The 72,089-nt window shown below is 43.0% G+C and overlaps 1 long non-coding RNA gene across 1 annotated transcript; it reads right to left on the reverse strand.

Annotated features, from left to right (window-relative positions):
* Positions 1-10,052: 10,052 nt before the first annotated feature.
* Positions 10,053-38,587, reverse strand: LOC109280458 (uncharacterized). The gene is made up of 5 exons (XR_009459585.1): positions 37,631-38,587; positions 30,174-31,039; positions 27,004-27,153; positions 24,216-24,298; positions 10,053-10,195 (listed from the first exon to the last, which is right to left on the reverse strand). It is a non-coding gene; the product is annotated as an uncharacterized LOC109280458 (long non-coding RNA).
* Positions 38,588-72,089: the final 33,502 nt, after the last annotated feature.

Genomic DNA, 72,089 nt, shown 5'->3' on the forward strand with positions numbered 1-72,089 from the left:
CAACCATATAGAGCAGTGGTGCTCAACCTTTTTCCCTGGTGGGCTAGATGAGCGAAGCCTGGTCCAACCACAGGCCAGATGGTTGTTCCAATTTGGCCATGTGGAGGCTAGGGGCAGCCCAACCTTACAGACTGGGGGGAAGGGCTCTTCACCTGGGCCTGCTGGGAGAGGCCATATCTTGGCAAGGGAGTGGCGGGGGGAGGCAAGGCCCAGCCCCATCTGGCCCTGGGGGAAAGAGGGCATGTCCCATTGTTGAAAGAGGAAGGAGGTGTGGCCTGGCCCCAACCTGGTCCTGCTGGGGGAAGGGGGTGCAGCTTGGTGCCAACCAGGTGCATAGGGATTGGGAATTTGGCAAAGGGGAGTGTGGCTGTATTAATTGCTACTGAACCCTTGCAACCAAATGTCCTATGCATGGGGAGCCCCATAGGTCAGATGTTATGGTTCTGTCAGCTGCATTTGGCCCATAGGCTAGAGGTTGAGCATCCCTGGTAGAGAGATTTAATGGGATCCAGACACCTCACGCATGCATGCACACACAGTCCTGGCTCAGGAAAGCCAAGTCCTGTAAGATCTTTGAGAGGCCTGAGGTTTACTGGTTGCATTAGAGTTGTGAGGGTGAGAACAGGCAGATGGCTCAGATATTACCTGAGGTACCCTTGACTGGTCCATGCTAGGGCCAGGACCCAAAGGGAGGTTGAAGGGCCAGGAGCCCACTGCAAGGAAAGCCCAGACCAAGAGGCTTGGGATTCCAAGTGGCCTGAAGGTGGGGCCAGGGCCTAAGGGGGAGCCAAAGGTCCTAGAGAGGGGACCACAGCTGGAGGGGGTGAAGAATTCAATATGTGAGGTATGGGCCACAGTGTAGGGAACGTACAGAGCTGCAGAAGGGATGTCACTCCTAGACATCAGGGGCCTAAATGGGCAGCCTTCCACCTTGGTAACATCTGAATCATAGAGGTGTGTGAAACAGGCCCTAATTGATTCAGATTTGGCCCAAATCAGGGACAGTGATTCGATTTGTTAATTCAGATTACTGTCCCTGATTCAATTCAGCTGAATCTGAATCCAAAGATTCGATGCTGCTTCAGAGAATTGGCAATTCAGATACAGACACAGCTTTAAAAGATTTTTCTACATACCTCAAGTTACCAGACATGGCTTCTGAATGCTGTGATGCTGGGGCAGATGGAGCATCCCACAGAAGCATGGGGGACCCCCCACCCCATGCTTGATGGCAAACTCGGAAGTGGACTTCCAGTACTTCCAGTCCACTTCCAGGTCCACCAGGGAGCACATGAGCCCACCCTCCTAACCCCCTGGCTCAGCGATCAGCCACAGGGGGACCCTGGGTGCCCCCCCAGACCCGGAGGCACACTCCCTGGCAGACCCGGATGTGGACCAGAAGTGTTTCTGGTCCACTTCTGGGTCTGCTGCCAAGTGCACTGGGGAGGCCTCCATGCTTCTGTGGACACTCCATGTGTCCCAGCATCACAGCATTCATGAGCTGCCTGGTACCCAGAGGTATGTAGAAGAAACATTTAAATCTGTATCTATGTCTGAATCACTGAATCTTTCTGAATCTCTCCAAATTGATTCAGAGGGTTCTGATTTGATTTGGAGAGATTAAAGGATCTTGTGATTCAATTTGGATTTGGAGATTTGGCCACCAAATTGGGCCAAATTTCCATCAAATCAAATCAGGGACCAAAGCTTTGCAGAGCCCTACTAAATCAGTTTTCCATCAATGTGTGGCAGGTGGAAAAGGGGCGGGCAGTTGGCCCAGGTGGGTGGGCCAAGATCTAACTAGCACCAGGAAGGCCCCCTGTTACAGGCTACCATCCCTGCTGCATTCATCCCACTCTGCCTTAACACACACAAGGTAAACAAGGTTCTTTGCATCAATCTGATATCTTTTATTAGATCAACTGAATAGTTGGAGAAATATATCTTGGCAAGCTTTCAGGTTTAAAAACCCTTCATCAGGCTGAGGAAGCATCTGCAATTGGTACGTGTGCTCTTCCTGGATAGAATGAACAGTAAAGAAACCAGTGGCTGGTATGCATGCAAAAAAGCCAGTCAGTAAAAATGTAAATTGAGGCATTGGGGGGGGGGGGGAGGGTGAGAGAGAGGCTGGGAGGGAGTGGGCAAAAGGGTTGTAGCAGGTAGAAGTAGAGAGGTACCTGGGGAGTCAGATGTTGGGCAGGTTACAGTGTATCATAAATGCAATGTCTATATTGAGTCCATGAGTTTTTGTATTGAGGAGGTTGATGAAGTGAAGTTCATAGGCTTGTCTGTGAAAAGTGTTTTGTAAATTCTCTTTGAGGATCAGGACTGAGAAATCAGAGAGAGAGTGGTTTTCTTGTGAGAAATGTGCCCCCACTGGTAATTGGGCGTTCTGGTCTTTAATAGCTGTCCAGTGTGCATTTATTCTGGTGTGCAGTTGTTGTTTGGTCTCTCCTACATATTTTCCATCAGGACATTTGGTGAATTGGATGAGAAATATAATGTTTCTGGAGATGCAGCCATAAGATCCAGGAATGGTGATGGTTCTATTGTGGGGTGTAGTAATTGTGGGGGTACTGGAGATATGTTGGCAGGTTTTGCATTTCTTGTTATGGCATGGTCTGGATCCATTCGGTGTGTTTTGGGCTGTAGGAAGTTTTCTCCTGGTGATGATGTTAGTGAGGCTTGGTGCTTGTTTGAATGTACAAAACACTTTTCACAGACAAGCCTATGAACTTCACTTCAATCTCCTCGATACAAAATACTCATGAACTCAATATAGACATGGGATTTATGACACACTACAACCTGCCTGACATCTGACTTCCCAGGTACCTCTCCACTTTTACCTGCTACATCCCTGCTACACAAGTGACATGAGTTTTGCTTTCAACAGTTTGAGGTGCACTTTCACAGAAGCTTCTGGACCTATCTCCTTGAAACCTGGTAGGCTTCATGCCCTTAGAAGGGGCTACCATCCCTGCTATTTTCAGCCAAATCTGCAAAAAAATGACAAAGTTACAGGTCTTTTAGTGATTCCCCATGATAGTTGATGGCAGAATTGCCAAATGAAAATAGGACAGTGACTCAAATCACTGAATCGAATCACTGTCCCTCTAAATTGGCCGAATCCAAATCCAAATCAAATACTTGTCACTTTGCACAGGCCTAATATAAACACTCTACAGGAGTACTACTTTGCAAGCAGGCAGAAAAACCCAAGGACGCTTTTTGACAAAGGGAGTCAAACTCATCAGGTTTGGAAAGATGAACCAACAGCCACCCCAAACAGAAGCTCAAACTTCTATCCCTTTGACAGCCTGATACTTACTAGCAATGGGTGCCTGTACACAAGCAGTGTACTCTGACAGGCTGTAATTGCAGTGTGTCAGAGCAGACTCAATTAATTGAGTCTGAAGGAACGTGGTGATTACCTCACTCCAGTAGACTCCAGGATTTCCTGTATCAGTGTCCCTGTGCTTAAAAATGGCAGCAGGGGCACTTTAACTAAAGCTTGTTAAATGAGTTTTAGTTAGTGTCCCCACTACCATTTTTAAGTCTGGGGACACTGATACACAAGACTCTCTGGGTGCTTTAATTACAGTGGCTCTCGGAGCTGGTCTAATTAAAGCACCCCCTTCACTCCTGAAGCACATGTATAAACAACCATTATGACCAACCTTTTCCCTTTTTTCACAGAATGTTGTCTTTTTAAACACAGACTGAAACAAAGGATGTTAAAGACACCCAATGTAAATACTAATATGCCTTATGAAATTGGCAATCTTTTCCTTTTCCTTTCCCCCCAGGTATAGTCTATTCTTTTTTCCCCACCCTCATCCCCTAACATTTTCAAAGACCAAAAGAGTATATGTGCAAATTCTTGAATAGGTAACGTTAGTTGGATGTGCATTAAGACTGAAATTTTAAAACTACTTCATTATCATTTATTTGAAGCTTACCAAATAATATGAGAGAATGCAAGGGGAAATTTACCTCTTGTGTAGAGATCCTGTCTTTCTTAGAGTTTTGGAAAAACAAAGCTGGGAGTGAAAAAGAAAGCAAAACAACCGAGATCCTTCACACACACACACACACACACACACACACACACTCCTTGCCACACTTTTGAAGTAGAAGTTCACCTTGACCATGAAAGTGTTGAGAACAAACCTGAGACAAATGAATGGCAGAAAGAGGATTTAAGAAAGAGGATTACTGTGTTGCTGTTCTGTGAAAAGTGTCAGGTCCAGTCTTTTAGATAAAGTTGGGGTACATCTGTGGAACAGATTATTTTACTCACTCTTTAATTTACAAGAAAGTAATCTAATGCCATGTAGCACCAGGCTTTTTTTACCCCCTTGCAAATAATTACACTGATCAACAGCTCTGACAATCTAAAATATTTTGTTGTACTAGAAAGGAAAGCAGGACAATATGACTAGTTTAGTAGCAGACTTAAAGGGAATACTTATGAGGAAGTTAGCTAGGGGTAACACAAGAAGAATAGTTCTTGGGTTCAATGCCAAGTTTTGTCATACTCTTTTAATAAACCAGAAACTCACGTTCTCGTTCATGACAGCACTTTGGCATGTATATAAGTTGATTCATATTCAGGGAAGAACTTTAGCATGTGCTTACTTTTGAAGTAAATGCTTCAGCATTTTCCTGAATAGAAATAATTTCTTGAATCAGGCCTCAGATGGCATAAAATATAATGTTTCCAATTAAGCTAATAGAACTACAACCAAGGAGATGATTCTGTAGGAATATGAACAATTTGCATAAAATAGCTATGCCTCAATTTCACAACCTCTAGAATGGATACAATTACGAATACCTACATAAGCAATGTTTTACTGCTATTTGTTAATGTACATGCAGATCCAGAGAGAAATACAGATTTTCAATAAAACTAAACACCTTTCAAATCAGCAATGGCTAAAAGGCCAAACTTTGAATCCCCTACTTCCACCTTTAAGTCACAGGAGTAGACCCACTAAAAAGACAAGGCAATCACTTGGAAGCATTTTTTCACCAGACAAGGTTTAACAATCTGTCTTTAATTTTTGCATTCTTTGGCAGAAGGATTGGAATTTTTTTAAACATATCCATAGAAATCAATAGCACTTGAAAAGTGCAATTGCATGGATACCCACCCAGGAAATATAGTTCAGTGCTTTGCTGATTTGAATGGCCAGAACTGAACAAAGCACTTTGTGAAATGGGACAGTTGCAAGACAAGTTTTCAATCTAAAAGTAGTAAAACATGGTTCAAGGACTGTATAGGAATAGTTACAGCAATGTTATATGGTTAGGTTAATCTAACGTTTGAAATTGTCCAATCTTGGAATAAAGTTGTCCATATTTTATAAACCCTGCAAGCTAAATTTTAGTAACTTACCAGTTTTACCTACAGTTTAAAACAATGTCATGTTTTTAACTATTGAGCTCACACAGAGGAAATGTCTACATGGACATTAATGCACTATAGTTACTGCACATTAAGTTTAGTACCCATAATAATAGGTACTAAGTCAATGAGTAGTAACTGGTGCTACCAGTCAGTAGCATGGTAGCGCCAGCATGCCTTCTTAGTGACACTAATGTGCAGTAGACTAATTCTACTGTGCATTAATAGATTACCATGGCTTTTGCCATGATATGTTAATGCACAGTAGAATTTGTCCACTGTGCATTTAGCGTCTTATGTAAACATATCCAGAGACTACCAAATACACTTTAAATTTGTGCTCATGCTGTATGCCTTTGGATATGCCTCCACCCCACTGTACTTTTTATCATACATACTTTTCATCAATGTGAATTCAAATACCTGCAGAGCAGGCATTGCCATTCCTTCTTTTCTTCTATTTCTCATGATTTAATCAAACCAGTACAAACTAACTCCTCCTTAATATATTGCAATTAGCTCACTAGACAATGAATGTTGGAACCACTATGACCACCTGGTTCATTCTATGCCAAGGCAAAAATAAATGAACCAGCAAAAGTACTTCTTAGTTCTGTCTCATCTTTTACTTTCAACCCCATTTTTAAATTTGAAACTAACTCTCAGTATATCCATTGAAATAAATCTGCAATGAAACTATGTTTTTAGGTAATTTTGATAATGAAACTCTAAGAGGTACAGAAAATAGGGCATTAAAGAAGAGTTTTCACAGAAGCTTGATTGCTAAAAGAGAAGATTAACACTGAGAGAAATTCACTTAGGGACTAATCTTGCTCCAACTGAAGTTAACATGATGGTAAATGGAAACATGATTAGGCCCTTTAAAATGATTTTCTTTATTCTCCTTCACTAAAACTGATTATTGTTTACCTATATTGGTGCAACTTTTCAGTATTTTAAATTTTTTTCTGCTTCTCCAGATCTGATAAATCTTACTCCAAATGTGTCCTTCATTCCCAAAATCAGGAGAGAACAGCTATCAATTCCTTAATTGCTCTCTTTGCTTAATCCTATTACAACTCAGCCAACCCAAGCTTTATTAGTTAAATTAGAAGAGCTAATCTACTAATAGAGATTTTGTCCTCAATGTTTCCAAGGTTAATATCTTCAGCTCGTCATCATCTATTCACCCAGTTTCTAAAGCTGTCTAAGGTGCTTCTTGGGCCACTTTTACTACACTAGCCAATTTAGAAAAGGAGCTACTTACATACTTTGGTATTCTTCAGGTTGTTACAGCTACTGAAGAAATTAAATGAACAAATTTTGTCAAGGCAGAACATGAGAACTAAGGAGCCCTAACTTGTATAACTGCCCTGCTTGGTGAATAGAGTAGGGGTAGAGAGAGGAGGGAAGAAATTACAGAGTCAGAGAAAATTACAGTTGGAAGGGACTTCAGGAGGTCATTTAGTCCAACCCCCTGCTCAAAGCAGGGCCATCCCCAACTAGGTCATCTCAGCCAAGGTTTTGTCTAGCTGGGTCTTAAAAACCTCCAAGGATGGATAGTACACAACCTCTCTGCGTGTTATGTTCCTGCGCTTTACTACCCTCCTACTGAGAAAGTTTTTCCTAACCTAAACTTCCCTAACTGAAACTTGAAACCATTGCTCCTTGTTCTGTCATCTGGCACCACTGAGAACACTCTAGCTCCATCCTCTTTGGAATCCCACTTCAGGTAGTTGATGGCTGCTAGTAAATCCCCTTTCAGTCTTTTCTTCTCCAAACTAAATAAACCCAGATTCCTCTGTCTTCTCATAAGTCATGTGCCCCAGTGCCCTAACAATTTTGGTTGCCCTCCACGGGACTCTTTCTCCACTTGTCCACATCTTTTATGTAGTGAGGGGCCTAAACCTGGACACAGTAGTCCAAATGTGGCCTTGACAGTGCCGAATAGAGGAGAAGAATCACTTCCCTCTATCTGCTGGTAATGCTCCTACTAATGCAGCCCAGTATGCCACTAGCCTTCTTCACGACAAGAGCACACTGTTGGCTCATATTCATCTTATTGTCCATTGTAACCCCCTGAACATTTTTCTGCAGAGCTGCTCCCTAGCCAGTCAGCCCCCAGTCTGTAGCCATGCATGGGACTGTTCCATTCTAAGTGCAGGACTTTACATTTATCCTTATTGAACCCCATGAGATTTCTTTTGGTCCAATCCTCCAATTCATCTAGGTGTCTCTGAATGCTAGCCCTACCCTCTGTTGCCCTGAGGGGTCAGGCCAATGCTCAGGATCTCAATATTGCAATGTTATACAGGAGGGTGTGACACATAAGGCATTTTTGTAGGGAACCTCCCCTCAGGTCTTAGCACTGACTTCTACAATAGAAGGGAAAGAATCTAGTCCCATAGCTAGTTGAAACTGTATGAGTATACCATACAGCAACTTAATTTGCATAAACAAGTTTATTTTGCAAACATTTTCCACTACAGCAATTCATGACTAGGAATTTAACTGAAGCATATAAACAATAGCTATTCAGGAGAAAATACAAACATTTCAAATGCATGGCAATGAAAGCCTGGAAGAAACTCTTGAGTCATTAAGTCAAGTTGCCTCTCATTGCAACATTAGTATAAGCAATTAATTTCATAAACCTATCAAGTCACCTCCTAAAAGGAGTTACTTTTTTGACACAACCCCTGCCTTATTAAAGTTATTCCAGAACTCTATTGCTTGTAATAGTTAGGAACAGTATTCTAAATTTCCAGCCTAAATTGATAACCACTTCAGAAACATTTGTTCTTGTGCTTACCTTATCCCTTAGCTAAATCACTAGGGAGGAAAGAGATTAATTTATCTTCCCCTTTCCCACCCCCATCTACCAAAGTATTTATAGAACATAATCACATAACTCCACAGCCTTTATTTTGCTAGGCTAAACAAGTCAATCTCTTCCATTCTCTTGTTGATGCATAGACACTCTGGGTGCATCCACACATGCAGATGCTCCAGGGTAGGTTTACTCTAGAGTAAACCCACCCTGGGCAGGTGTCTACACATGCAGGGAAGCAGGAGTGGATTTGCTGCTCATGGCAGCAGCCTGATCCCACCCCTGCCAGCCCTACACCAGCCCCCTGCAGCAGCCTTGGGGAGATCTAGTCTCCTGGATGCTAGCCCAGGGACCAGCAGGGAGCATGGCTGGAACATTGCTCCCTGCTCCAAGGAGCTGCCTGCTGCTGGGCTGGCTCCACCACTGGAGCCCAGGTTGGCCCAATGTCCCCCTACCCCAGCAGTAGGGAGCTTCCAGCCCCCGCTCTGAGATCATGATTGGGGAGCAGGAGCTAGGAGATTTTTATCTTCCAGCCTCATCTCCGAGGTCATGGAGCCAAGGCTGGGAGATTCTTATGTCCCAGCTTCCGCTCTGAAGTTGTGAATCTGAGGCTGGGAAATAAGAATCGATTATGGATAAGATTTATCACAGTCATGGAGTGGGGGCTGGGAGCTCCCTGCTGCTGGGGCACAGGGACATTATCTCCACCTGGGCTCAAGTGGTGGAAACTGCCCCAGCAGCGGGCAGCTCCCAGGGACATAGAGCAATCTCCCACCCCTTGCTGCCCCCCTGTTGTCCACTGACCAGGAGTACATTTGCTCCCAGTCAGCTGTCTACACATGCCATACTGTGCAGTAATTACTCCTGAGTAAATTTGCTACTTGTGTTCACAGGTAGCAAATTTACTCAGAATTAAAGCAAATTACTGTTCAGTAAGTGTCTGCGTATGTATATGGTGACACTTACTGCACAGTTATTAGCTCTAATCTCAAGTAAATCATCCTGTGTAGATGCACCCTCTGTTTCCCAGATCATCATACAAGACTGCTTTGCACTTGTTCTGAGTTGTATTTTCTTTTCTTGAGTATCCATAATCAGAGCTGTGCAGAGTATTCCAGATGTAGTCTCACCATTAATATTTCCAGTAAACTATTGGAAATATCTTTCAATGCATCCTAAGATTGTTTCGCCTTTCTCAATGTCTTCTATAATTGGATGTTTTAAAGTGAAGATTAGATAAACATTTTTTGGAATGATTTCAACAGGGATGATTCTGCCTTCAAAATGGGGTACGACTAAATGATCTCTTTGGCTTTATTTTTCCTATGATCCAACATTCTTTCCTTCTAAGTAATTTCCCAGAAAACATTTTCCCAATCCTTAAATATGGAAAAATATTTTTACTATTCCCCAATTAAATGGTGTCATCTGATTTATAAGATTTGCTACCATCTGGGATGCTTTAGTAAGTATTAATAACAAACTTAGAATTAAAGTTGGTAGCTCCAGATAAAGACTTTCTAGGCCAGGCTGGAAGAGAGGCACAGGACAGATGATTTCAAATAGTCCCTGTATAAATGCAATTATCCTTAGCATCTGCCCTGTGCCACTCTAAGATACAAAATAAGCTAGATAGATCTGTGGTCTGACCTGACATCTCATCTCTTATGTTCTCATATTTACCAGACCTGTTATTTCTGAATGAACTGTCAAGTGACCCCTGTGCATAAGAAACCTGTCTAGTGGTTGGGCTGCTGAGGGGGAGAAGGGCCTGGGCTGGGCCAAAGGGCAGAAGCCACATACCAAAGCTAGAGGAAGATCCAGAAGCACAGTCCACAACTCAGCCCACGGTCAGGATCTGGGGATGAGATGCTGAGTACCAATTCAGAGAACAATCCACAGGGAGAAGTCCAAACCAGAGCCAAACCAGGGTCAGGATCCAGGAAACAGAACTGCAGAGAAATCCAAAGCTGAAGTCCAGAAATAAATGAATGGATAGGCCATACTCCCAGCAGCCAATTAGGATGCTTGTTGCTCTTAAACTGGGGCACAATTCATTAGGCGGGGCTTGCTGCAGATGTGGTTGCTGCAGTACTTGGTTCAGGCTGTCCTGCCTGCTCAGAGCCACTGAAAGCACTGGGTCCAGGCTGGTCTGCTTGATCAACTTCCTTGGGCCCAGGCTGGTCTCCCTGATCAGAGTCCCTAATACTCTAGAATGGAAATTACCACGTGTTATAATTTGTGTGGATTTAATTCCCAAATTCTGCTTCCACTGTACTTACAACTTGGCAATTTCCATTTCTATAGCATCATTCCTATTATCCACCCTGCCGTAACTCAAGGTTTAGCATCTTCATCTTTATTGTAAATGGAAGCAAATATTCCTTTACTTTTTGGGCCACACGTACATTATCCATTATCTCTACTCCATTCTCACTCCTTAGCAGGCCTACTGCTTTCCTTGGTTTTCTCTTTTTTATTTATAAACCTGAAGATCCTTTGGCTATTGGTTTTAATACATTTTGCAATATCTAATTCAACCTAACTTGTGGCAAACCTCAGTGTTTCCCTACACCTTTTAACCACTAAGATACAGACTACTTTGCTGATTTGTTCTTTCCATTAACTAATTTCACTCATCATTTTGTAGGTTCTCTGCTTGTTGCTGGAGTTTTTGTTGAGGTGGGAATCCATTCAGTTAAAAGGTCTGGAGCCATTTCCTACTTTTTTCTGCTTTCTCTTGCTTAGAATAAGGATTCCTAGTAGTGTTTGAACGATTAACTTAAAGACTTCTTTCACATTGAGTCCCTGAAAACCTGTCTATGTGACTTTATTAACTAATTTTTAATATGTATGTCCCCCTTCCCAAGAGAGGCTCAGGACAACTTACACTAAAAAGTAAATAAATTAGGAAGACAGATCAAAATATTAAAATAAATATTATAAAACAAACTCCCCAGACAATGTCTCCAAACTTAATCCTTCCTGCTGAAGGTCTGCCCAAATTCTTCCAGTGGATATCCAAACTCAGGCTTCAATGGACTACAGGATGGAAGGAGTTTCACAGCTGAGAATGACCTCCTACATTTGCAACAGATGAACTCAGAGCAAAAATGCTATTTGCAGGAGTTTGTTCTTGGCTCACATCAAGGATCACCAGAAAATATAAAGGAGAAGCCAGTCCTTTAGGTATGTAGAGCCCAAACCACCTAGGGCAGAAGTTCTCAAACATTTTCCTATTGTGTACCCCCTTCCAGATTTACCAGCTTCCCATGTTCCCCTAGCAGCATCTGTGCTATATTTTAACCCTTTAAATGTTAAATTATTATAATGAAAATTAGATCCACCATTAAACAATTTCTCCTGTGTACACCCCAAAGATGTCTTGTATACCCCCAAGGTTATGAGTACCACTTTTTGGGAACCCCTCATCTAGGGCCTTGTAGGTCAAATCTGCTGGTTTGGTTTTAGTTTAAGTTTTCCTGGTTTTGAATTGTACCTGGAAAACTAATGGAAGCTATTGTTGACTCTAAAGCAGCAGAGCTACATGTTCACAGCAACCCACCCTCATCAGAATGCAGGCCACCTCATTCTATACCAGATGCAGTTTCTGGCTGGCTCTCAAGGGTATCCCAAGGCAGAGCACATTGAAGTAATCTACCCTTGAGATTATGAATGTATGGATGAATGGTGGTTATATCTGAACCTGAAAGAAAGGGTCACAACCTTCTCAACAAATGAAGTTGCTGAAGGCATTCCTACTTACTACTGCAGCCTACAAATCCAAGTACAGCAAAGGATCCAAGAGTAGCTCAAGACTGTGAAGTCAGTGACCAAGGGAAGATGAAACTCAGTGATAGGTGTCCCTATTTCCACCAGGTCATAAGATCTATCAACCACCATCACATGTCTGGCCACTGGACTCATTTTCCTTGAATGCAAGGCTATGTGAGCACTGTCCATATTAATACAAATACATCTTTGCTATTGTATATCCTAATAAAGTTTTTGAGCTGTGACTGGAATAGCCTCAATGGTCATCAGTCTCACTCTCAATCCCAGTTAAAACTTAGAGTAACAGTGGGCATGTCTACATGTTCATTAATGCACCGTAATTCTGGTGCATTAAGTTTAGTACCTTTAATGACAGGTACTAAACGCTCTGTAATAGGTGCTACTGCACATTAGCACAGATTAACACTTTTTTAGTTATGTTAATGCTCATTAGACTAAATCTACTGTACATTAGCACATTAATAAGGGCTTTGCCCACCATGCTAATACACAGTAGAATTAGTCTGCTGCGCATTAAGCATCTCGTGTAGATACACCATCAAAACAACTTCAGTAAATGGCTGAAAAATGAATGTCAGATTGCAATTCATTGGATGATCACTCAACCTGAAAGTGAAAGGACTCGTTAAAAATGAGTTTATTTTTCATTTGTATACTGAAAGAATTTCCCATTTGCAAAACTGCTTTATTACAGAGTATTGGAAAGTCAAATAAATTAATATTTATAACATAACATAACATAAATGTGTACCTGTTCCACTGCCCACAGTCACCAACAGCTTCTTGAAACATGAGAAATGGATCTTATATCATCTTAGATATGTCAAACATCCAGAGTTCACAGTGACAATAGTCAGATCATACTTTTCTGACTGAGCTCTTATGAGACTTGTTTAGAACTAAATTGAAATAATACCATTTAGTCTCACTGAGTAAAGGATTTTCTGCTGCATCCCCAAATCTCAGAAGAAAAGGGATTTTCAGTTTTTGGATGCCAGGCAGACATTAAAAATGTATTTAAACTCATCTTCTGAGTTCAGGAAAACAAACAGTTCATTTGCTTTTTATACAACAGCCAAGAAGAAATTGGCAGCTTTCTTAAGCTTCCATTATGAGATGGATAGACAGCTGCACAAAGGAGTATATAAAGCTAAAGTTCTGTTCATTGAGGCTCAGTGAATCAGAGCACTGGACCACCTTGTGATAGAATGCAAAAGTATTAATAAAAGCTGATGATAATGCATAAATTGCAGTTTCCTCTTTGGCAAGATATGAACATCAAAAATACCCCCTGATATTTGTCCAATGATGATTATGTTAATAAAGATATGACCTGCATATCTATTTCTCATACAAGTGAAAATACTATATGTCATGTATTTTGCCGACTTAAAAATAAGAAAATTAAGATGAACTAAGAGGCCAAACATGAAGGCATTTTTCCCCTCATGAAAAATCATTAGTCACTTGAACAGTACTAGAGCTTTCAAATGAAGTGGTTAAGGATAGGTAGGATTAGGCATCAAATATGGCAGAAAACCACATTATACCACTTACAAATTATTTTAGAAACACAATTTTTATTAGTACAGTGCATCTTCTCAGAATAGGTCTAAGTAAAAAGACATAAAGTTTTAATGGACAGGTACCATAGGGATAAGGGAACAAATGGACAGGGGGATAAAACAGTCTTAAATTACAGACCATCCCCCAACCCTCAAATAACATCTCTCCAGAAACAGACTATGTAACTCTTATTCTCACTAAGGCACCAGACCTTGTTCTAGACCCAGAGGTCAGCTGTGTCCCCTCATCAACATATACCACATCATCACTGGCCTAAATAACATGGATTATAACATCTGAGGTTCAGTCACATGCTCCTCTACCAACATCATATATGCTATCACCTGCTTACAATGCCTCTCTACTCTTTATATTGGGCAGATGGGGTGATCCTTCTAAGAATGAATGAATGTGTAAGAATGAATGAACACTGATTTGACATTAATTCCAGAAAGACATGCAAGCCTGCATTTTAACCTCCCTCCACCATCCATCACTGACCTCAGAGTAGCTATTCTTAGACTACAAAACTTTAAAAAATGAATTTGAAAAAGAAATTGTAGAACAAGACACCATCTACAGACTGGATTGTATTGCGTATAATCTAAACCAGCATTTCTCAACCTGTGGGTCATAACTCCAAAGTGGGTCACAAGAGTATATGAAAGTGTCACGAACAAACTTAAAAAATGGACTCTCCTTTAAAGGAGAAAAATGTGGGAAACCATGGGAAAGAATTCCAGCCTGCAAAGGGTAGCTTGGGTCCCCTCATGCCCCACACGCACCCCCACTTCTCCACACACCCAGCTCCTGCCTCATACACTGGGGGAGCTGGCCACTGGGGCCTGGGGGTGGGGGCAGTGGGTCGAGAGTGAGGGGCACTGAGTTGAGACTAGTTAATACTTACAAATGGTCCTGGTACAAAAAAGTTTGAGAACCACTGATCTAAACTAGGGCTATGGAATCTTACCCCTTTGCCTGGATTTGATTCTATAACTCCTATGTCCCTCAATGGATTAGCTACTTTAGCTGCTTGCAAATGTGGAAAAAAATGTGGAAAATAAAACAAAACCGTGCTTTCCTTTAGACTCAGCATGGTCCCGTGCCAAGCCCAGGGAATGCCCAGAAGAGACAGTGAATTAGTTCAACCTGGGTCTGCAGCATCTGTGTAGATCAGGTGCTTCAGTGGGGCTTTTTTTGTTGCTTTTTATCTAATAGCTGATTCAATCAGCTATTAGATAAAAGCACAAAAATGCCCCACTGAAGCACTCGATCTATACAGACGCTGCAGAGCTGGATCCAACAAATGCGCTTCTTCTGCCAGTAAAACACATTTTGGGGTTTTTTCATATCTGCAAGCAGCCTTTGTTTTTTCTTTCTCCTACCCAATTTGCCTCTCCCAAGAGTGTCCCTTCCTTTTTCCTTCCCCTTCCCTGCCCTTTGTATTCTGACCACTGATTTCTATTAAGAAGCTCTGCTTCAGGCAGTCCCTTTTTAGCATCTGAAATGAGCTGCTTCTTACAAACGCTTATGTGTGTGGGACTTAGGCAATAAGGTATCGGGGCAGATCCAGGGACAGGTGCAGTTTCACCCCCCTTTGATTCTTGGTCCACCCAAAATTTAAAACCAACTTCCTGGTCGCATCAGCAGCATTTTTATTTGGGTAGAAGAGAAAGATTTGATTGACTTCATGGGTCATTATAACTTACCCGATTCTTTCTAAAAACTTTATTCCATAAATGTTAACAACCCCCCTCTCTTTCTTAATGGTTTTAATGTTCCATTAGTCAAGCTGTCCTTTCTTTGATAATTCTGCTGTCTGTTACCTGCTCCTGGTAATTTAGCTCCTGTATAACAGTGTTGCAAACTACTTTAACTCTAGCTAAAAACATTAACTCAGGGAAATAACTTGCAACGAAGCACTGGATACACTGCCAAAATGCTCAAGAAGACTAGCTTTTGTTTTATGAATCTGAAGAAGAGATGTGCATTTAACTTTAACTACTACAGGACTAATGGAAGAGCATTTTGATTATTTTTTGCCTGGTTTGTTGTGTTCTTTTTATATATAACAGCAAACGCATGCACATTCCAATAGTTATATTTGTTTTTGCTTCATTGTTTTGCTCTAAGCCCCTGGCATATTAGTAAAGCATCTGGTTTCTTTTTAACTGAAGAAAAGCAGGTGTTGTGCTATACAGGATGATGCACCCCCGTTTGCACCCCTGTTTTCAAAATCCTAGCTCTACCCATGTAAGGTACAGATCTACCCTGCCTTCTGCCTGACTTCAGAATATCATAATTAACTAAACTCTCTCAGGTACTGTAAGCAACTGAAGTGGGTGTATTAAACTCATACATGGTATGTATATAGGTAACACTTCACAGATAGTGTGAACAGGATTCTGTTATATTAAGCTTTAAATTCCACTTCATAAATAAATTCCATCTGATTTCTTAGCCATGTCTTTAGCTTTAAATGTTTTTATGTCCTATCCATATTAGGCCTATTAGAAGCTCATTTTGGATACAGATCCACAATAAATAATTTCACTGCAAAAGCTCTCAGTGATTAACTTTACTAAAAGAAATGAATGTCATCACCATTGCCTTTATTGTTTAAAATATTGAGTTATGACTTGTAACCCTGAATAGTGTCTTGTCTGGCCCATCCCCTATACAGACAGCATTTAGTTCCGTTAACCATATTGTAAAACATTTTAATTCACATATTATCTGAACTTTTAATGTTAACTGGTATGTTTCTCTTCATACCAACATTCTAAGCAGTTTTAAAAAATTTGGTTTGCCAATTACAATGGATGGCTTCACTTTCACTACTGAATATTGCATATGATTTTTAGCTTCGTTTTAAGCGCTAGCAGTTTGACTATAGCTAAAAGAAATAATGAGCTATTGGGTAGCTGTACACAAACCTTTCTTTAGAGGAAGCACAATATTAGCTCGATGCTGAAATAAATCACATGCATCTTTCTTATTCCAATGTTGTGTATGTCCCAAGTAGCTCTGCAGTGAAGCGGAAAATGAAGGCTATACAGGCAAGAGATTTTGTTATCAAGTTCTAATTGTTTCCATAGAGACGTAAGGTAGTAAAAGTGTATTCAATAATACTTACACTCCAAGATGGAAATTGTTTCCTGTATTAATTTTGTTATTAACTTTCAGGTGTATTAACATTGTAGATTTCAGTTCAGTTAATATTGTTTCCCACACTGCTTATAAATGTAGATTGTATTCCAGGTGTGAACATGATACTTATTTTCTACATTAAAAGCTCCTAAAGGGTGCTCAGTAGGGTTGTCTCAGTTCACCAGGTGGAAATATTAGTTGATTGATAACTTATATAAGGAAAAAATGAAAAGCAAACAAAAACTGAAAAAGACAGTTTATTGTGCTATTCTTGAAAGGTCAGTATGATCTTATCTTAAATACACTGGGGTCATAACCAACAATAAGTAAAATTAATATGACATTTAGGCAGTTTATTGCAAGATCAATACAGTATCAAGTGAAAGATTTCAAAATGTGAAATTTCAAGTTTGATTCTCAGTAAGTTTGCTTTAATCCATTAAACACAAAAAATCCTTCATATGGGGAGATTGTGATCTATCATTCATATTGTAATGAATCATATGTTCTTAATCCCAAGCACATTATACCTTCTACTCGCACCTATTTTTTTTTTTTATTATTTCCCAGGAGTAACTCTGTAAAAGAACCTGTTGAACAGATAAAAATATGTAGACATTCAAACTAAGATATCTTGTTTTCACAGTGACATACTATTCCATCTGCTGTTAGGAAATGAAAACAGTGCAAGATCAAGATGATCAAAAGAATCTAACCTTAAACTTATTTAGGCATCTGTACAATTTGAAGCATGTTACTATATATTAAACTAAAGAACATAAGCAAATACAAAAATTTTCCATAAACTTGTAACTGCAGATACATTGACACAAATAAAAAAAAAAGTAGCATGCTCATAAACCTGCTGTGGAGATAAATGATTTCAATTAGCTTTCTCATTAGTTTTAACTAGGATTATTTCCTTAGCCATGAGTCATTTATCTCATTTTGGTTTTCTTCTATTTTTTTCCCCCTATTTACTAGAGCTGCAGGGAGCTGTTTGCCAGACATTTGAATAACAGTGAAGAGAGGAGATTTAGGAATCTGTGCCTTTATCTTGTAGTTTTCTCTGGTCTCGTGAAAGTTCAAAAAGAATGATCAGAAAGTGTGGAGGAGCTCATTGACTGCTGCCATATCATGCAACCATAGCATATGTGTGGATTACTCCATTGAGAATGTAAAGCATTATGGATGCCTGGACTATTCCAAGATTATTGTATCTTTGTGTCTTTAGTCATCATATTCCTGACTAAATGTAAAAGATAAAAAAAACCCTCTACTCCAGTAGATGAGTGCCCACCTGGCAAGCTAGACATGGCATACTCATGCATACAAACACACACGCACGTGTGTATGATATGTTTTCTCCTAAATGATTTTGGTCTGGATAAATATTACATGTTTAGGAGCGCTAGGTAGTCACATTTACTCTGTGATTGTCCTGGAGAAAAAAACAAACTGCACGACCAAACTTGAAGTCAGATCTGCTGAGGTGATCACAGTGAACTACAGCCTTTGACTTAAGCCTACATAAAAAAAAAAACAATGGAGCCTTGCCCTGAGACTAGAAACTGAATGGAGGTATTCTGGAGGAAGCTATGAAAGGGTCAAATATTCAGTTAACTCAGAAATTGCAACAACCTCAACCAGTGAGAATTCAGGAAGTGTATTCTGATTCTGCCCTGAAGTCCACTGAAGATAATGAGAGCCTTTTCAATGGCTTCAAAGGCATTTCACATCACACCTTCTCTGAGAAGCAAGATCTAAGAGGCTAATTTGGATGGGTACTCTCTTAAATTACTACTAGTTCTTTCCTAGTTTCAGTGTAACAACTGATGGTTTTAAACAGTATAAATGAAGTGGGAGCATGCAGTAGCAGTAGTGGGGTGGGAAGAAGCTAATCAGCAGCAGAATACAGCAGCTGGATTTCACATGGCAGCCTGCCCTAAGACTAACCTCTGTTAATTTAGTGAACTGTTACTAAAAGGTTACTGACCCCTGTTTAAAGTGGTTTCACATCTGAGTATCAGGTCAAATTTTACCCTCTTGTAAATAGCAGTGTACATTTTGAATAGCTGAACAGAAGCCAGCGGAATCAGCTGGGATGTATACTAAAATAACTGAAAGGAAAACTTGTTTCCTTAATTGCTAGCAATTTTTTGTTTAAATAATGAGCAGTCTATGCATGCAATTAACATGCCTAGATTTTTGGAGCAGAAAATTCAGGTGTATTAGACTGCACCCAAGAACTCATTTATTTGCGCACCTGCATCGGAAGCAAACTGAGCCCACTAGGAGAAGCTTACTCCAGGACTGCTCCTGTCCTGCTTTGATCCCCTGCAGCAAGCAGGGGGAGCTCCATGATACCCTGGGTGCCAGCCTCAGGCTGGCAGGGGACATGGGGGCCAGCCCTGAGCACTGGAGGTGGGAGCAAGTTTCCCCCACCTCCATAGACACCTGGCTCCCACCCCCCGGAGCTTGGGGTGGCCCCAGAGCTGGAGGCAGCTAGCTCCCACCCGCAAGAGCTCATGTTCAAACCCCAAGCTCTGTGCAGCAGTTGTGGCCTGCTGCTGCTTGGGCTGACTAGGAGCAATTTGCTCCTTGTTCAGTAACTACACATGCACTTAGGAACAGTGTTTTAAAGTCCAGTTTTCTAGTATCTATGCATGTTGGTACTGCAAATAGTGCTTTAAATTAATCTACTGTGCAGTAATTGCTGCACATGTGTAGATGATGCCACTTTACTGCACATTAGATTAGTCTAATGTACAGTAAAATACACATGTAGATGCACCCAGAAAAACTGGTTAGTAGAGCTGTGCAAGGCTTCAGGTGCCGATTCGATTTAGAGGACATTTGGCCCAATTCAGCAGCCAAATCTCCAAATCCAAATCGAATCGGGAGACCAATAAAAAGGTCTGAATCAATACAAAGCTCTCTGAATTGATTCAGAGAAGATTCAGCGAGTTTCAGAGATTTGGGCAGTCCCCACTTGCCACTACAGGGAGCTGGACCCTGACTCCGTGCTGGTAAGTAGGGGGCAGGGGGGCAGGGCTGGAGGATAGGAGAGGTAACCATGGGGGGACCCCCACCAGGCCCTATCCCCTGCCTGCTCCCCCCAGGCCCCCTGAGTACCTCCCAACTGCTGCCTGCTCTCCCAGCCATGTTAATGGCTGCCCCACCTGGCCCTAGCATCCCAGCTCTTTAAAATAAAAATTTTAAAGGGCCCACATTTGCTGGCTCCTGCCAGGCAGGCAGGGCAATCCCCGTTGCCCCCCTCCTCCCCAAGCTGTGTGGTGGGGCTCTGCTATGAGCCCCCATCCCCTGCCCGCTCTCCCAGACCCATCAGTAGCTGCCCTGCCTGGCCCCAGCACCCAGTTCTTAAAAAAAACAAAAAAACCCTGCACTTACCAACTGCTGCAGCAGCCATCAGGACTTCTGGGGGCTCTTAGCAGAGCTCGCTCATGCAGCACAAGGCAGTGGGGGGGCAGCAGGGATTGCCCCCCTGCCTGGCAGGAGCCGGTGACTGCAGGCCTTTTTTTTTTTTTTTTTTAAGAGCTGGGATGCTGGGACCAGGTGGGGCAGCCATTGATGGGGCTGGGAGAGTGGGTGAGGGATGGGGTCCTGTTTGATTCAGAGATTCAGCTGATTTGGTGGCAGCCAAATTGATTTGGGACAGGGATTCGAATCACCGAATCCAATCACGGCCTCTCGAATCAGCTGAATCCAAATCTGAAGTGAATATTAGCTGCTTTGCACAGTCCCACTGCTTAGCTACCTCCCACCAAGTCTCCAAACTCTCTTGTGTTTTGAATTATTTTTGTCAGTCTTCCTACTCACATATTTTTCATGAGCCTATTCTTTTTATTTATTGTATAAGCTGAATCCTATTAAAATGATATAGAGTCAATAGAGCTGAAGAATAAACTTTAAAGTTTATGGAAAAATTAGATGAAATTAGGATGCCCTTCTACTAAATCTATTATTATGCAACTACTCTGGTGTGCCAGGTCATGCAATGTGCATTGGAAAAGCAATTAATTTGTGACAAAGTTTTCAAAATAAAGCCTTGTTAAGACCTACAAGTTTTAGTTGTAGACTGAGAGACTTTGCTGATAGCCTGGGATATTGTCTAACTGGCAGCAGGGCTGGAATAAGAAGAGAGTTAGCAGCGCTCTATAATTGTGAGCTAAAGTCCAAGATGTGAAATTAAAGTATTCATTGCTTTTTCTAGACATAAAGGGAGACAAATGAAAACATAGGGATTACAAGTGATAGTGTTCCTAGGTCTCGCATGTCTACATGTACATAATGCACTTTAGTTAATGCGTATTAAATCTAGTACCTCCATTGTGAGGTACTAGGAAAATGTGTATTAGCCTACCTTAATATGTATTAATTAAAGAGCACAGGAGGATGCCTATACACAAACATGGAGGCTGCTCTGATGGGTTGCAATTCCAACACATCGGAGCAGACTCAGTTAATTGAATCTGCTGGGACATGGCAATTCCATGCTCCAGCAGCCTCCTGCATCTTGTGTATTAGTGTCCCCATGCTTAAAAATGGTGGTGGGGGCACTTGAACTAAAGCTTAGCAAACAATCCTTAGTTTAAGCTCCACCGCCATTTTTAAGCATGGGGATGCTGATACAGGAGATGGGGTGGCGCTTTAATTAAAGCAGCTCTGGGAGCCATTCTAATTAAAGCACCAGATCTCCCCCCCCCCACCCCACTCCCCCAGATCACATGTAAAAGTATCCACAGATTTTAAGTAATACTTAATGTGCATTAGCCTATTTTAATGTGTATTAGAAAAAGCGTATGGTTTTTAAGTGATGCTTGAATGTGCATAAAAATAAGTTAAGCAAAGTAGCTGGTGCCACAAATATTATAACTCTTTTCTACTGTTACATGGTATACTACAGTCTGTTATACTTAATGATGATCTATGTACTATTATTCAATTATTATTTTATTGGAATGACTTTCCTTTATATCACAGTAATTAGCAGTATTTGGAAATTATAGGTTTTTATTTTGAATTCTCATATCTTTATAGGTGTTTTAAGTCAAAGTAAAACTTTGAAGTGCCACTTTGGATCCTATGAGTTTCTATAATGCTTAATGATTTTGAAGCAGCACTAATTTTTCTTTTAAGAAACCCCAACCCTATAGAGTGTTTATATTTCCCCTTAATGTGACTTGGTTGCCTACTATACAGTAATTAGAGTACTTTTATTTGCTATTTTTATATAAATAATATATGATCAAAAATATACCATCTCTTGTTTATTTTAATTACTTTCCTCTTTTAGTTTCTGAGCTGGTCCATTTAATTGCTTTCCTCTTGCAGTTTTTGTTTACCAAGCAAAATATATAGTGCTTTTGAAGCACATATCATACAGCCCCATAACTCACAGAGTAAACTAGGTTTTTAAATTGTGTAATAAGTCATTCTCATGGCAAAGAGAGCTGAAAGTGGGACAATTTCATTTATTTTCTCATCAAAGTCTCAGGTGAAGAACAATTTCAAGACTGGAAAATACTTCTAGGATCAGAAGAGATATACAGGTTAAAAAAAAAATCAATGCAACTAAGTTGTCTAGGGACCTCCACAAGATTACTGAATCAGAAGTTAATAAACAGCTTTATCTTGTAAGGCCTTAGTTTGAGAACCTCAAAGGTATTCAGGTGCCCAACCTATAGTTAGCCTTCTAACTCACATTAAACAAAAGTCAATGGAAGTTAGGGACCTAAATGCATTTTAGAATCTGGGCTAAATTCAAGGTGTGGTGTGAGCTCTCCCTCTAAGCTAACCCAAGAAAGTCCTTATGCGTCTTAATTTTAAGTACATAAGCAGTCCCATTAACTTCAGTAGAAGTAATCATGGGCTTGATCCCTAAATATGAGTGTCAGTAGCTGTTTTACCATTGGTATCAGTGTGTGTGTCTACATGAGATGCTATGTCAATGTAGTGATGAACTATGGTGACGTAGCTGGCCACTATGGCGATGTAGCACCAGCAGGCACAAACTGTAATGCCACTGCTACTGTTCAGTAGTAATGAGAACAGTGGTTACTGTGTAGTCATTTAGTATTTGCTAAAGCAAGTACTGCTAAAGTATTTGTACTAGTACTAGCCTATTTTACGGTGCATTAGTGTAACTGGATTTTTTTATGTGATGCTTTAATGCTCAGTAAGATAGGCTACTGAGCATTAAAGTGCATGTGTAAATGCACCCAGAATGTCCAAAATAAGATTTTAAAATTTGCTGACCACAATGTGAATGAAAATAACACATTTCCTTTACACAGTCCTCTATATATGAAGTCAATGATGGTTCTCATGATATTCATGGGAACGGAACTGAGTCCACAAGAAAGGGAAAAAAAATTGCGGTAGTTTCAAACTGATACCACTAACATCATGTTCTCTTTTGTGTAGTATTTCTAAAGTTTCTGATCATTTAGATCACTGGCTTTAAATCCACTTTAGACTCAAGGCATTCCTTGTTAGACTGAAAGCAACCCTCATAACATGCCAGCTTTTAACTTTCACTCACTTCTTGACTATAGAAAAATATTAGAGCAATTTTTGTTCAGAGAACAAAACCACAGAGCTTTGTACAGAGACAAACCACAACAGGTCAGAATGTTTTTGACACTATGGATTCCTACTTAAAGTATTTTGGTTAATCTTTTGAAACGTACATGTGTTTGTATAACAGTATTAAAATTGTGCAGCACCCTTAAAGGATCTTGCAGCACCCTGGCTAAAAATCACTAGGTACATCTACATGAGATGTTTACTGCAGAGTAGACTAATTAGCTCTGTAGTAAACATCTTGCATCTACACATGCAGCCCTATTAGGCTGTGGGAAACTAAATAATGCTGCAGCAGGACAGGATTTGTAAATACAAGTCCTATGCTGCTGCAGAGTTCTTTACTCCACAGCATTGCATGTGTAGATGCTTCCCGGCTGGCTGGGGCATGAGGGTGCTCCAGTGTAGGGACTGCCCGCTGGCTAGCCCTACACTGAAGAACCCTCATGCCCCAACCAGCCCCTCTGCAGCACATTGAGTCAGGTCAGAGCAGTCCCAGGCTGGCAGGCTGCTCCTGGGCCTCCTGCCAGCCAGTGCTACTCCAACCTGCCTCAGTGGGCTGCAGTCCCAGGCACATATGTAAGCACAGTGCCTGGGAGCAATAAACTTCAGCATGATATGCACCAGAGTTAATTGCTGCATGCTAATAGCAAGTGTAGACATGCCCACAGATGTAGATAGTTGTGAGGAACTAAAAAACGAGTTCAGGCTAGTTATCAGAAGCTGCAGGTCCCAAACTTTTCCTCTGGTTTTAATTCCTGGATTTTTCTATACATCATTTTGTTGTATTCAGGTTAGCATTTTAATTTCCTTAAATCAATATAATTGAAATTTTTATGGAAATTGTGTAGATACCTTTAAGGGTGTTATACATATGTTGTTACATTGGCTCAGGGATTGCAGGAGGGAACAGCAGATCAGTAGGCTAAGAAGGCTCTCTGAAAAAAAAACAAAAGACAAGCATTATTCTGTAAATTTAACTCCTTGGTCTTTTCAGAATAATACATAGTACCTACCAAGACTGGGATGCGAAGAAAGACAGAAAAATGAAACACTTCAGAATTCCAGAGGAATTAATGCAGCAGAAAACTGGAAGAAACTTAAGCAGAGCTTCACCATACATATGATGGCCAATAGAGCTACAGAGAAAGAAGATCCACTCAAGGTAGCTATTTTTTTTAACTATACCAGGCCAGGAAGCTCTGTCTCTTTATAATAGCCTACAACTGTTGAAAACAGAACAGAAAAGCTATGGCACAGTAATAAAAACGTTTGAGGAATATTGTATACCCAAACAAATTGAAACCTTTGAACAATATAATTTCCACATGAGATAGCAGAAAGAACATGAGACAATAGAAGAGTTTGTCAAATACCTCAGACTGCTGAGCCAGACATGCAACTTTGGAGACTTAAAGTCCATGATCAGAGACCAAATAGTATTAAGTATAAGGGATACAAGCCTCAGGACAAGACTGCTAGGGGATCCTGAGTTTAATTTGGAAAAGACAGTTAGAATGTGCCAAGTGGCTGAGAAGCTGGAGGAAAAAGCAGAACAAGCTGAACTACACAGGATTACAAGACTGCGAAAAACAAAGGCAACACACAAACAATACAGAAAAGAGGACCTCACTATAAAGCAGGCAAGTGGAGGCCAAGATAATTGCTTACAGAAATAATGGTCAGCTGCAGATGCGGTGGGATTTATCATAAACCCATGCTATGCCCTGCATCTGGTAAGCACTGCAACAAATGCAAAAGATTCAATAACTTTGCAAGAGTTTGCAGAAAGGAGCAGGATGCATCACACAAGAAACAGCAGGTTCATGCCTTATGCAACAAGGAAGAGGAAAAGAGTTCTTCATTGGCATAATGCAGGAAGAATTAAATCATTCTTCTGAGGATTGGACAATCCTCCTGGACACCAATGGACTCATGCTAACTTTTAAATTAGATACAGGGGCACAGGTCAATGTAATACCAAAATACATTATTAAAAAAATGAAAACTAAGCCTGTCTACTATGGGAATAAGAAAGTGAAACTTAGAGCATATAACAGAAACATGATTGCAACCAAGGGTGTTTGTGCACTGCATGTTAGACACAAGGGTAATATAGGAAATGTTCAGTTTGTAACAGTCTGAGGAAAGCTAGTAGCAATTATTGGGTTGTGAACATGTGAAGTCTAGGTTTGGTTAAGAGAATGGATGCCATTGGGGAATTAGAAAGCAAGAACATAGAAGAGTTTTATGATGTCTTTCAAAGCATAGGGAAAGTGTCATTTGAGTACAAAATAGAATTAAGAGAATCAAATATTCCCACCACACATGCTCCAAGAAATGTTCCTCTTGTACTAAGGGAGAAACTGAAAAAAAAATTAGATAGATTAATTAGCATGGACATAATAGTAAAAGCAGAGCAACCAACTGCTTGGGTTCGTTTACTGGTCATAATAGAAAAAAAAAAAAAAGATGGATCCTTGAGATTGTGTCTAGATCCTAAGCAAATGAACAGGTACATCAAAAGGGAGCATTTTTCCATTCCCACCAGGGAAGAGGTTTTTGGCAATGTGGCAGAAACTAAATATTTCTCCACCATATCCCAGGAAAATATCTACTTATCAGAGCATATGACAACAGCAAATGACAGAATTCCAGACTCAGACAGTACGTGTTAATCTAATTAAAAGAGTGATTCCTGTCGCAGATAAAATGTGGGCACTAATTGCAGAAGCTATTGCTCAGGACACCATATTGCAAAAAGTGCTAGCAGCTTTTTTTGTTGGTTGGCCTGGAAAACATATACCTAGCCCCTACTCTCAGTTCAAAGAGCAGCTATCAGTACTGGATGGCATTTTGTTCAAAGACTCATGTCTTGTTGTTCCAGCAAGCCTAAAGAAAGACACGTTAAACAGAATACATGAGGAGCATCTAGGCATTGAAAAATGCAAAAGGAGAGCAAGGGATGCTCTGCATATTACATGGCCCAACATAAATAATTACATAAAAGTTGCGGTAAATGCATGTATAATATGCCTAAAGTATATATCCGCACAAAGAAAAGAGCCTATGATTGGTAATGGAGCAGCCATGGGATCAAGTGGGCATTGACTTATCTTTTTCCTGCATGCAAGAATATGTATTAGTGCTGCGTTATTATTCTCATTATCCTGAAATTACATTGCTCAAAAGTACAACAGCAAACCATATCATAACTCACAGCAGATAATTTTTTGCTAGACCTGGGATTTCACAAACTGTGAGAGCAGACAACAGACCTCAATTAACTGTCTTGATTTTAAAGAGTTTGCAAACACATGTGGATTCCATCAGAACACTTGAAGTTCTAAATACCCACAATTCAATGGTCTGGTAGAAAATGGAGTACAGATAGTAAAGAAATAGTAGAAAAAAACTACAGATTCACACACTGATGTTTACCTGTCACTCTCAAATTACAGAGCAACACCCATGAAACATGGATTGTCCCCAGCAGAAACTCCGTTTAACAGAAAACTCAAAACCAAGCTGCCAAATCTTATGGCTGATACTCATCAGAATGAAAAGCAAAATGTGAAAATAGTTTTAAAATTCAACAAACTCAAACAAAAATGGTACTATGACAGACATTCCAAGAACTTACCACAACTGCACAACAAAGATATGTTGCTTATTTCAGATGAATAAATGTGGAAACAGAAGGCACTAGTTTCCCATCAAGTAGCTGCTGGATCCTATCAAGTAGTCACACTAGAAGGACAGGTATTAAGAAGGAACAGATGACACTTGCAGCCTGTAAAGGGAAGAAAAGAAGCAGCATCATGAGATTCACCAAAGGGAATACAGCTAACAACAAAGCAACAAGAAACAAGAGAGAAGAGTGAAAATGACACAGAAGTAGAGACATCTGAACAAGGAGACCAAACAAGAACTGAGCCAATAAGGGTTGAGAATTCAGAGAAACTGAAAATATCACTTAGCGCTAAAAAATCATAATTTCATAGTTGGTAGGGTCGGAAGGGACCTGAGCAGGTCATCAAGTCCAACCCCCTGCCATGGCAGGAAAGAGCACTGGGGTCAAACGACCCCAGCAAGGTGTTCATCTAGCCTCCTCTTAAAGACCCCCAGGGTAGGAGCCAGCACCACTTTGCTTGGAAGTTGGTTCCAAATCCTAGCCACCCTGACAGTGAAGTAGCGCCTCCTGATATCTAGTCTAAATCTACCCTCTGCTAGCTTGTGACCGTTATTTCTAGTCACTCCTGGTAGTGCTCAGGGGAACAGGGACTCACCCAATGCCTGCTGGTCCCCCCTGACTAGTTTGTAAATGGCCACTAGATCCCCCCTCAGCCTTCTCTTGTGGAGGCTGAACAGGTTCAGGTCCCTTAGTCTCTCCTCATAGGGCCCACCCTGCTGCCTCCGATCATGTGCGTGGCCCTCCTCTGGATCCTCTCCATGTTGTCCACATCCCTCCTGAAGTGCGGCACCCAGAACTGGATGCAGTACTCCAACTGCAGCCTGACAAGTGTCACATAGAGGGGGAGGATCACCTCCTTGGACCTGCTTGAGATGTATCTGTGGATGCATGACAAAGTACGATTGGCCTTCCTGACTGCATCCCCACACGGTCAGCCCATGTTCATTTTGACATCAATAATGACTCCAAGATCCTTTTCTGCCTTCTGCACTGATGAGAAGGGAGTTACCCAGCCTGTGGGTCTGCTGCTGGTTCTTCCTCCCCAGGTGCAGCACCTTGCACTTGTCAGTGTTGAAACCCATCCTATTTTCATCCACCCACCACTGTAACCTGTCTAGGTCTGATTGCAAGTCACTGATGAAGATGTTGAACAGTGCAGGCCAGAGGACTGAGCCCTGTGGAACCCCACTGCCCACATCCCTCCAGGTCGAATAAGACCCATCCACCACCACTCTCTGGGTGCAGCCCTCCAGCCAGTTAGTGACCCATTTGACTGTATAGGTACCACAGTCTCCTAGTTTTTTAATGAGAATGGGGTGAGAGACAGTGTTGAAGGCCTTCCTAAAGTCCAGAAAGACTACGTCCACTGCTACCCTTGCATCTAAGGATTTTGTAACCTGGTCATAGAAGGCCACCAGGTTGGTCTGACAGGACCTGCCTCTAATGAACCCATGGTGGTTGCCCCTAAGCATAATCTCCCCTGCTGGCCCCTCGTGCACATACGCCAGGATAATTATCTCAAAATGCTTACCCAGGATAGAGGTAAGACTAACTGGCCTATAGTTTCCTGGGTCTTCCTTCCTCCCTTTTTTGAAAATGAAAACCACATTGGCCCTTTTCCAGTCCTCTGGCACCAAACCAGAGCACCATGAGTGTTCATAAAGCTGTGCCAGGGGTCCCGGAATGACCTTTGCTAATTCCCTCAGCACTCTGGGTTAGAGATTGTCAGGACCAGCTGATTTAAATATGTTCAGTCCCTCCAGAAGTTCCCTGACTAGATCCTCACTGACCCTAGGCCTGGGTGCACCTCCCCTGGGGCTTATGGGGGTCCCGGTGGGGGGGAGGGTGACCCAATCCCTACTCAGGAAAATGGAGGCAAAGAAATTGTTAAATAGGTTAGCTTTGTCATCTGGTATGATGAACAGATTTCCTAGCATGTCTTGCAGTAGCCCCACATTACCTGATAGCTCCTTTTTACCCGCTATGTATTTAAAAAAGGACTTCTTATTGTCCTTGATCTGGGTTGCTAGTCCCAGTTCCATCTCCGTTTTGGCCTTCCTGACTAACATCCTACAGCCCAGAGCAACCGAGGTATAGTCCTCCCTGGTGGTGGCCCCTCCCTTCCATTGGGTGTATGCCTCCTTTTTAGCTAGGAAACATTCCCGTATGCTTTTGGTCAGCCAAGGAGGCTTTTGCGCCCTCTTGCCTACTTTGATCCGTCTTGGGATTACCTCCCTTTGGGCTTGGAGGATCGTCTCCTTAAGGAACAACCACTCTTCTTGGACACCCAACTCCTCTCCCCTCCGGGACCTCAGTGCCTCCCCGACTATTCTCCTTACCTCATTAAAGTCCGCCCTCCTGAAGTCCAGGGCTGCTGCCTTGCTGCAGGCCTTTGTCAACTTGTGCTGGATGGTGAATTCCAGCAGGCAATGATTGCTGTCACCCAGGTGGTCGAGCACATGCAGACCCTTTGCTAGGTCATTGCCCATGGCCAGGACCAGGTCCAACAAGGTATCTCCCCTGGTGGGGCTGTGCACCTCCTGGGATAAATGGAGGTCTTGTATCTCAGCTAGGAACCTATGTGAGCAGTCAGACCTGGCTGACTGCTCTTCTCAGCAGATGTCTGGAAAGTTCAGGTCACCCATGATGACCACGTCCTTTGACCTAACTACCTCAATGAACTGACTTAAGAATTCCAAGTCTAGCTCTTCCCCTTGGTTGGGTGGTCTGTAGTAGATCCCCACCTTTAAGTCCCTTTCCCCTCAACTTCCTTGTATTCTAACCCAGAGCACTTCAGTGTGCCCCTCCTCTGACCCAGTGCCACTTGTTGAGGATGTGTATTTCTCCTTGACGTAGAGCACCACACCCCCACCTTTCCTCCCTGCCCTGTCCCTCCTGTACAGCCTGTAGCCCTTTATATTCACCGCCCAGTCATGCATTGGGTCCCACCACATTTCTTTGAGCCTCACTATGTCTGGGTTGGTGTCAGCTAGCAGGAGGGTAAGTTCCTCCTGCTTGTTCCCCATACTGCGAGCATTTGTGTAGAGGCATTTTAGGCCTCCTGAAGATGTGTGCACTGGCCCCCTAATCTCAGTGCTGCCCGGGCCCCGGTTGCTTACCTGGGTATTTGTTCTGCTCATCGTCAGCCTAGGCCAGGCTGTTCTTGTGGGTGACGCTTGGTTTAGTGGTCCAAGGCTTCCTCCACCCTTGTCTTCCCCTTCCTCCAGTAAGCCTAGCTTAAAGCCCGCCAGAGGAGATCCGCCAACCTAGAAGAGAACACATTTACCTTTTGAGGAAAGGTGAAGCCCATCGCACCTGAGCATGTCTCTCGTCCTGATGTGAGGGTTGTTGTCTAGGAAGCTGAAGCCTGCCTCAAGACACTATTCCTGAAGTCTCCAGTTGATCTTTCTGATGCAGGTCTCATGTCTCCTTCTACATCTGCTCACTGGTAGAACAGAAGAGAATACCACCTGTGCCCTTATCTCCCTCAGCATGCCCCCCCAGACTGTGGTAGTCCATCATCAGGTGATCAGGGCTTCTCCTGGCCACATCATCAGTGCCCACATGGCTTAGGACCATGAATTGGTGGGCCGGATCATGGCCTGGATCATCCCCGTCACATCCTGAATCTTCGCTCTGGGCAGGCAGTAGACCTCACGTGTTGAGGGGTCCTGGTGACAGATGGGACCCTCTGTACCTCTCAGGATGGAGTCACCTATGATGATCACTTGACATTTCCTCCTCTGGGTCTACTCAGCTCCTTCAGCCTGTTCAGAGTGTGGAGAGTGTGGAGTTGTCTCCTCTCCAGAGGTTTCCTCCTCTCCTTCTTTCTCCTGCAGTGTCGCCAGGGCCTCGTACCTGTTCTCCAGCCACACTGGAGGAACTGGTACTGCTTTGCTGTGAGCAGCCCTGGCTCTGGAGGTGACCGTCTGCCACCTGCAGTGGAGGGCACCTCCCAGGGTGCTTCTTCCTTGGGTGCATGGCCCTGCAGGGGAAGGAAATACCCATCAATTTAATCCTCCACCTCCCTGATTCCCCTCAGCATGCCTCCTCCTGGAGCTCCCTCACCTGAACCTCCAGGGTCCTAAGATGGGCACCTGCAGGACAGATCTGGGGACCCCCAACCACTGCCCCCCCCAGCCCTGCTAGACATCCCCCGCAGGCTGGGGGGCAGGGGGACGCCAGCTCTCCCATGGGCTCTGTCTGGGTGGAGGCCTCAGACAAGCCCAAAGTCGACACAAAGATGAATAGATACCAGTTAAAATGTACTTTAACAATGGGTTGAACTAAACTTCTATTGTTAGTATTACATGGGTCGGTATCGACCTGGAAGGGTGAGGGCAGTGGGGTCCCGCATGGCTCGGTCCTAGGACCGATACTCTTCAATGTCTTCATCAGCGACTTGGACAAGGGAGTGAAGTGTATTCTGTCCAAGTTTGCGGATGACACAAAACTGTGGGGGGAAGTGGATACACTGGAGGGCAGGGAACAGCTACAAGCAGACCTGGACAGGTTGGACAAATGGGCAGAAAACAACAGAATGCAATTCAACAAGGAGAAATGCAAAGTGCTGCACCTAGGGGGGAGAAATGTCCAGCATACCTACTGCCTAGGAAATGACCTGCTTGGTGGAACAGAAGCGGAAAGGGATCTTGAAGTCCTAGTAGACTCCAAGATGAACATGAGTCGTCAGTGTGACTAAGCCATCAGAAAAGCCAATGGCACTTTATCGTGCATCAGCAGATGCATGACGAACAGATCCAAGGAGGTGATACTCCCCCTCTATCGGGCGCTGGTCAGACCACAGTTGGAATACTGCATGCAATTTTGGGCGCCGCACTTCAAGAGAGATATGGATAACCTGGAGAGGGTCCAGAGAAGGGCCACTCATATGGTTAAGGGCTTGCAGGCCAAGCCCTATGAAGAGAGACTTGGGCACCTGGACCTCTTCAGCCTCCGCAAGAGAAGATTGAGAGGCGACCTTGTGGCTGCCTGGAAGTTCATCACAGAGGCACAGAAGGGAATTGGTGAGGTTTTATTCACCAAGGTGCCCCCGGGGGTTTCAAGAAATAATGGCCACAAGCTAGCAGAGAGCAGATTTAGACTAAACATTAGGAAGAACTTCTTCACAGTTAGAGTGGCCAAGGTCTGGAACAGGCTCCCAAGGGAGGTGGTGCTCTCCCCTACCCTGGGGGTCTTCAAGAGGAGGTTAGATAGGCATCTAGCTGGGGTCATCTAGACCCAGCACTCTTTCCTACCTATGCAGGGGGTCGGACTCGATGATCTATTGAGGTCCTTTCCAACCCTAGAATCTATGAACCTATAGGGATATGTTACATGTAAAGTGGGGGAATGTGTGGATACCTTTAAGAGTGTTATGTATAAGTTGTTACACTGGCCTGGGGATTGCAGGAGGGAACACCAGATCAGTAGGCTAACAAGGCTCTCTGATAAAACAAGCTTTGTCATTCTATAAGTTTAACTCCTTGATCTTTTGACAATAACAGAGAAACAAAACAAAACAAAAACTTAAAAAATATCAGCCATCAGTTCTGTACTTTTTAGTTCTATCAGAATTACAAACTCTATACTAGGTCTCATTAAATTATTTTAATCTTCCAAGCTAGGTATAACTTCATTGGAATAAGCATAGTTATAACACAATAATTTAGGGTCCTGGATTCAGAATAAATAAACAATTAATATTCAAGTAGTCATGTTTTCAATGTTCAAAGTAATGAAAAGTTCAAACATAAATAAATTAAAAAGAGCTCAAATGAAAATTCTGATCTCAGCTACACTACTTTCAATCCAGAGACACTCAACCAAAATAAATGGAGACAGATTGAATATGAGAATCCAAGACTACTTGTATTTACTTAGAAAGGAGTTTATTAATAAACCACACAAAAATTCTTAGTATAGTATCATCATGATCACTTTAAATTTCCTTCTTAAAAACAGGGGTTTTTACCACTCAAGAATACCCCACAATCAACCCATTGTTATTCAAGAATGCCCTTGGCCAGTTCTTTTTTTAAAGTACTACAGTATTAGATTCCATAAAGGGATATACGGTATTTATAAGTATGAACCATTGTTTTAAATTGCTTCCATGTTTATTTTGGAATTCCAGTACAATTAAAAATATAGAGAGAGAAAGAGAGAGAGAGAGAGAGAGCGAGAGAGAGAGAGAGAGCAAGTCATTGATATCTTTCTGGAATATTAAACCTCTATATTCAAGAACACTGAGAATACTAACTAGAAAGTATTTTCAGTGACCGCACAATCACTTTCCACCATTTGGGAAAGGGTTAAATGCACTTTATATTACTGTAAATAGCTTATATAGGCACAAGTGATTCTACAGCACACCATTACAGTGAGACTCATTTGTAATGATTCAGTGATCTTTAATATAGTGAAACTCCATTCATAACATCTCCTTTAATATACTGAAACTCCATTCTTATACCAAAAACTACAATTTGTACATTACAATGAATTGAAACAATTCTACACTTTCACTTTAAGACTCACTCTTGGAAGATGTTGAGTACCCTGGTCACAATCTTCTGCACATGCATTATTTTACTCACAGGGACAGTCCTATTGGTTAATATATGTCTGTTTATAGGCTTAGGGTATCTTTACACCTGCTCTGGGGTTTGGGGAGGAGAGGCGCTTTAATTAGAGTGGCTTCAAGAGCCACTCTAATTAAACCACCCACAACATCTCATGTATACAGCATCCCATGCTTCAAAATGGCTGCAGGGGCACTTTAACTATAGCTCATTTAATAAGCTTTAGTTAAAGTGCCCCTGACATCATTTTGAAGCATGAGGACACTGAATACAGGAGACACGAGCCTGCTGGAGTGTGTTAATTAGGACAGTCCAGCAAACTCAATTAATCAAGTCTGCTTTGACCCACTGTAATTACTGTGCATTGGAGCATGTCTACAGGAACCCTTAAAGTTTAAGCCATGTGCTCAAATACTTTGCCATGTTGCCCCTTTGCAAGACTGAACCCATAGTAATGCTTCTTTGTGGGAAAAAATGGATACTTTTACTGTAAGAAGCTTCACAGAAGGATTTTGTAAGATCCTTGGCATGGTTCCCGACTACAGCATAAAGCTCATGAATGTGTATGTGCTTGACTTTATCCCACTTAAATCAAAGATCTTATTCCCATGAGCAAAGTTCACCTCATGTTTAAGTGCTTGCATGAGTTGGGGCAGCTCTAAAAAAAAAAGACTTACAAACCTGAAGCCAGGGCTTATTGTATCCAATGACTGTTTCATATCAAATATATAAAAGAGATGTTGGAGATGGGTCTGAAACTCTGTACCTTCTCTTTGCAGTTGAGTGCCCTAACCAGTCACTCTGCCTCCCTTTCTCTGGTCCAAACAATCTAATCTTTTCCTGTATAGCGGTAGAGCTTCAACAGGAGAGATGGAGACTATATTTACTCCAGAATGCCCTGAAACTTAGCGATTAGGGCACTAGAAAGCAAATGTGGGTTTCAGTCCCTCAGACAGAGGGAAACTGATTTACTTCCTGGACAAATGTTCTATCCACCAGATTACTGCATAAAGGGGAACACCTATCATCGCTATCTATTCTTCCTCCAGCCAAGTCTTATAAAATGTGATTCTTACTCAATTTCTGAAAGAAATGTCATAGATACCCAGTTTTATGAGACAGTTATAACATGTGTATACTGAGTGGATAGAGAAATCTCTCAATAGGATCGAGAAAGGTATCCAAGTCCTGGAGAAGAGACAGATTTAAGATTTATTCTGAAGCATTTTACTACTGCCAAAGTGTTGGGGACTTTCCCCTCAGTTTGAGGGGATGATTTATTAAAGTATCCTATACTGACCTCCCCCCCCCCCCATTTATTCATGTTTTGTATAAAGTACCTGACCACCTTACGCAAGTCTATGGATTCCACAATGGGATCAACCTAAGAGACAGCCAGATTCAGCCCTTCCCAGTTATATTAGGAGTACTTGTGAAACAGGGTGTTATTTATGACTCTTGGAGTAATCCATTACTTAGCATGAAAGAAAGTGACAGAATCCTACCTTGCCAATGTACTTCATTCTTTAGCACAGCACAGGCAAATAGAATGCAAGAACCCTTTTTCCCACTTACACATTTGTCTTAGAAGATCTGCATTAAAAATATATACATTTCCTTTCATAAATTTTCTAGTGTTGGGCTTTTGTTCTTCTGGATTTTTGTTGGGGGAAGGAAGGGGCATGATTTTTACAACATGAGTTTCTGTAGAGTATCATAAATTCTGCTTAACAGAGACCAAAATAGCAGAATTGCTTATTTAATGAAGTGATGACAATAGAACATTAATAGGAGAAGTAGGACAAGATAGCAACCTCTAAATCCTTGTCTTTCCCAAAATCAAAATAAACAAGGCACTGTACTAAGAAAGGTAAATGGCACACTCATTAGGGGTCTGATTCCAAAGCACTCACTAAAATCACTGTATCTTAGATCAGGTTCTGTATCATTAGCATTTTAGTTTTCACTTTAAAATGTAATTTTGTTACCAATTAAAGTAAAGGATTTATATCGCTAGATGAAGCTAAGATTTTTGCAGGCAGGACCATTCATCTTTACCTAAAATTGAACCACTAACATGCCTCAATTCTTTCCTGAAGCAATGTTCTTAGTCAAACTCCTTTAAGGAGAGCAATAGCAGTAATGAATGGAATTACAGCAGAACCTGCTATTAAGACAGGCAACAAGAAGAACACTCTTTTCTTCTAGAAGTTGGTCATAAGTCAGTTGAGACTTGAAATATCATTATTCTTCTCTATGTAATATAATGAAGCATTTCTTTATAAAATTGTTCCTTTGTATACAAAGTATGCCTTTGCTTATAATCATGCTTTTGTTTCATGGGTAATTATTTTGACTGATGTTAATTAGAAAAGTTCTTTGTTCAGATTCCCTCATAATAATTTTTAATTCTACAAGTTTGAATGCAAAGTGAAAATCCTTAGTAGTGTCCAATTCTTCCTTTCTTACCCATGTTGATTTTAGCAGGTCTAAAAGAAAGGTGCCACTCAATATAACTAATGGTGACAACTGTCTAACTGATGAATGCAGACCTTAATTAGTAATTAAGCTCAGTTCACATAGCTTGTCATTAAGGTTGCTGCTTAGTGTGCTAACTGACTATTTCTGGAATGCTTAGGGTGACCATACATCCCAGTTTAGCTGGGACAGTCCCGGATTTTGGAGGTTGGTCCCAGCTGGCTGTTGAGAATGATAATGGGCCCAGGAATGCTGGGGACCTTGTCCAATTGTGATTTATTTTGATAGTTACTTATTTGTCTTGTTTTATTTTTGTGCTGGCAGGATGCTGTTTAGAAAAAAAAAAGGCTCTGTTCTGGGAATTAAAAAACAGACTTTCAGTTGATGCAACTTCTTTTCAGTTCATACTATGGACATAGAGTATGAAATTGAGAGGGTTTTTGAAGGGGCAGGGGGTGGGAGGGCTTCTAGAAGATGGCCTCTTTGCTTATTAATTAAACACCAGCTTTAAAAAGTGATCTTACTACCCAATTGGGATATCTATTGGTTAACTCCTTCCCACATAAGCCTCCTTTTATTTCTTAACCTGTATTCCCAGCAACCCAAGAATAGTGCTTAGAGAGCATAGCCATAAGCAGAATATCATTGATGGCACAATGCAGACAGTCAAATTAAACCCTTTAATTTTTTGCTTGTCAGAGCAGTCTAGAACTGGGTAAATAATGCAAAAATATTTATACTACTTTTTCAATTAAAAGGCACCATGTATATCCATGTGGAGAAGTGAGGAAGCATCTGCTATCCTCCTAATTCCCAACATTAGTTATAAATGGAGAAGGCTGGTAGGTAAGGACAGAGAACATAGCCTGTACAGGACTCCAGTCCCCATCCTGTTTAAGTAGGTGGGTAAGCGAATGGACAAAAGTAGGTCAGGGTGAATCCAGAGGGGTGCCCGGGTATAGTCCCACTACTCTTTTGGACTATGCCATGGCAGGAGCAGCCAGGGACTTTTTGAAGTTCCTGAATCAGATAAGAAACCCCGTTTCTCTTTCCCTCTATCTTTATTAGCACTTATGCTCCCCTCCTGTCCCCCAGACCCTGCCTGCCATTACCTCTGTCTGTAGCTGCCCTGGAGTGGAAGAGTGCCAGAACCATTCCTACCCCGCTCTAGCTGAGCTGCGTGGGGAGCTGAGCTCAACTTGGGACAGTTGCTGAGGAGCAGGAGCAACAACAGGAGGATTCCTCCTCCCTGGCTGTCCCCCCCTGTTCCCAGACAGCCCAGAAGCAGGGGAGAAATTCAGCTGTTGCCACCACTAACACTGTCCAAGCTGAGCCCAGCTCCTCATGCAACCCTGATGGAGTGGGGCAGAAGCAATTTTACCTGTACCTGTACCCGTACCTGGGGACAGTGATGGCCAGTGACAGTCAGGGAGAAGCAAGTGAGAGGGAAGGAGACATATCACAAAGCATGGGGAGGAAGAAAGGGAGTGACAAGAAGAGGGGGAGATTCTTACCTGATCCAGGATTATTAATAAAAGTCCTCAACTGCTGCTTCTGGATTGTGGTCTGCCCATCCCAGTGGTGGTCAGGGGAAGCTGGGAAGGGTGCAGCTATCTTCCCCTGCTGTGTCAGTCACTGCTCCTGCACCTCCCTTTGCAAAATCCTGAAACACACTGAGACAATGTGAATGCTTACAACCTTCTTTCCGTCCTTATGACAGGGTATCTAGCAGAACGTTCAGATTTCATTAGAATCTGACAGGGCCACACAGCTGGGCGCAAGCTTCTGCTACGACCTCGAATTTGCAACCTCTGGGCTATTAACTGTGCACCTTAGCACCCACGCCACCCCAGCCTCCATGCTTACTATGCCAAGGGCATTTTTATTATTTTCCCATGAGACTAATTGGAAGAAAGGACTGGACTGAGTTTCTGAATCAGAATTTGGTCCTTGATCTGTTTCTGAGGTAACACAAATAATTGCAACCCCCATTCAAAGGTCAGGGGAACCCTGGAATCAGGCCATCTCCAATTTTCTATCATTCTGCCAGTTATGGCCATACTACTTTGAAAGCTAAGACTCAATCCATTTGAAAAGGAAGTTGCCGGGCACAGTGGAAAAGTGAATATATGAAGATACTGCAAGATGTGTCAGATATTATACAGACAAAAAGGAAGGCCAAATTAATAATATAAATTATTCATTGCAAATTATTTGCTCATTTCTAGAGTACATAGAACAATAAGTATAATTGGTGTTATAAAATTCATCTCACATTGCTATGATGACCATTTTTGGCTAGGGTCCTCCTCACCTTCATTCCACATCTAATTTGAAGTTTTCTTAACCGAATTCTAAATAGGTTAGATACAAAACACAAATCTGTCCTTTACATTAAAAGATAAAGGACCACCTGCCCTCTACTGCACTCCCCCTCTCCCCCTGCCAGTGCTTTCCCCACTACAACAGTGGAGAGGGTATATTTAAGATGACCCTCAATAATTAGATTCTATACATAGAAAGTATAATATATGTATTATTCTGGTTCAGGTCCCCTCCAGGCGCAAACCCAAGAGGAAGGCCCCGATGCAGCTGGATCCCTCTGATGTGGAGGACCCCTCCCCCGCTCCCAAGACCATCACATGGAGAAAGGAAGGTCCAGCAGCGAAGCCCTCCCCATCTGATGATCTGGGGGAGACAGGGGCCCTGGAGCTCACCCCGGTGAGTCCTGAGGAAGGAGGTTCACTTTCCCAGGACCCTGAGGCAGACACTGAAGCCACCTCTGTGCGTGACGGGTCTTTTCCCTCCCCCTTCCAGAAAAACCTCACTTCTAGGCTGCCCCATGGTCCTGTACAAGAGGGGGTTGAGGCGGGGTCCCCTGATCAAATGGCCGATCTTGTAGGGTACCCCATGCAGACCCCTCAGGGCTCCAGCTCTACCCTACCATCTTGTGAAGGTGCCCCACCTCCACCCTTACTCCCACCCCTGTCCCAAGGGGCTGTAGAGCTCTCCCAATCCCAAGCAGAGTCTGGGGTCTTAGCAGACTGCGGGGTTCATACAGTATGTAAGGAACCCACTGAGCCCCTGGCCCAGAAGGAGGACACCCAAGAACTGGCAGGCTCCATGGAGCCTGTGGACCTCTCAGTCCTAGAGGTGAGTTACTTGCATCTCTTGACTATGACTACATCCGGCGGCCTGCCAGGAAGGTACAGCTTGCCTTGGACTGCTGGGGGGATTTTGACAGCATCCTTGCCACTGTGAGGGCACTGGTGGGGGAAGGCAAGGGGCCCAAAAGCTGCAATGCCCAGATCTATAGACAGGTCCACAGTTTCATAGATGTCCTCTATATTTATGGGAGGGTGCTGCACAAGCCAGAAAACCCCAGACTGGGCGTGAGATGCACAAGGCCCCTGTTGAGCTGTCCACTCCACTGCCCCTAGCCATGAGGTTGTTTCAGATCACAACCCTCAATGTCCACGGCTGCAGGAAGGGTCTCCAGAGATGCCAGATGCTCTCCTTTCTTCAGGAGGCAGGGTACCCCATGGTATTGTTGCAGAAGACCCTGACAACTCCAGCTGATGAGCCTAATTGAGAGCTGGGGTGGGGAGGCAGGGTCTTTTTTAGTCATCTCTTAGCCACCTTTTGTGGGGTGGCCACCTTGTTCTCCCCAGGCCTGCAGCCGGAGGTTCTCCAGGACATTGAGGTGGTGCCAGGCTACCTGTTGCACCTCTGGGTCCAAGTGCAGGGGCTGGTCCTGAACCTTCTGCATGTGTAGACCCTGTGAAGGACCCAGAGTTGAAGGATTTTTTTTGCCAGGTGGCCACTTACATTACCCCCCTCACCCCCGACGAGTTCCTGGTCCTTGGCGGGGACTTTAACATTACCCTAGATGCATGAGACCGGTCTGGCAGGGAGTAGAAACAGGCCGTCATGGGCATCCTCAGGGAGATCCTGATGGACAGCTCCCTAGTGGACGTCTGGCATGCCTGTCACCCTATCACCACCCCGCCCCTGCCTTCACCTATGTGAGGGTTGGGGAGGAGTAGGCATGCTACTCCTGGTTGGACAAGATTTATATCTCTTTGCTGCACTTCACCTGGTCCCACTCCTCTGTCATCCAGCCAACCCCTTTCAGCAATCACCACCTTGTCTGAGCTCAAGCCACAGTAGGGCCTGGGCATTCAGGGTCGGCCTAATGGCATTTCAATGCCAGTCTGCTGAAGGATGTGGGCTTCAGGGAGGCCTTCTGGAAGTTCTGGCTGGCTCAGTGGGAGTAATGGGCAGCTTTCCCCTTGATTTGGAGGTGGTGGGACAAGGGGAAGGTGCACATCCAGCTTTTTTGCCTAAGCTACACTAGGGGGCACACCCAGCAGCTCAAGTGGGAAGTGCTGGGGCTAGAGAGGTGCCTGGTCACTGACTCAACCAACACATCCCTCTGTGGAGAGTGTCAGGAGAGGCAGGAAGACCTTTGTGCTCTAGACGACCATCGCACCCATGCTGCATTTGTCCGCTTGTGTGTCCAGCTCCTTCAGAAGATGGGCTGTGGGTCCTACTTCTTCTATGCCTTGGAGAGGAGGTGAGGGGCCAAGAAGTACATCACCTGCCTTCTGGTGTGTGACCTCACCCGCCTCATGGAGCCAGGTGAGATGCACTGGTGTGTTCGGGCCTTCTACAAAGAGCTCTTCTCTATGGATCTGACCAATGCCAAAGCCTGTTGGATCCTGTGGGATGGACTCCCACAGGTCAGCGTGGATGACCAGGACTGGCTGGAGGCTCTTCTCACTCTGGCTGAGTTTTCAGCCACCCTCCACCTGATGCCTGGCAACAAGGCACTGGGCATTGATGGGCTGACCGTGGAGTTCCGCCAGGCCTTCTGGGACATACTTGGCCCAGACTTTGCTGAAGTCTGGGCTGAATCCAAGGGAAGTGACAAACTCCCCCTGTCATACCAGACCTCCTGCCAAGGAAGGAGGATCCCCATGACCTGAGGGACTGGTGTCCCATGTTCCTCCTCTGCACGGACTACAAGGTGGCAGCAAAGACCATCTCACTGAGCCTGTGGTCTGTGCTGATGGACGTGATCCATCCTGACCAGATGTACATGGTGCCCAGATGATTCATCTTCAACATCCTGTACCTGATTAGGGACCTTCTAGAGCTAGCATGCTGGGAAGGCCTGTCTTTTGCCCTCCTATCCCTGGACCAGGAGAGGGCATTTGACAGAGTGGATCATGAGTACCTCACAGGCATGCTGCAGGCCTTTGGCTTTAGTCTCCACTTCATGTGGGCTCTCCAGGTGCTATACACCTCTGCAGAGTGTTTGGTCAAGCTCAACTGAACCCTGACAGGCCCATCCCATTCAGGAGAGGGGTGTGTCAAAGCTGCCCGCTGTCAGGCCAGGTGTATGCCTTCCTCCTGCAGAGGGATCCCCATCCTCCTGCAGAGGCGGGTGTCAGGGTTGATGCACCAGGAGCCAGCGGGGTAGCTGGTCCTGTCAGCATGTGCTGACTGTCAGAGGGTTCGAGCTGGGTACCCCTGTACCCCTCTATTCTCGCCTTCCATGACTTTGATCTTTAAATAAAATTGGGGAAGCGAGGTGATGTTAGTACCGCAGGTACCCGGAAGAAGGACCATGTGTGCTTGAATTCTGCTTCAGGTGCTTTATTGCTCTTAATAGGGTCTCACCCTCTCTCTCTAGGAACATCAGTTGAGAACAAAAAGGAGCAGTTGCCAGACCCCCACCGCGGACTCTCTGGAGGACCAGGGATCCTTGTTGTCTGGCTCAGATGTCAAATATCAGAGGCAGTTTCAGTGATCAGCTGCTAATTGCCTCATTAGTGGCTGATTAATGCTGATACCGCGTTTTCCCGGCATCATTCTGTGTCATCCTGCGTATCGCGGCTCTTTGCTTGTTTTCCCTTTGCTTTTCTCTCTTCTTTTTTCTCTCTTACTCTCTCCCTCTCTCTTGCTCTCTCTCCGGGTGAGGGATCAGGGTCCCACTTCTCCCGGGCAGGGTCAGGCGTTTCTTCCCCACGCCCCTTTCTCCCAAACAACCCTGCTGCACCCTGACTTGGAGCCGTGGCTTTCGCCGCGTCGCCACTCTGTTTCCCCAGGAATCACCACAGCAGTTTTTTGTTCGGGCAGACAGCAACTTGGAAGACATCAATTCAATGGTCCGGTCGCCATCTGCATGGTGAGTCCCAATCTCTGGACCTTCCTGCAGATCCTTGATCGGCGGGCTCCTTGCCCGCTTCTCTCAATGTGGAGGTGCCCGAAGGCAACCTCCTTCTGTCTTCCTCGCCTTCTTATTCCTCCTTCTGGAGCCTCATTGGCTCTCATGGGTGTGGCCCTGCCATGGTAACTATCCTTCAGCTGTCATGCTTTCTTAGTAACAGAGTTGCAGCTGTGCCTCTGTTACACTGACAATAGATGCCTCATGGTCCAGGACTCAGGTAGCCTGCTAGGCATTGTACTCAGCAGCCTCCTATGCCCGGGTCAACTGGGTCAAGAGCTTTGGCCTGATGGTGGGTGATGGGTGGCAGGTTGGCTCACTCCCACCCACGCTCTGTGAGAACCACTGGAGTGTGGGCTCACTGCTCTACTTGGGGGTCTACCAGTTCCCCACAGACTCCACCCCACAAGAGAACTGACACCAGCTCAAGGCAAGGGCAGTGGAGCAGTTCCGGGCATGGGCAGGGCTCCTAAAGTGTCTCTCCCTGCATGGAGGAGTGCTGGTGTTGAACTAGCTGGTCCTGTCCATGCTCTGGCACCACTTCCACACCCTGTCTGTGCCCCTGAGGTTGTGGCAGGGATCTAGAGATGGATGTTGGAATTTTTCTGGCCAGGACAGAACTGGGTCACTGTGGAGGTCCTGAGCCTCCCTTTCCAGGAAGGTAGCCAGGGCCTGGTTTGCCTGCACAGCCAGGTCCTGATGTTTCACCTTCAGGCTTTGTAGTGACTGCCATATGGTGTCAGTAGCCACGCAGCATGGGGCCACCTGGGGCATGCCTTCCTCCACCACTTCCATGGGTTCCAATACTACTGGCAGCTCCTCAGCCTGTGGGGTTTCTCCCTGCAGGACCTTCGAGGGCTGCCAGAGTTCTACCAGGACCTCTTCTGGGCCTGGAAGCTGGTCTCTGTCTCCAGGGCCCCTGCAACACTCATGCAGGGTGCCAACTTGCTCATCAAGCCCATCCTCTGGAACCCCCAGCTGGAGGTGCTGACAGCAGAGGTGCCCCGGGTGCAACAGAGGTTGATTCTGGCTGGTGTCACATATGTCAGAGACCTCTTGAAGTATGAAAGGCAGGAGTGGGTGGACCTGCTGCGCTAGCCCAGCACATAGGTCTACCCACACGTGCGACCTGTTGTCTGATACAGGAGGTGAAAATCTGCCCTACCTCCTGACACCATTGCCTTTGTTGACCAGGTCTTGAAGGGAGCTTCTGAGGCCTAGCCAGCTGGTATCTGGGGACACTAGCCCCTTGTGCCAGCTGGATGGCTGAAGTAACCCTAATCTAGACTGGCCCCTGCACCCTCTACCCACTGCAGCAGTTTGGCAGTGGGGGCTGCTGCCTGGATGTGACCTGCTGCTACCCGCAACAGCATTCTTTCCCTTGGACCTGCAGCCCCATGGGCTGCATGCCTGCTAGACTCAGTTGGGAACCTCATGGCCACCTGGGCTCTGGTACAGGTACTGCAGCAGAGCCACCTGCACCTGTGGACTACCTGCCAGTGGGCTGGGGCTGCACAGTTGGGGTTTGGGTGGCACTGCTGTCATCTACTGGTGCCCCGCTCTGCCACCTGTACAGCTATTGCCAAGATGTACTCCTTGCACTGGCCTGCTTTGAACTGTTGAAGCATGTCTCCCTGGCTCCAAATGGCCAGGAGGTCAGCCACCTCATCTGCCTTCCAGCTGGGTTCCTGTTGCTGGCCCTGGTATGCTCCTCTGCCTGGGTCCCACAACTTTCCTCGCCATCAGGGATCCTGGTGTACCCTATTGAAGATGTGCAAATTCTCTGATTAGCTCCCCCCACCTCCAAATTCTCTCATTAAACTAGCCCAAATCCATGTTGTTCCACAATTAAAATGAAACACCACTATATATAGAGGGATCAGTTTGGCAATGTTTTATTGATATATTTAAAATCTTAAAGCAATTTGGAAGCCTACCAGTGCTGCTATCATCATAATAAAAGGAATTTGAAATATTTATACACTTTGCCATTTGCTTTTTTTATCATAGAAAAATCAGAGCTGCCCCTGCAGCCTTCACTCATGAAGATGTGGGGCACTGATCAGCACTGATATGCTGGTGCTCTGCCCCTGCCCTTGTCCCTCACTCCCAACCCACAGCCCCACCAGTTCCCCTCACTCCTGGCCTACAGCCCCTGCCTGCTCCCACTAGCTCCCTCCCAGCATCAGCTCCACCCCAGCACCAGGACATGAATCCAGCTGCAGCAGTCTCACCAACTGCTTTTTGGCTCTGAACAGTTACAGCCCTTAGTGTTCTGCTCCTTGAGACTGTGCCCAGGCTCCAGAAATCCCCAGGCCATTCCTGGGAAGCCCGTGACTGGGGCTTTGGGACTGGTCCAGGCAACCCCCTTCCCTTCCAGCCTGTCCTCCCCCTGAACAGGCTGCTCTAGGGAGGCAGCAGGGCTCTAAGCCCAGGTCTAGCAGTCTCTACCCAGAGCGCTCCCCCACCCCCAACCCCATCTCTCTCCCTCTCTCACACACACAACCCTGCTGCCACCTCCACCTCTACCCATTGCACCCCCAAGTGGTTCCTAGGACCAGAAGCCCCCACAGGCCAGGGCTCCATGTCACAGAACCAGCATGGGCACAGGGCAAGGCTGCAGGGTGGCAGCTGTTCCTGAAGTTGCGGCTCCCACCAGCAGTTCCTGTCCTGTCTGGCAGCTGGGCACACAGGGTGTAAGATGTGTGGGGGGCTGTGGGTTTTGGAGGGGGAGAGGGTTTTTGGGGGGTGGGGTTTGTGGGTGGCTGTAGGGCTTGTGAAGGTGAGGTTTGTGGGGGCAGTGTAAGGCTTGCACGGGGGTTTGTGGAAGTGGGTTTTGTGGGTGTGGGTTTTGTGGATGATGTCTCTAGTGGGTTATGGAATAGAGAAAATCCCACACAATTTACTGATTCATTTTGATGCACTGGCTGGGGGAGTAGTTAGTTGATTGCACGATTTTACAATGATTATACACTTAATTCATACAACACAATTTTATTTTAAAATTCTTTGCTACGTATATAACACTGCTTAGCTTTAAGAAACACCACAAACATTAAGAACACAATAATTACATATATCAGAAACAATGTTCTGAATGCACTTCCTTCCCAAACAATGCTATAAGAATTAGTATTACAAAAACAACTACAATTACAACTAAAAGTTAAATTTGAATCAATACTATTATTTTTCATAATATACTTACAATCCTAGAATTCCAAGAAGCCAAACACCTAAATACGGTTTCATTCCTCAGTAGTACAATTTAATGGGTTGGCCTCAGTAGTACGGTCCAATGGGCTCGCCTCAGCAATACGATTCAATGGGCTGGCCTCAATACTGATAGGACTAAGCCCCCTTCTTTCAGTCCCTTTCAGGCGCTCTGCAGCTTCAGCGTGAACTAAGAGATTCGTGTTCACGGAGAGGGTGGTTCAGGTGATCAGTCTGATCTGGCCTACACTTGCGATTCTTCCTTCGTTGTTCTGCAAGTATAATCACCTCCAAACTGGGAGAGTAAGTTACAGTTCTTATTGAGTGAGCTGCCGTCTTGGGCTCCTCCTACTCAAACCTGTCATTACCCCCAAATTTGGGCTCGGATCTTACTCAACAGATTCTTTTGCTTAGTAATTAGTTTCTTTTGTTGATCATTTTAATTACTTTGGGGAGCTTCCATACCACTGCAAGTGACCTTTTCTTACCAATCTGGTCAAAAGGCTCTAGGGTTTGATCTCTCGGAACTCAGGATATTTGCTGAAGGGTCAATTTTCAGGTTCTCTTTGTAAAAGACTTCTAAAGATAAAATTCAAGAGTTAAAACTTTAAGCAAAGTCTGGATCTTTCACACGTAGTCCAAAACAATGACCTAGATAAGGAGATAAATCTTATCTTCTTCCTGAAACTGGCTAATGGGCAACCATTACAAACATTCAAACTATTTCATTCAATATGACAGATGAGTATGTGGATGAATATGTGCCCCATCCACCAACAGGCCAGCTCCATGCAGCCAGGACCTGGCCTGGCCTGGCCTGAGGGCACGCAGCTTCTGCCTTCAATGCTGGAACTCCAGGTGACAGCAGGAGCTGGCCCGATTCTGTCCGAGGGCATGCAGGCCAGGCCTCCTGCTGCTGTTGCTGCAGAAGGGCTCTGGGCCATGAGCGGGGCAGAGGGGGCTATGCTCTTTGCAGGGGGGGCTGGAGGCCTTGTGGGGGGGAGGCTGTTTGGAGGAGCAGTCCCCCCACACCCATGTCCCTACTTATCTGGGATGGCAGCTGGGCCTGGGTAATGCTACAGCCTTGCCCTGCTCCTATTTGCTTTTTGGGGGTTTCCTGGTATCAAATTTAGATTCAGTGCTACAAATATGCAGTGCAGGGAACATTTTTTTTTTCTTAGCATGCCTCTTGCAGCATCTCAAACTGCTTTGAGGCACTGCACCAGGCATGTGCTTGCTCATCTGGATGCACCCATAGGTTTCTCGGACAAAGGAGCATTTTATTAATCTTAAAAAAGGAAAATTTTAAGACAGTCTACATGCCAGCATATCCATTTGTATGGTGGCATCCTTAATTCTTCAATTTATGTCTTGTTTTAAATAGAGGGGAGATGTTGGGTTAGTTACTCTCAATACATTTCCCAGGCCCTTCATCTGGAAGAGATTATAGATGTTCTTTAGCCATCCACCCAAGGTTTATTTGGCAGAGGAGAGGTTCTAAAATGCACTCCATGGTAGAAGGTAGATGTAAAAGGTTTAGAAAGTTAGCTTTCATCCAGTAATTTAGGATTTTTAATTGAGCTAAAGTGCTCACATTCATCAGTCTAGTTTCAGAGTGCATGCAAGCTCCTGCCATAGAATTAGGTAGAAATAAAAGTAAAAAGTAATTAGAATTATTTTCAATTTTCAGGTGGACTGTTGTACAATAAAATGGATTCTAATCTTGAATCTATAGACCCTTAGTGCTTCCAGAACCCTTCTTGCACCTGTCTTATTGTAGAAAGATAAAACTCCACCCAAAACTTGTTTTTCTCTAACATTTATGTTTTCAATGTACTTATTCCAGCTCCATAACACCATCTCTAGTTTCTTTACCTGTAAAAAACCGTCCTGTTTCCTTCTTTCATTTCCAGACCATTACTTTGGTCTTAGCTGTATTGATTTCTAAGCTATTTGAGTTGCACTGTTGAAAGGCATGTAATAATCTTTGAAGACCTATTTGGGATGGCAACAGGATTAAAGCATATGCTCCACGACTAGGAGATTGCAGTAGCTATAGTCTCCCAGTTGCGGGAATCTATGGGTTGCTTCCATGGCTGGAAGATCATAGCTTCTCTGATCTCCTAGCCTCAGGTGCCCATGGGGTGTACCCACAGCTGGAAGCCTGCTTCTTACTGGTGCAGGGGGAGCCTGCCATCAAAGTCTCCCAAGCACCAGTAATAACGTACAATGAGATCTAATCTATGATCCCACAGTCACACCTCTTGCCATGCATGTGTGGCATGGCCAGGGGTGCAATTGTGTGGATCGCACATTAGATCCAATCATGCCTTTATTTGCTTGTGTAGAGCAGCCCTAATTGTAGGACAGTTTTGTCTATTGATTGTTATCTATTGCCAATTTCTTCCCTAATTTTAATCTGTCTATGGAGTGAAGGGCTTGCTTGATATTTATGAAAACTACATACAGAACATTTTGCCTTTTAACATATTTAGATGCTAGATAATACAATGCCAATCAATGTTTCAAGCATGAATAGCTTTCTCTAAAACCAACTTGTTCTTCCAAATTTTATTTTCAGAAAACCATGTCTGAAGTTGAAAAAGTAAATATCTCCCAAGTATTGGCAGAAATGGGTCTCTCTCATTAACATTTTGAAAAATTGGGACCATTATATTTCATTGCAATACTTTGGATAAATACATTCTAAAACAATTATATGAAAAGTTTTGGTCAGAACTGGGGTACCACCAATCAATGAATTCCTTGAAGCTTTCTGGGGGGGAGGGGGGGGGGAAATCAAGGCTGGGGGCCTTTCCATTTTTTGGATAAACTTATTTATAAGCTTACTGGAGTTTTAGACATGAAACAATGATCTACTTGTAGCTTAACTAGTAAAATTTCCTTCAGCCAGAAACTATCATTTCCTTCACCATCTGCAGATAAATTGTTACATTTGTTTTTAAAAACAACCCTATGTATCTTCAGGGATATATGCATCAGAAATTGCATTACATTTTTTTGTCCCTTTGGCTATAATTTTCCAAAAACTTTGATGATCATTATTTTTCCCTGCAGCTACTAGTTCTTCCCATAACCTCATTTGATATGGTTTCTTTTTCTTATCTATCAATTTTTGTAGACATTTTTAATATTCCTAATATTCTGTTAAAAGCTAATGCAGTTATTTTTAGACTTGTTTCCCTCTAGCACATCTCTTAAATCATCTTTAGGTTGTGAACAGTCCTCATCAAACCAAGGTTTGTGCCCCCAATAGTGCTTATTGCCAACAAAGGTACTCTCTTTCATGAGGGCATTTTCCAACTCTAAGACAAATGTTTCATATTGTGAAAATGCTTTTAGGGTTCCTGTACTTTAAGACTATGACATAAGTGGTCCAGACAAGTGTCTTTAAAGAGGATAACATATTTATCTCATAACTCAGTCTTCCATTGAATTCTCTTTTTATTGACTACTTCTAATTTGGAGGTTAGTTGTATAATTTTTGGAAAGGGCTTCCCCTAAAATTCTAAAGGGATTTTTAATGCGAGGGGGAAATGGTAACTTTCCACCCATGGTAGAATTTCAAATAATTTATACTTGTACCACACATGTGGTTCTATTAATTTATGATCTATCACACTTGCTCCTTTAGTCATAGCAAACATGAACGTCCCTGACATATCGTTGCCAGTTAGTCCATTTAGCATTCTAAATTTCTCTTTAGTAATGAATTTTAAGAGGCACTGTCCTCCTTCATTTAGTTTTTTATCACATAAGATTGCAAGGGGGATTCCCCATATTTCAATAAGGACATCTTCGTTATCATGGGTGTCGTGCCACCAATTCTAGCATTAAAATTTTCTGCTATTATTATTTCTAATCCTGGAAATGTATTATGGTTCATCTCAAGAGCATTATATAACAATTCCCATATCAAAATTACAGCTGATCTTGATGTGATTGATGGGAAGTAAGCATTAATAAGAACCAAGGGAGGCTTTCCATGGTATTTAATGAGGACTGCTAGAAGATGGTTAGACTCTATTTCAATTTCTAATCTTTCAGTCAAACTCCTTATTGAAAAAAAGTGTTGCCAAGCCTCCCTGCAACTACCTTTGGTTCTGTCCTTGCAACCATTTTTTAAATGAAATATTCCTAGGGATGAACACCATCTTCCTGTTACCATATCTCTTGGAAAATCACAATATCAAAATCATTAATAAAAGTTTTCCACAATGGGCCAAATAACTGTTTTGACAATCCAGCTATGTTCCAGACAAAAGACCCAAGGTCACCTAAGGGCACAAAAGTTTGATTCTTTTTTGGGATCTAGTCAATTCTTTAACCCCACAGATACAGGACAACTGAATTAGTGGCAACTGAAGTCCTTAACTATCTATTATATTCCCTATTCTGGAGAGGTAGAGTGTCTTCCTTGATTACTACCTCATTAAGAGGAAAATTGGCTATTCTAATTAACATGGGTGCCTAACATATTAACTCTTAAAACCAACACACACAGGGGGATATCTGGCTGAGCCTTTCAAGGATTGATTTCTGGATACATAAATAATATTATTTTCCAATAACTGAAGAGAGATTAAATTTTTTTGGCCATGAACTATGCAATTCTCTGTCTCATATTGAAAATACTTCTCTCTCTTACATGGGTAAAAGTTGAATAATAAATTATTTTGCTCTCTTTTGTTTCTGTTTCTAGTAGAGCCATGATTCATAAAAATAGAGGAAGAAGTTTTTAGTTGGTCAGATTCCCAGTCTGTTACTTCATCAAGTGTAATAAAATCCTCCCTGTTCAAGGTTATAGTGTTGTTAAACCCATTTCTTAAAATGTCATTGCTTGTCAGTTTCCCATCAGTTATCTTGAATAAAATATCATGTACTTCTAGATGTGATTTTTAAATCACAAATTAATTTCTCAATTGCTGTTAATTCATTTGAAAGGAGGATATTTCATTCTTCATTTCCTTTAATCATAGCAACTATTGAGGACACGAGATATTTGGTGGGCTTGATAACCTTCCCTTTCCCACTGTAAGGCTGTATCATATATCCAGGTCTTATCTCCTGAGAGGATAGAGCCAGGCAGTGAGTTAAAGCAGTCATTCAAATTGGAGTCAAGAGTAAAGGATGCTTGTGAGCTTGAAAAAGCTATATTAAAATTTACTTTACCCACAGTGCTTATAGTTGGTGATGCTGAAATCAAGTTTTCTTCATTGAACTTTCCTTCCTACATCTCAGTGGGTGCATTTAGACGTGCTATTAATTCACATCAGGCTTACTGCACAGTAAAATACTGAACAGTAAGCCTTCCTGGGAGCAAATTTACATGTGTTCCCTTTTGGGAGCAGATTTGGTCCCAATGAGTGTGTCCAGATGAGCACACATGTGCATTATGTGGTGCCACAGACCTGCCCATGATACCATACACCACACATGTAGGTAGGTGTTCCCCATGCCGCTAATTTGTAGAGTGGACCAATTTTGACACCAGGAGATCCCAATGTCAAAACAACCTGCAGCAAAAAATGTGGGATGGCACACATGGTAACAGCATGCACTGCCTGAAACTGGAGCCTGGCTGGCTGGAGCCACACTCTGGCTGCCAGCCAGGGTCCCTTTTACCCAATCACTGCTGCTAGAACCTCAGGAGGCCCCCAGGTAAGGCTGCTAGGGCCAGTCCAGGTCCTGGCCCCAGCCTCCCCTACCCTATCTGGGGTAATGTACAACATGCCAGAGTGCACATTCACACGCATTCCCCAGGGACAAGTTGCAGTGGTACATACTGTGCCACTGCTGTTTGTCCCCGGAGAAACACATGCGTAGCGACACGTTACGGTGCTGTAGCATCTTTTGGCAAAAAACGTGATGACACCACTATGTCTCTGTAGTAACATGATCCCTTGTTATAGTGCATTGCTATAGTGACATAGTGGCCAAAAATAACCATGCACAGCCAGCACGGCACAGTACAGGCTGTTATTGCACCATCCTTTAGTAGTTCCAAAAGGAAGTACTAAATGATGGTGTGGTAACAAAGGCTCGATATGGCCACATGTAGATGTGCCCACTAAGCAGTAAAATGTCTTGTGTAGCCACACCCTGTTTGTTGTGTCATGGAACTATTGGTAGGGATATTACTGGAGTGAAAGGAAGAAGTCCTTTTAAGCCTTTTTTACCAATAAGTGTTGTCATTTTCATGTGTGTAGGCAGATTTCTTTTTACAGGACACATCTACATGAGATGTTTACTGTGCAGTTGACTAATTAACTGCACAATAAACATCTTAATGTCTACACATGTGCCCCAATAGGGGTGCACAGAAGTAATAAACTCTACAGCAAGGTAGTACTTGTAAAATACAAGTAAAATATAAGTACTACCCTGCTGAGGAGGTTTTTGTGTGCAGCAGTGCATATGGAGATGCTGCCACAGCTGGCTGGGGCACAGGTTGCTTCAGCGTGGGGGCTGCTTGCTGGCTAGCTCTGCAATGAAGCACCCTCGTGCCTCAGTCAACCCCTCCATTGCACGTGGAGCTCAGTCAGAGCAGCCCAGTTCCAACTGGGCTCCACGTGCTGCACACAAATCAACTCCAGAGCAATATGCAATTAGTCTACTGTACATTTAGCATCTTGTGTAGACACACCAACAAATTTTTCAGTAATCTTCAGCTGTTACCTGTAGGCTGCCACCTAAGGTGACAATGGATAATGTAGAGGGAGGTTCAGGTACATGTACATTTAGTGAATGGCAAATGTTCTGTGAAACAAATTTTAATTGACCAAATCACCACTGCACTTGCACTCCTCATCTGCAAAAAGCTAACTCTTGCATTAAAATTGAGCTGACTGAGCACACTTAGTCTATTTGTAATGATAATGAATCATTTCAGCTACTAACAGCATAGGAAAAACCAGGACAAAAAAAGAAAGCCTTGCCACAAGTTTTCGGATCCCAACATCCAAAGTTTGGTGCATCTGGCCCTGTGATTATGATCCTGATCTGGGGGTTCTGCTTCTATGGTGGCACTTAAACTGCTCATCAATAATCAGACCTTATCATGCTAAGCCAGGGGTGGGCAAAATATGGCCCGCTGGCTGGATCTGGTCCATGAGGCCATTCAATCCAGCCCGCGGGGCCCCTAAAAAAAAAATTAAAAATAACATTTCTCTGTCTTTGGTTCCTGTAAAAAATGACAAGAACCAAGGGCAGTAGGACCCAGGGGAAGCTTGGTGGGCTCCTGCAACAGTAAGGTCCACCTGGCTCTGCTCCCCCCAGGAGCTTTTGGCCTCGGACTACATGGCTGCTCTGGCATCAGAACCTCAGGGGTGGGGGGAGGGCAGAGGAGGACCCCGGGCAGGGAAAGAGCCTGGGGAAAAGCAGCCCCTCTCCCACCCTGTGGCCCAGGCTCCCTGCTGCAGCCACTCACAGCCCATGTGGGGCTGTCCTGAGCAGGCACAGGCAGCCCCAGGTGGGCTGTCAGCAGCTGCAGTGCAGGGTGCTAGCCATGGGGTGGGGGAGAGGACGCTTTTCCTGCACTCAGCACCAGCTTGTAACCTGCCCCACTGCCAGCCTGAGCCCCACGCCAGCTCCAGGCTTGCCTGTAGGGGCTGCATGGTGGGCAGGAACAGATGCATAATGTGGAAATTTGCAGATATTTAGACTAAATATACATTTGGATTTACCACATTCTCATCCATTCTCACTTCATTTTTCACAACTTTCCATGACCATGAGGAAGTGCATGGAAAATTGATTTAGATTCTAGAAGTTTCCTGCCTCTCTCTCCAAATGTGACTTCTTACCTAAACCTTTACTCAAGTAATCCAGAAAGGAAGTAAATCAATATACCCTGAAAATCTAAATCAAAATTCTGTTGATTTAGCATCTTCTAATTCCACAGCCTAATCATATCCTCACTCTGGGTCGATTAGCTTCATCCTGCTCTCCCCATCTTCATTACATTCCCAATCATGCAAACAAAAACAAACAACCACATGTCACCAAGATTACAAATAAACACATAAATAGTTATGAATAAATAGCAAAGAACATGAGAAAATACATAGGCTGATTTTTGGTGGAATGCTCAAAGTATTAAACATATTTGTAAAGACAAATATTGCTCACAAATACAAAGAATGCAACAAGTACCACTCCACTGTTCGCTCTGAATAGTGTGTAAAACATATCTTTAAATATACTATATATTACTTTAAGGCCTTTATATATGTACTTTTGTGTTATATGACAAGAGAAGAATTGCAAATAATTAGAGCCCAGACAAAATGAGTAGTTCCACTTTATAGTTGATAATTTTAGAAAATCATGTGACCAAAATGTGACAGATGCACTGCCCTGGAATCACAGAGTATTCAATGACTATTATAGAGATGTGGCAGATGTTATGGAAGCATGGAATATTAAATGAATATTAATTATATGAATGCTGTGCTCGTCTTCCTGGCCCAATGGGTAAAAGGAGATATATTTCTGTCAGAAACTTACTACAAAGGAGGGTGATTAATGCAAATCCCCCAAGTATTAAAATAAAATAATAGATTACCTTCATTACCTTATTTTATTTTATTTATTGGAATTGTAGTCCTCTTTCTATCTACCCAGAAAAAGTGCTCAGACTGATGAATCTGATTCAAAGGTCTAATCAGAGAAAAGTGTCGACCTCAGCGTAGTGCTGGCCTCAGCTTCCCCTACCCCAACCTACTGCATGCCAGACAGCGTGTGACACAGGCTTTCCCTGGGGACAAGTAGTATGCCGCTGCTTCTTGTCCCTGGGGAAACAAACAGCTGCACTCATCCAGATGTGGCCAGAGGGGCAATAAGGGGATCAGAACTCTAAACTATAGCATGAGCTAATATGAATAGATTCATGAACACTTTCACAGTTCCATGTAGAAGCCACATGTTGCCTACCCAAATGCCTATTTCTATCCAACATCTTTGTGTGTGCACAGAGAGACATGTTATAAGCACTATATGCTACCATCTTTGCCTCTTTCTCCCAGTTGCCAGCACACTTTATTGTGTGCTGCCCTTTATATTAAATGTCTTCCTAGCTGCCAAATGTCTCTCCTCAAAATACACATCTCTCATGCAGCTTTCCTGTGAAGACCTCTCCACATTGCATTCTTTTCACACATGCAGTTTCAGAGTTTTGTCTCAAGCTATGTGTGAATTTAAGTTTTAATTTACTTGGGCTTTTGAGTCATGCATCCTGGAGCTGCACTGCACTTACAGATCCAAGCCTGAATAGCACAGACCCAACGAGACCCAAGCTCATTTATCCTTTTTAAAATCCAAGTCACTGCAAAGCCTGAGTAACTTTCTGCACAGTACTTGCAAACCTCATGGGGTAAGAGAGCATTCTTCGTTTTTATATTATACATCATTGTGTTGCTTTATCTTTTCATATAACAGAAGTAATGTTCGTTGCATTGTAACATGCCTAACAATAAACAGCTTTTGCAGCTATCAAATATCTTTGCTTTACTCCAGCATTTAACCAATATCTAAAGCTGTTATTGCCTTGTATACACAGTGCCATAAACACCATTCCCTTAGCTATTCAAAGATTGCTTATAAATATAAGTTATAACATATTTTTCAGGCAACTTGTAGAGCATAGTATTTCTAACAAAAGCTTCCAGGCTCCCACTGGCACTACCTTCTTACATTCTGGTACTGGAAAGCAAATTATTTATTTCTACCTTCATGCATGGAGATATGGAGGAGGAAACACCCATGCATCAAGATTAAAACATAAACCAAGCTGTGTGGATCAGCTCCCATATAAAAGATCTGGGTATCCGACTAAGACAAAATGCTTCCTGCTGCTTCCTTAAGAATACAGCATGTACCATAACATACCTTGCTATCATCTTTGCCTAAATGGTATAATTTTTATTTCCTCTTTTATTTGAGTGGAATGGCTCATGTTATTTAATGTTAACAAATCACCCAACTGGGTGTAGAGTATCTTTTCTCCCTTTCTGATAAGCTAGTCAGACTGCAACCCTTTCTTTGGTTTCTAGACGTTTTAGAGCAAAGGTTGATTACAACAAAGGGCCTCAGATGATGACAGAAGAATGATATAGATTTATGATCTTACTTTACACAAGGCAGAGAAAACAAAGCTAATTCTGAGCCTTCATAGATTAGTGTTCAATTATCAACTACCATTTCTACTCTTTTTTGGCTGCTGTCACCGATTTCTCCAAAGGGTGTATCATTCATTTGTGCTATGCTAATGGAAAAATTAAAAATAATGCTCACTTGAGAAGCATATCCTGCCAATCATATACAAAAGTAATTATACTCATCTTTGGCTAATAAAAATGAAGTGGGAGAAGGACGTGTTACTATCCCATGTCAGAGAAACACTGTAACACTGAACTTTGCAAAGACATTAAGTATCTATCTTTTCTATACTTCCTTTGTACCTTTAACAGTATGTAAGGCCGGAACTGAATCACATAGGTATATTTCTAAACTTAACCTCCTGCAGTAAAGGAGTGCCAAGTTTCAGAAGCAAAGCCAAAATTTCAGATCCAAAGCACTCCTTACCTTTTTCTGATACTTTCATCTTAATTGTGGTTGCTGTTGCCATTATTATTATTTAGTTTTCCACTACTAATGTAAGTATTTCAAGGATAAAGGCATTAGCTCTAACAATTAGAGTTTAATTGTCTCAATCACTTACTTGAAGCGGTATGAAATACTTTATCATTTCATTGTCTTCTCAGGATGGGGAACAGCCGTATCTGTTTTGGGAAATAGGGGCATTCTAGTCTACTGATAAGTTTAATTTCCATGTATGTATTTTCCCTGATTGAGATAGTGTATCAGTTTAAATCATACTTTTGTATCCCTATTATGGTGACTAAGTTGAGATAAAAGACAAATAAAGAACTCTGCCTATATCCTGAAGTAGGATATACGCAGAATCAAGGGCTAAGTACAGATATTTGAAAAGCCCTTCATAGAAGTGCTCTATATCATGCTCTATTTAAAGTGCTAGAAGTTAAAGTGTGAGCAAACTGAACAGATGTTCACTGTCCAGTGGGAGGGTGGTGCTCAGAGCCTGTCTGCACTAGCTAAGGCCAGCACACAGAGGGTGCTCCCACATACATCTCAGGAGTTGCCAGAGCAGCCCCTCTCTCAAGCCCAGCCCCTCTCCCCCACCAGCTGGTGACTGTCAGCAGTGGCTGGGGGAAGAGTGGGGAGGGAGAGACCCCATGCCATGCAGCACCCTCCTCCCCCCCCCCCCCCGATTTCTGGGTCAGGTCTTGACGGTGGGGGCAGACTGGGTCCACATAACAGGGGTGCTCCCTCTCCCCAGTTCCCAGCATAGTCAAAATCTGGACTGGGCAGTCTCATGCTGCAATTGCTGACTGCAGCTGTCAAGAGGCTGGGACAGTGGGGAGGGAGACCCCATGCTATACAAACCCTCCCAGATTGCTAAGTCAGGTCTTCAGGTTGGCTGAGCCAGGTTTGCATGGCAGAGGTACTCCCTCCCCACCCTCCCCCGCCTCTTGACAGCTTTAGCCACTCCCCCTGTGGCCCCTGACTGGGTTGTGGTGCACCCAGATGCCGATGGGGCAGGCTGTAGCTCAAATCTGGCTAAAGGGAGGAGGCAGGACTGGGATCAAGAGGCCGTCACTGATTCAGATCAGTGACAGCTCAGGGGGTGGGGTCAAACCAGTGCTTGAACTCTGCCCAAGGCTAGAGCACAGCCCTGCAAAATACACCTGGGAGGCAATCATGCTTTAAATTAATGATTAATTCATCTGGCACAGACATTCAATAAAGCACTCTAACAGAAAGCACTTTAGTTTAATACGTCATCCATCGTGGGTTAACTTAGGGAGCAAGGGAGCATGGTCCACCATTTTTAAAGTGTTTTAAGAGCCATGGACATCTGTTCAGTTATGGCTGTAGAGCACTTTCTGTGCTCTTTAAGTGCAATAGGTGTAACATCTGTAACTAGCCTAGGAGACTAAGTCAAAGGTTGCAGTATCAAAACCCTGTTTTCTAGATGCCACAACTTACGGCTACTTATGCACCTGAACGTTTTACTATTGCATATGTGCAGAAATATCTTTGTTCTGATAGGACTTAGCAGCTCAGCTCCTAGTTTATGGCTAAGCTCAATCATAAAACCAGGGTTTCTTCTACATAAGTCTACCAGTAGGCTAAGAATATGATCTGAAAATGGTTTAAACACACAGAGACAGAAAAGTAGTAGCAGCTCCCACTTCCTTTTAAAATCCGGTAGTGTTGCCTCTCTCCCAAGCAACTATTTTTCAATGATTCTTCAGTAGTTAAAGCATTTTCATGTACTACATGCAAAGCCCTGGTTTAATTTCCTCCCCCACCTAAGGCAATTCAATAAGAGGAGTACCTAATAATCACACTTTAGGGTATTTTGCATAAGGGACCCTTGCTGTTTCTTCTCTAAAATCGCACCCCAGAAAAAAACAAATGCAAGATGTATTGAGCCAGAGAGAGAAAAAGGAAGGCTACACAAGTGACAGGACAACTCATAGGCTAGGATTTAGAACATTCAGCTGGAAGGAGCCTGATCTTTGCTCGCAGGACTGTTTCTATAATTTATGCTTCTTTTCCTCCCCTTGCTGTACTAGCTATGATCTAAAATAAATACTTATGTCTACTCAGCTCTCGGGAGGGGGGGGGGGGGGGGGGAGAACAAGCACTCATTTTCAAGACAGGGTTCCAAGTCACCAATCCCAAGCAGACAAAAAGGCCCCCAGCAGTCCTCCACTAGGTAGCTATGGTGGGTGGGATTTAGGCTAGCTTTAGGCTGTTCCCTCCTTAGTATCCTGGTACATTTGGGCCTTATTCTGGGGCACTAACCAAGCATCATATAGGGAGCCCAGCCACTTCACTCAAGGTTCTGGATTTCAGAGCAGGGGCAGCTGGCCTAATAGTGGTGTGTTACTGTGTCTAACATGTACAGTAAGTTCTTTAAATCTTGATTGGATTTAGCCACAGATCCTCTCAGTCACTAATACCTAAGTAATTTGCAACCTTTTTATACTTCTTTTTAAGTGCATGTGAAAATGTGCGCACCACTTACTCAGAGATTGCTTCACAGATATAAACCATATGGCTTAATTACTGTAAAGCACTTCAAACTCCTCCAATAAAAAGGTGTATAACAGGGAGCGGGATACACAGCATCTCATATACGACTAGCACAACAGGAGTAACACAGGTCTGGAATTTGCTCATGGAAAGAATATGCCTTTTGCCAGAGATCAGGAAGTTAGAGTTACATGACAGAGCATGCAACCTTTTGTGGAACAATTAAGTGTGTGACAAAACTCACATAATCAACCCATTGAGTGTATAAAAAAAAATGGTAGAAGTCATTTTCACTGTACCGAAGTCCCATTTGTTCACAGGCCTAACCACAAGCTACACGAAGGGGGAAAAAAATCTCTACAGGAGCAGCTGCACACAAAAGAAACCAAAATAAAAAAAGTAATTAACTCCCTAGAGCTTTAATAACTTCCTCAAAGTGCCTTAATAGATTACTCAGAACTTCTAGCTCTAGCTGACTAAGCTAGAGAGACAGAAGCAGTATAAAAGGAGTCCTCCTCCACCAGGCACATCCCTCATTCTCTGAATCATCTGTATTCTAAAGGTTTCCTTGTTCGCAGATTATCAGACCTTTTCCCCAGCTGCCTCCCATCAGGCTTACTCACAATCACACTCCAAAAGGAGAGTGCCACAGAGAAACAGAGTTAAACCAGGCAGTTTTTGTTAAATGAACAACTCCAGAAAGTATTCTTGCAGAATCCTAATGTAACACCCACACACATAGTGGGTTGTATGTGTGTATCCAGAAGAAGCAGAAAATCCTTCAGGTAGATTGGTTGGGAGAAAGACAGGATTGTGGCATTCCCTAAGGCTTTGGTGATGTCACACCAGGTATATAAGAACAACTCAACTAAGGTTTCTCTAGCTTTCTCCTGAGAGCTGCACAGCTCAGTTGGGAGCCAGAAAACCTGCTCCCCATAGTGGGGTCTCTCGCCCTCTGCACTGGTTGTGCAGAGGTCCCAGCATCAGGAATGGTGCACCTGAACACGCACAGTCCCACAAGCACCCATGCCACAAGTTTTGCCTGCCTGCGGCCAGAGGTGCAGGGCCCCAGAACCCAGACTCCCCCTGCACCTATCTCCTTGACAGCTGGAATGCTTTGTGGCTGCAGCAGGCCCTAGCAGGCCTGCAATTTTCAACCTCCCCCCACCCCCTGCCTTACACACACACACACACACACACACACACAGAGTGTCACCTGAGTTTTGCTTGTCAGCAGTTTGAGGCGCAGTTTCCCAAAAACCCCTGCACTGATCTACTTGAAACTTGGCAAGCTTTGCGGCCTCAGCAATAACTACCATCCCTGCAGCTTTCATCCCACTGTGGCTTAATACACATACATGACATGAGTTTTGCTTTCAGGATTTTGAGGTGCAGTTTCCCAGAGATTCCTGCACCTATCATCTTGAAGCATGGCAGGTTTCATGCTCAGAGCAGAGGCTACAATCTCTGAAAGTTTCATCCAAATCAGTCAAAAATCAACAAAGTTATAGATATTTCATGAATTCCCCATTATACCCTATGGCTGAATCTCCAAATCGCTGAATCTTTTCCGAAACAATTCGTAAGCTCCGAAACGATTTGGAAAGTCTAAAGCTTCTAGCGATTTGATTCAGATTCATAGATTCAGCCTCCAAATCATCCAAATCATCTCCAAATCTGAATTATGATCTAAAGTTTTGCACAGCCCTACTAAGGACCCCTCTAGATGTTACATCTACTGTGAAACTGGATCACATGGTGAGGCAATGAACAGATGTCTACACTCGTTGTTTACCTCCATGCTTATCACTTCAGGCGCCTGTGCACCTGTTCTGTTGGGGGAGGAGGGGGGTTATTTTAATTAGCGTGGCTTCCAAGAGCCTGCATTTCAAAATGGTGGGGGGTGAGGGAGGGTGCGTTAACTAAATCTTGTTCAATTTTAAGCTCTGCCACAATTTTTAAATGCTGAAATGTTGAATACAGGAGATGCTGCAGCACACTGGAGCATTCTGATTAATCAAGTCTGCTCCAATGTGTTCTAATCAGAACACTTCTGAGCATGTGCAAAAAGTGCTCTTTAAGCCCCATTGGAACCAAATGGACTAGATTCCGATATTGACCTTCCTTATAACCATCAGTGGGATGATTATTTTAGATTAAATTATTGTTCAGCATGAGAAAGAATCACAGAATCATATGCTATATTCAAAGAAATATACCTTAACATCAGAGTCTAAATTCTGTTCCCCTTACTCGTTCTGAGTAGCAGTTCACACCATTAAAAGTATCGGTCTTGTTACTTTAGTGTCAACCTAAGGCTATCAGAGTGTAGTGAAATCATCTCAAGTGGGTCTCTACAAGATAGTAGGAAGTAATTCACTCCATCAAATACCGGTATTTGTGTGTTTGAAATTCTAGTGCAACTTCATACAAGAAATGTATTATTTGATAACCTGTCAACTGTTTAACTGTAATTACAGCTTCTCTTTTTTGTCCCTACATAGGAATTGGATTTTTAATTTATTTATTTATTTAAATTTCCCAAGAGCTCTAATTAACGGTTGAAACCATTTGCTTGATTTCTCTTTATTAAATATACTGAAAAGTCAGCTGCTGAGGGAATAAAGCACAGTTTTATAATTGGGAATGTATGCTCCTTCTCTGTACAGTGTTTTCACTTGTACTGATTTTTTTTTTCATATTGGAGATAAATGTTTATGATGTATAAGCAATGCTTGGAAACACAGAAAGCAATTTCTCACTATTTTGTCCAGGCTACTTTATTTATTTCAGTGTCACATGCACTTCCTTTTAAATTATTTATATAATTAAAGGAATAGTGGAAGATTAATTGGTAGTGAATCAGGATTTTTACCCATATAATGAAGGCTCTGCATGACAGTAAAAATATCTCAGTTCATTCCAGGACCCACTGCTTTCCTCTGATTTGTTGTAGGTGATTTCCCTATGTAACCCAATCTTTCTTCCAGAAAACATGAAGTACACTAGTTACAAAACACCCAGATGAGCTGAAAGCTTTGACAATGTATACTCTGTCTTTAGATCAACACTCGTGTGAACTTTGAATAATGGTCCTGCTGTCTAGAGGCCTGACCAGAGACCACTGAACATACTTAGTCAGCAACATAAGAAAATAGAGAAAAGAGAGATGAAGTAACTTGCCCAACTTCTCAAAGAAGTTCAGTGACAAAAGCCAGGAATACCTCAGACCATCCTGCATCCCTTAAAATGTGACTGTCACTTAATTTACATCCTCACTGTTTTCTTTCTTTTCCAAGCATAGTAGTTAAGAGCTTTCCCAGTGCTACCTTCCAGTGCATTTTGCTGTCACCTTAAATGAACCCTTTGACAACATTCTGCATTTTTTTCCTGCTGATATTTCTGCAAATTCTCCACCCTCTTTTGGCAGTTTGCACAACAGCATTTCTTATCCAGATCTTCATTCCTTCCTGAATGAGGAGTATAATAGTACCTATGGACAAGAAATAATGTTGTCACCAAATGTTTACCATTTTTAAGCTCGTGAAGTATTTGGCTGACTTTTTTACTGCTCTTCTTCCATTTTCATCTGCTTTAGTACTAATACAGGAGCATGTTTGGAAGGTCAAGGCTGGCAACAGTGTATGTGGTGGGATAATGGAAGAAGACAAGTGGAAAGAAGACTTCAAAAAGATTAGTAAAAGCTTCTACAGAAGCTGTAATAATCCAGTAATCTGGCTATATCTAGTGACAAACAGGGCTCTGTTTGAGCCCATGAATACCACTACAGAGTCTGGCCCACTGGTTTGTTCCACCTCCATGGGCACCACATCTCAGAAATAGGTAATGTAGTTGCCGTAGAACAACCCTGAGTTCACATCAGTAAACATGCCAAAGGCAGACCTCAAATCTTTGCCTAAACAATAAACTTACCATGCTCAGCGGCAACTGCTCCAAGCCATACCAAGCTGGCTGGCTTCTATACTAGAAATAATACAGTTGCATTTGTGGGGTGCCGCAGGTTGGATAATTACCTGGGAAGCAGACTATTTAGTTCTGTCATTCAGGGCCCCTCTACAGGTACAGGTAAAGGCACAATGGGATCTAATGTACAATCCACACAAGCACACGTCCTACCACAATACACATGCATGGCAGGAGACATGATTATGGGATCCAACATAAGATCCTATCACACCTTATTCCTGATGCAGGGGGAGCCCAGAATCACCATCCTAGGATCCCCCTACACTGGATAATAGTAAGCTCCTGCAGCTCCAAGTCCTGCAGCTGATGGGACAATCAGGCCTGGCTGCACCCCACGTGAAGCCACCTGAAGTGTTCCACAGTGTAACTTGAACTGGAAAACTCAATTCTTAGGTGATGATGGCCATTTAAGTAGGTAGAATGGGGGGTGGGGGGTGGAGAGAGACATATATAAAGTTACTAATTTCCCAAGCTAATTTGCTCCATCTCCCACTAAAGTTATAAATATCACTGTTTGAAATCTACCATCAGGAGCCTGCAAGGGTGCTTTGCTAGATATAACACTTTGCATTCTAAACTGAGCACCCAGTTTAACACTACTGGTGCAATTCAGAATCCCATCAATGTTTCTTTTCCCTAGTAAGGAAAGTATATATTTTCTACTGACATGATGCCAACCTCTCACCATCCATAAGCACTAAATAACAGTGCCAGCAAATTTTACCTTGGTTGTAACTAAATTATCCACATTGTCTTTCAGAGACCTTATTGACTTATCTTTATGCACCAGGAAGACACCTTTTTAATTGGCTTTACTTCCATGAAAGCTTTCTTTCATTCTCTATCTTAGCTTCTAGCATTTCAATTTTTCCCAGCCATGAACACGCTGTAAAGATTCCTATTCTTCCCGGTACCAAATGTTATATATTTTCTCTTAACTTTGATTGCTTCTTGCACTTCTATATTCATCTACTTTGCCCTTTCTCTAATACTGGTATATTTATTGCTAGTGACATGCATAACCTTTGGATGTACGGTAATTTTTTTCTGAGCATTTTCTATTTCCCCCGATTCTTTTATCCTACTCCCTTATCGCATAATATTATATCCAGAACTGTCCTTGTTCTTCCTAACTTTGAGTCCTGAAATTCAAAATTCTCACTTTTTCCCTTATTATTCACTCCATACCCTGACTGCAGACCTAATTAGATTAGTCACTCTTGCAAAGTGCTCACCCACCATTACCTCTCAAATCTTGTTATCTATATTGCTCAGAACCAAGTCGTGAATTGTCACTTTTTAAGCTTCCTCTTTTATTTACTGTGCAATGAAGCAGCCTTCTATGCCATGGCTTTAAAGTTGAGTAGCAGTAATATGTTTGTCTTTTTCACAACCCTGTTTAATTTCTGCTCCAATATAAAAAAAACAAGATACATTTTCTGTCACCGGCTGCATTTGCTTGTTAGGATTCCCTTTCAGGAAGTAATTGGTGAAGTTTGTTTAGTTCTGACATGCACTAAAAAATTTACAGCTGATTGGAATCTTAGCCAAAATATCTACACAGCTAACATCAAAACTGGGGTGGACATCTCTGTAGAGTAGGATGCCCCATGAACTTTCATGAACCTCTCCTTAGTATTGAGATGAAAGGCATGGTCTGGAAAACACTTAGTGGACACTGACAGAACAGACTCCAAACACAAAATGCAGTTGCAACTTCCACTCTTTTCAAACATCAAGATAGTGGTGGGGCCACCTCCAGTTTTTGTAATGGTCTCAGGTATTTTATCCAGTGATTGTTTAATGTAAAATGCAGAAATTGTCTTGGAAGCAAGGTCTGCAACACAAATCTCTCCCTTCCCAGCAGAGTGCCCAAAACACTAGGCTGCAAAGTTATTCCCAACTTTTTCCTTCAGTGCATCAACACAAGATGCTTACTGTCGAGTAGACTAATTAGCTCTGCAGTAAAGCATCAGTGGGTGCATCTACATGAGCTGTATCTGTGCAGTAGCTCATTGCTACCACACAGTAGCATTGGTGGGCACTAACTGTGCAGCAATGATACTGCATAGTAGTAAAGAGCTAGTATGCAGTAGTTTGTTGCTACTGAGCAGTAGCGTCTGAAAAATAAAAAACTGTGCGGCGATGGTACTGCACAGTAACTTGTGCAAGTACTAAATGACTGCACAGTAACAGCTGCATAGTTCACCGCTCATGTAGACATGGCCATTGTCTACATGTGCAACACTTTCAGGCCGGAGTAAAATAATTTATTCTGCCATAGGATAGTACTGCCAAACACAAGTAGTCAGAGTAAATAACAGAGTATAGTACGGCAAATTAAATAACACCACTGCAATGCAAGTGTAGATGGGGCTAGGGCATAGGGGTGCTAGTGGGCTAGCCCTGTACTGTAGCATCCTCATGCCCCAGCCAGCACTTCTTCAGCACACTGAGCTGGGTTGGAGCAGTCCCAGGCTGGCAGGCTAATTTGCCAGGCCTCCGGCCTGCTGGGGCTGCACCACCCTGGCTCAACATGCTGTGCTCCCAGGCACACGGGTAAACGCTGAGCCTGGAAGCAATAAACTCCAGAGTGCACTGCGCTGGAGTTTGTTGCATCACATTAATATCACAAGTAGACATGCCCTCCCTCATCAAATGACTTTTGAAAACTGTTCTGCCTTGTGGTGCAGCTTAAACAAAAGGGGTAAAGGATGCCACCCCACTCAGAATACTTCATAACCTGTTATTAGAGCATGTTTATGGAAAATGGTGTTTAAATACATTCAGGCAAAGGAAGGAGTTGAACTTGGATCTCACATACACTGAATGAGAGCTGTAACCTAGTGGTTTTCAAACTTTTTTCATTTGTGAACCCCTAACAAAATTTGAATAGAGGTGCAGACCCCTTTGGAAATTTTAAATGGAGGTGCTGACTGCTTTGAATTATGCATGGGTATTCAGTTCACAGACTTTTGATTGATCATAGCCATCCTTTGCAGACCCCTTAGACATAGTATATAGACCCACAGAGGTCCACAGACCACAGGTTTGAAAACCACTGCTGTAACCCATTGGCCAGTGGTGCTCAAGTATGGCCTGTGCAGACAAATCATGCAACTCATGGGTCTCACCATGGATCTGGAAATTTGTCAGTGGGAGAGAGATGGAAACATTCATTACCACAGCTCTGGGAGCTCTGCAGCAAGTAATACTGCCTCTCAGGGGAGATCCAGATTTCTAAATCTCAAATGTATGCCGGCATCTTCCTGCAGCTTCCCCGATTCGCATAGGGGCTGTTTTCAATCCCATTTGGAGATGCCTAACTGTCCCCATGCACTGTATACAGAAGCCAATCACCCACCATGGCATTCTGGATTCCATTTAGATTGGTGGGGGGGGGGCAAGAGGAGGGGTCAGACCCCTAAAAGTTGGCATTGAGACACCTGATTTTTAGGCACTTAAGTCCTATGTTGAATCCAGCCATTAGTGAAGATAATATGTTTGCAGTTTTGCCACATGTAAATAAGGAAAGACTACAGGAAGAGTCTAGGTCTATCTAACATTAGAATGATAAAGTCTTAGTTACCAGGAGTTAACTGTCATTTTTTTAAGAACATAGCTTTTTTCCTAGTGAAGAGAAGGTCTTAATGAGGCTCCCACTTCTACCTTCCTACTATAAAATTTCTGCTGTTTCCTTTTTCCTACAACTTTGTTTTGTTGCTCCAGCTCTTCTCCTCAATACTTCAGCCATTCTTACCCACTGCTGCCAGCCTGGCCTGTTCTTAGACATGCCCACACTCTTTCAGATCCCAGTGTTATAATGTCCAGCAGTCAGGAGCAATAGGTTAGCACTGGAAAGGATGCCTTGAAAAGGAGAACTATGTAAGACCAAATGTTTTATAAATCCTTGGGAATAGCTTTTATCAAGAGCTTAAAAACTGTCCTTGAGAGGTATACACTCTCACTTTTCATAGTCATAGCCATATGAAACTGGAAAATCTCGTCTCATTTTGGGTATAAATATTAAAAATACCTACAAAAATATTAAAAGATGCATGCGGTATGTATGAGCATACACTACACCCATCATAATCTTTCCCACATACATTTTAAATCACAACATAATCCTTTGCACCTAGGAAACCATCATTATTCAAGGTAAAACAGAGATAAATACATATCAGCATGAGTTTAATGGGAAAAGCCTGCAGATTAGCTCCCGCTATTCATAGAATCATTGCAAAAACAGAGAATTGGGAATAAGCCTATTTCTCTTTAAAATACAACAGAGAAAAAATAATTTTTAAATTATTTTATTCAAAAGAATTTGAGAACCCCAAGCAGTTCATGGTCTGGCAGCAGGAGTTGTATATGGCTTTCTCTTCCTCAAGTCTTCCTTGCCTGCTCTCTGGGATCTCTGTTCCAGATGCTCACACTTTATTTCCATGTCTGTTACATGCAGTCTTTCACCAAGAAACTATAGAATTGCCAGCAATTCATCAATTAAGAGAAATACACGATGGTCACTTTTCAGTTTCCCACCTTAAGTACAGTGACCAGGCCTACTTATATACAGAAAAGAGGAATACGAAGAAAAAGAGTTATGATAACATTTTAACTACTTAGCTTAGTTTCAACAACACTGCCTTGCTGCTTCTGCTTCTGGCTTTAACATGCCTTTAAAACATTAGGCTAGTGACCCCTCTACACACGCAGGTAAAGGTACAATGGGATCTAATACACGATCCTCACAATTATGTCTCCTGCCATACTGCATGTGCATAGCAGGAGGTCCTATTGTGGCATAGTGCATTAGATCCCATTGCACCTTAGTGCTAGTGTAGGAAAAGTGCAGGATCAAGATCCCAAGTTCCCCCTGCACTGGCTCCCACGGCTGCAAGCCCCAAAGCTAATGGGGTTTGCAGCGAGGGCAATGCAAGGAACACTGTCCCCTCTATGAGCCCCACAGCTGACAACGCTGCCCCAGCTGAGAGCCCTGCAGCCAACAAGGGTTGCAATAGTGGCAGCATTCCTGGAGCTGTCCTTGCTAAGCCCTGAACCTTATAAGGCCCACAGCGGGATAGCATTCTCCCTGCTGCAAAGCCTGCAGTCGACAAGGCCCACAGCAGGGGTCGCACCAGGAATGCCACCACCACTGTGAACCTTGTCAGCTGCAGGGCTGGCAGTGGGTGGTGCACCCCTGTGGCTAGGAGCCCTTCAGTGGATGGAGCTCCCAGCCACAGGGGAGGATTTGGTGACATGTTTAAATTAATGGTGTGATTAGAACAAGCTAAAAAGTTCTTACAATTTTTTGGAACAATTTTGTAGCTTATTGCTTGTTTTAACAGGCCATTAATTGGTTGGACGTGTAGCTGGGTCCCACCTTAAGGCATGATTGACTGGTTAATCACACCCTCATAGTAACATGTAGCGGGGGCCTAAGGGACCAATCTGCAAAGAGACTTATGGAGATAATTAACTTTTAGGTGCCTGACTCATTAATGCAATCTGCAGCCCAGAGCTAGGCTGGCATCTCATTTCACCTTATGAAATACCACAGAGATTGAGGTCTGTTAGATGCCACTCCTCTCTCTAGTTCCAGTGCCTTCCTCCAAACAGCAGGAAAGCCCTTTTCCCTAAAATCTAATTCACAGTCCTGCATCCTTTCCTGGAAGTAAGCATCAAACTCTTTCTTTCAACAATTCAACAGGGTCAGCTCTCTTCTAAAACATGGTTAGAGGCAGAGAGGGCAGCTCCCACTCCTCTTTTTATATAACAGTTCATTTATTGTAATAAACAATTAGGGTGTAAGAAAGGTGGGTTCATTTCTCCTCTCCTTGAGATAGTTCAGATTCATATTTTCCCACATGCCTGGAGATCACTCTAGCTACCAGCCCATTGACTATGCTTGGGGTAAGGTGAAAAAAACTCCTACACCCTTCTTTTGAAATTGTTTTACTTCACGTGAAGTAATTAAAGTTTCATTGGTCAGAGAGAAAGAAAAAAAGGATGAATATGATTTTTTAGCACAGAGGTTAGGGCTCCCATCTGAGATGGGGGAAAGGTGGTGCTAATCCTAGCTCCAGTGACATTTCATCTTTTTTATTAAACAATCACTGTACAAAATGTATAAGCCTGCCTTGGAGCAAAGAATGGATCTGAGGCTTCCTAATCTTAACTAATCTCTTAGTTAAAGAATAATGCTCATATTTGTATGCTCACACTTTCACTCTTTTTCTGTCCTAACAATTATTTAATTATGCCCTGTCAGGTTGAGTACATGCTTCCCCATTTCACCCAGAACAGGCTGCAGCTTGATGGCTAGGGAACTCTCCTAGGAAGTGGAATTAGGCAGAGGAGGTAATGGACTTCATGCTCCCACATCTTGGCAGAGTTTTGTAATCAACTGAGCAGTAGCACCTCTCTCCCCTGACCACATTTTTGGGGGAGAGCCTGATGGTTAGGCATGCTGAGCACAAGCCTAATTAACTTGCCTGGCTCTCGGGAGCTGCTCTAATTAAGGCGCCTGCAGTGTCTCATGTATTCAGCACCCTGTGCTTCCAAATGGTGGCAGAGGCATTTTCACTAAAGCTCATTGAATGAACTTTAAAGCGTCCCCGTTGGCATTTGGAAGTGCAGGGACATTGAGTATATGTGATGCTGATGCTGCTGGAATGTACTAATTAGCACATTCCAGCAGACTCGATTTAATTGAGTCTGATCCAATGCATGCTAATTAACCAGCATCAGAGCATGCATCCAGCAGGTGTGTAGGTTTGGATCTTGGTGGAACTTAGGTATGAAAGGGTATTGGGCTGCTCAGCACTGTCAAGACTAAGGTACTTCTCAGTATGATGAGAAGCAAAATTTTACGTACCTAGGGAACTTTAAAGTAAAAAAATAAGGTGCCTAGACATTTAAGGTTCTGTCAGATTTCTTTTTTTGTTTGTTTGGTTTTTTTGATCTGTCTAAATCCCTTTTTAGATGCCTACATCCATTATTGTACTTTTGCATGGAGTTTCTAGTATGCATACTTTAAACGTTTATAAGGTATTCAGGTGCCAGCTGTCATAACCCAATGAGTTTGGTGCCTCGGCACTATGGAATTTTCTTGACACCTGAGAGCCTCTTGCACAGCGAGGGTTTTTGCTGTATAAAGAACCCGTGTGCAGGAGAGTGTTCCCGCCACTTTTGCAGCTGCTTTTGCAGGATGCATTTTCTCTTTGCAGCACGGAGGTGCACGGTGCAAAGAATTCCCGCCATTCGGATGCAAATTCGTGCCCCGCAATTGGCTAGTGCTAAATTATTCACACGTGGCGGCTGGTAATTGGCTTGCTGGCCGTTTAAAAATTAGCGCAACTTCCGCCCAAGTCGAAGAACTTTGAGCACACTGCAGAGTGCCTCTTAGAGATCCGACTTGCGGCTAGCTGATTGATAGACTGATCACCTATCGATCCTTTTTCCCGTCGCCGAACGCAGTCCCAGACGTACCCTTTTCCCGCCGGCTTGAATTACGGACGAGTTTACTGGCATTGGCCTCGCCAGCTGGAGCAACTCACATTGTTGTCCAGACGACCGAACCGTTTCCGTCGCAGCCACCCACGACGTAAGTAAAGTTTTTTGCAACCATTAAGCTTGTCAGCCTCTCTATTCACCAGCCCGCCCTGACAAACGGGTAAATTCTGAATCACCTCGAGTTGGTTCAGCCCAGCCGAGACACCAGCATGATAAGGGGCATGGATACATAATCCAAATATGGCTCCCAGTTTAAATGAAGCAATTCAGATTCCTACAATAACTGAAAGGAATGGACAAAAATAAAATTAATTAAACCATTTAGGGTAAGAAATAAAGTTTGACTCATTCATAGGAAAAGGTTGTAGATGTCAGAGGGTTAATTTTGATTCGATATGATTTATTGGACATCAACATATGAAAGGAAAGTGGGACACAAGTAGGGAGTGAAGAGCACTTCACACAGCACCACACCAGTTGTCAGACTATAAACAAAACTAAGCATGTATAAAATAAAACCTCAACTGTGTACACATTATAATTGAAATAATCACAGCATTAAGTATAATTACCCCTAAGCCTAACAAAAAAGCAAAAAGCTAATGATAGCGAAATGATTTTCACTCTGAGTCTTGCAATCCCAAACACTCATGAAAAAGTCATCTTCAGTAAGAGGTACTGTTAAATATCCATAGATTTAAGGATAAATTATAAAACTATCCTGGCACAATTCATTTGGACTAGTTGTATTCAGGAAAGCACCCATGAGACAGCATTAATTAAAATAATAAAAATATATCCTAACAATTTTTCCCAGTAAAATTAATATTTAGAAATGTTCTTCTCTTAATTTGTGGTTCTTTCTGGAATGGCTCTGTTACATCCTCCATGCTCAAGAAGCAAAGTGATTCAATCTGCTTGGTTTAAAAGTACAAAAACAAAAAATAAGATGACTAAAAGGCCATATCACCAAAGTTGGCTGAACTACGTTTAGTGCAGGACACAACCGGCGTAGGTAGTTGTCTTTAATTATCAACAAATATCTATATTATGGTAGCTTCCAAAAAACACAGTTGGCATTGGGGTCCCATCATGCTATACAAACACAGGAAAGAGATGATCCATGCCCCAAAACCTTAAACATTCCACACCTTGACCATGAGTCAATCAGGAATTAACATGGCCCACAACTAACCCATGTGCTGCTTTACAGTTCTCTGTTTAAGGTAACTAAAGAAAAAAAAATATATACATGAAATTTGTTGACTTAAGAGCAGAATATTCTCAATCTTTTGCCAGCTTCAAGCACTCATATTGACATTTTGAAGTGATCATCTGTATACTATTTATGCATCTCCTTTCTGGTTATTTCCTATTAGAATGGCCCAAAGTCATTTCCATTTCTTCAACAGAAATTTTACCAAGATTATTTCTAGCTCTCTTCCTGATACTAAAGTCCTAGCTACAAAGATTTCGCAGAAAATATTCCAATGCCCAAGGGTTACTGGATCACATCTCATTTAATTCATACCGCTACCTTTATTGTACTCTTAATATCTTAATACCTTTACTATTACTTCTAAGTAACACACTTAGAACACAGTAGCCCCAAATTAATGATTCTTTTAAAACAATCACTCATTTCTGGCATGAGAATAGAGCAGTTCAGTTTTGAGCTTCCCACTACAAAAAGGATGTGGACAAATTGGAGAGAGTCCAGCGGAGGGCAAAGAAAATGGTGAGGGGGCTGGGTGGTGACTTATTGAGGAGAGGCTGAGGGAACTGGGCTTATTTAGTCTAGAGAAGAGGAGACTGAGAGGGGACTTAATAGCAGCCTTCAACTACTTGAAGGGGGGTTACAAAGAGGATGGAGCTAA

Source organism: Alligator mississippiensis, chromosome 2 (genome assembly GCF_030867095.1).
Source record: "Alligator mississippiensis isolate rAllMis1 chromosome 2, rAllMis1, whole genome shotgun sequence".
In the NCBI taxonomy this organism is placed as follows: Eukaryota; Metazoa; Chordata; order Crocodylia; family Alligatoridae; genus Alligator; species Alligator mississippiensis.